At 41.0% G+C, this 69,320-nt stretch overlaps 2 protein-coding genes and 1 pseudogene across 2 annotated transcripts; 2 read left to right on the forward strand and 1 right to left on the reverse strand.

Annotated features, from left to right (window-relative positions):
* Positions 1-25,770: 25,770 nt before the first annotated feature.
* Zfp938 (zinc finger protein 938) lies at positions 25,771-38,242 on the reverse strand. Its single transcript, XM_063264381.1, has 2 exons — positions 38,230-38,242; positions 25,771-27,544 (listed from the first exon to the last, which is right to left on the reverse strand). The coding sequence occupies exons 1-2, from the start codon at positions 38,240-38,242 to the stop codon at positions 25,959-25,961; spliced, it is 1,599 nt and encodes a 532-aa protein (XP_063120451.1). The 3' UTR covers positions 25,771-25,958.
* On the forward strand, positions 38,241-42,777 carry LOC134478897 (zinc finger protein 844-like; annotated as a pseudogene).
* Positions 42,310-44,263, forward strand: Znf658b-ps1 (zinc finger protein 658B like, pseudogene 1). Its single transcript, XM_063264382.1, has 2 exons — positions 42,310-42,532; positions 42,659-44,263. The coding sequence occupies exons 1-2, from the start codon at positions 42,310-42,312 to the stop codon at positions 43,279-43,281; spliced, it is 846 nt and encodes a 281-aa protein (XP_063120452.1). The 3' UTR covers positions 43,282-44,263.
* The last annotated feature ends 25,057 nt before the right edge of the window (positions 44,264-69,320 follow it).

Here is a 69,320-nt window from a genome sequence, read left to right on the forward strand (position 1 = left end):
GTTGACCTCTCAGGGGTGGTCAAAGAATCCATGCCCTTAGAAAGAGACTCCAGAAGAGACAAATCCAAACTTATGGGACACAATGAAAGCTGTGCTAAGAGGAAAACTCATAGCTCTGAGTGCCTGCAGAAAGAAACAGGAGAGAGCATATATCAGCAGCTTGACAGCACACCTAAAAGCTCTAGAACAAAAAGAAGCAAATACACCCAGGAGGAGTAGAAGGCAGGAAATAATCAAACTCAGAGCTGAAATCAACCAAGTAGAAACCAAAAGGACTATACAAAGAATCAACAAAACCAAAAGTTGGTTCTTTGAGAAAATCAACAAGATAGATAAACCCTTAGCCAGACTAACCAGAGGACACAGAGTATGTGTCCACAAATTAACAAAATCAGGGATGAAAAGGGAGACATAACTACAAAATCAGAGGAAAATAAAAAATCATTAGATCCTACTACAAAAGCCTATATTCAACAAAACTTGAAAATCTTCAGGAAATGGACAAGTTCCTTGACAGATATCAGGTATCAAAGTTAAATCAGGAACAAATAAACCATTTAGACAACCCCATAACTCCTAAAGAAATAGAAGCAGTCATTAAAGGTCTCCCAACCAAAAAGTCCAAGTGGATCAAGGACCTCCACATCAAACCAGATACACTCAAACTAATAGAATAAAAACTAGGGCAGCATCTCAAATACATGGGCACTGGAAAAAATTTCCTGAACTAAACACCAATGGCTTATGCTCTAAGATCAAGAATCGACAAATGGGATCTCATAAAACTGCAAAGCTTCTGTAAGGCAAAGGACACTGTGGTTAGGACAAAACGGCAACCAACAGATTGGGAAAAGATCTTTACCAATCCTACAACAGATAGAGGGCTTATATCCAAAATAGACAAAGAACTCAAAAAAAGATGCTCCAACATATAACAAAGACACATGCTCCAGTATGTTCATAGCAGCCTTGTTTATAATAGCCAGAAGCTGGAAAGAACCAGATGCCCTTCAACAGAGGAATGGATACAGAAAATGTGGTACATCTACACAATGGAATATTACTCAGCTATCAAGAACAATGACTTTATGAAATTCATAGGCAAATGGATGGAACTGGAACATATCATCCTGAGTGAGGTAACTTAATCACAGAAAAACACACATGGTGTGCACTCATTGATAAGTGGGTATTAGTTTAAATTCTCGAATTACCCTAGATGCACAGAAGACATGAAACTCAAGGATGACCAAAATGTGAATGCTTCACTCCTTCTTTAAAAGGGGAACAAGAATACCCTTTGGAGGGAATAGGGAGGCAAAGTTTAGAACAGAGGCAGAAGGAACACCCATTCAGACCCTGCCCCACATGTGGTCCATACTTATACAGCCACCCAATTAGATAAGATGGATGAAGCAAAGAAGTGCAGGCTGACAGGAACTGAATGTAGATCTCTCCTGAGAAACACAGTCAGAATACAGAAAATACATAGGCGAATGCCATCGCTAAACCACTGAACTGAGAACGGGACCTCTGTTGAAGGAATCTTAGATAGGACTGTAAGAGCTTGAAGGTGCTTGAGACCCCATGTGAACAATAATGCCAGCCAACCAAAGCTTCCAGGGACTAAGCCACTACCTAAAGACTATACATGGACTGACCCTGGACTCCAACCTCATAGGTAGCAATGAATAGTCGAGTAAGAGCACTATTGGAAGGGGAAGCCCTTGGTCCTGCCAAGACTGAACCCCCAATGTTGGGGGGAGGGCAGTAGTGGGGGGAGGATTGGGAGGGGAACATGCATAGAGAACGGGAGGGGCAGGGGTTAGGGGGATGTTTGCTCGGAAACCGGGTAAGGGAATAACAATCGAATGTAAACAAGATATTCCCACATTAATAAAGATGAATGAAAAAAAAATAAATCAAGGTATTGAAGTCAGAGATCTACTTGTCTACTGTTGAAGGCTGGGATTAAAAGGGTGGGTGTCCATGCCTGAATTATACACTTACTAAAGAAATTTTTGTCTGTCTGTCTACTATTTTTGAGACAGAGATTCTCTGTGTAGCCCTGTCTGTCCTGAAATTCTGCAGACAAAGCTGGCCATAAACTCACGGATAACACCTGTGGGCCTTCAACTGCCACTGAGGCTGCACCTTCCACAGTAGCCTTTCCTTTGCTTCTCAAAAAGCCAAGCTTTTCCTGCTTTTCATGACCTCTCAATGCTTTCAAAACCAGTGCCCCTCAGGGTGACCCTTACTCATTACCAAGTCCAGATGTCGGCATGAGGCCTGTCTCTGGAATAGCATCTTTGTGCTGTGGGTTGCTGTCTGTTTTTTCTACCCCTGCAAAAGGGCTGCCTGTACTTAGGTGAGGTCAGGTAAAATGTTAGTCAGATAAGCCAAGAGCCTGTGATTGGGCAGTGGAAGCAGGGGGCAGAACTGAAAGTTTTAGAGAAGGAGGGAGGGAGGAAAGGAGAGAAAGGGGTTGGGGAGCTGGGAGTTTCATAGATAGATGACTGAGTAATGTAGGGCACATTTGTCCAATCTAGGTGTGCAGCTTGTATCTATATCAATTGAGTTTTGAGTTCTTTGTGTAGGCATTTGTGGGGTGAAGGATTTACTGTTATAAATTTGGCTGGTAAATTATAAGCCTTTGGGGTTTTCATTTTATGGAGCTAGGGCATTAGAGCCAGCAATAGCCAGTTTTGGCAGGCTAGCAGCAGAGGGCAGATGGCTTGGGAAGTACAAGCAGTTCAGCAGTACTGCGGGAACCTAGGCAGACCACTGCTTGGGGTTCCCAATGGGGGTGGGGAGACCACCGTTGCACATGCCTAGGCAGCCATAGTGTGGGTTGTTTTTATAATTACATGTTACATCTTTGTCCTCTCAGAAGAGGCTTCCAGGAAGATTTCGCTTCAGTGATTCTGGTTTAGACTTAATCACTGTTAAATGATTCTTAGCTCCAGCTAACCAGCATCAATTGTCACAGTAACTCCTTCTATTCTCCACTATAAAACCAGAGCCATGTGGCCAATGCTGCCACATTCTTTTGCTTGCTGGGGCTGTTCTATTACATCTTCACCAGTTTTGGATTTTTGATGATTCCCTTTATGGTCTATGCTTGGTTGTCCTGGTACTTGCTCTGTAGACTAGTGTCCCACGCTACGTCTCGCCAGCAAGAATGACGCAGGACACAAAGGATCCTTCTGCAGAAAATAGCTTTAATGCATCTTGAGAGCAAAAGCACAAGCTTACAATACGGAGACCCTGAGTGAGGGAAAGACCATCCCTTATATAGGAAACTGTCCTCGCCTAGGACGTATCACTCTCTGGCTGGTCGCTGCCAGATGTGCCAGATGACGTACCACAGCATACGTGTCCCCCTGAGTGAGGAATTTACCAGGCGCTTGCGTATTGCCCTTTTATTAGGTGCATCCTGCCGGATATCGGCGCCATCTTACAATGGAGAATGTGAGGACAGCCCTCCACATCTCCCCCTTATCTGTTTTTAAGCAAATAGGACACCCATAAATAGGAGGGTGAAGGCAGAGGTCATATCCTCGCACAAAGTTGGCGAACCTGTACAAGAGAGATACCCTTAAGCTGTTGTTGAGACCCAGGGCACTCCTGACCCGTCGCACTGCCATTTTTTCGAGGGAGGGAAAACTGGGGCAGATACCCTCATGTAATATGACATGCCTTCCAGGGAGCGTGTTTGGTAGAGCTTCCCTGTGCGATGCTAAGCTCGTCATCCCTCATGGGCTGCTCAAGCCGGACACTCTAATCCTGTGCAATGAACCGTGGTTCTAGGAGTGCAAGAGCTGTCCAGCTGGCGACCTATTGCTTAAGCATGGTTAACCAAATATTGGCTGACGCTCCTTGTTCAAGGGCTATAAGCGCCTGGGCAATCACAATTTTGTCCCTCTTTGTTTGAAATCTTAATTTGCAAAGCAACCAGAGGAGTAACACTAATCTGCAGCAGAGGACTGCTCCAAAAAGTCCCACCCCCACCCATTCCTTAAAATAAGAGACTGCTGAGGTGATCCAGGATGACAATCCTTCTGTCAAAGACATATCCAGTCGGGTAGAGTTTACTTGAATGATGGCCGCTCTCAATTCCCTGAGCGTCTGCTCAAAATCCGAGGTCCAATTCTGTAACAAATGCTGTGAAAGGGTTTTAGACAAATTGGCAGCTTTGGTAAATTGTTCATACTGTATAGACATGACACAAAGGCCGGGGAGCTTTAGTTCACAGCCAAGCTGGGCTAGTTGCCATAGGATGTCTAGTTGCTCTTGGACCAGATCTATATGTTGGTTAACAAGCATGAGGCCTCCTTGTATCTGAGTATTAGCCGAGGCCTGTCTGTCCAGAGCCACAGAGACGGTAGCCGATAAATCATTGATAGTTTGGGTTGTCTGTACTGTGTTTGACAAGGCCAATGCCGAAGCAGTAACTGAGGCAGCAACTGCCGTTGTAGCAATAATGCCAACAATGATCGCAGAAATGCCAAAATCTCTCTTTCCTCTAAATAAGGTCAGGGTCCCCGGAGTCTCAACAGGTACCGGATAAAGTGAGGTATATGGGTAACTACTGCTATGGGATATTGGCTAGCATCCCAACACAGGGCATAAAAACATGAACCGTCTGTACAATTCAATTTAGAAACTTTAGTGGCATTACTTATAATCCACACAAATGGCGGCCAGACACAAACCGGAGCAGGGTTAAACCCTGTGCTCCAGTAAGGTTTATATTTTATACGAGTAGCTGTCCAGACAAAGGCTGAAGGGTGGATATTTCCCGTCCAGGAAAATGATAACCGTCCCTTTTCACCCTTTCCTCCAAGTAGCATCGCCATGGGCGTAAGATCAGTGCAGCTACCATTAACGCCACAAAGCATCCATTGATCAAAGGGATTATTATTGGACCGTCTAGGATCAACGGTGGTGAAGTTCACTCCGCCTCCCAAATCAGGGAGAAGGAGAAAAAATTCTGGACTGCCCAGGCAGAGTCCCGGGACTGGCAACCAGTCCACGGCAAAGTAAGTTTTTCATCCTGGGTCCCTCTACAAAAGGGTGCCAACTTTGGTTGATGGAGAGGGCAGGTGGAGGAGTTAATGTAAGGCCACCAACCATAGAGAACTGTGGCGTTAGCCACAATGTCTTCCTCACCAGTTCCCCATGTGGCCTCCCTTAACGAAGCAGAAGATTGATTACTCAACATAATGCAAGGAAGATCAGAAGATATTTTGTTGAATATGCCAAAACAAAGGCTGCCCTTAAGGGGAATATTCCTATTTTCTTTTACTTGCTCTATTTGGGAATCTAGTGGTAAATAGGCTAGTCCCAATTCTTTGTTGGTAGTAAAGAAACGTGGAAACACTTGGGCATTATACATCACCGGCATCGGGAGGAGGAAGGTTGACATAATTCCCCACCGTAGTTCGCTCTGCACTTTTATTGGCACTCCCTGGATCAGCATGAGGATCACCAGAGTTGTCATCTTCTTGGTCCTCTGTCTTGATATTCCGAATAAGTTGTCCCGGAACCCAAACTGGATTTTCATTATCCTGTGGAAAAACACAAACAGCTCCCCTGGATCTTATCAAAACAGGATCTGGGCCCTTCCATTTGTTTGTCAATACATCCTTCCATTTAACTAATTCTTTTGTCCTTTTGGGCTCTGAGCAATGTCGCTCAGCCGCTGTTTGCCCAGCTTCATCAAGATTTAAAAAATTTAAGGTAAAAGGACCAAAGCAGTGGCCACTCGGGGTGTTGGGGGGAGTTCTATCATAATTCCCCCTCTTTGTTTTATTAAATATGATTTGAGCGTCCGATGAGCGCGCTCTATGATTCCCTGTCCTTGAGGGTTGTAGGGCAGGCCCGTCAGATGGGTAACTTGCATCTGAGCACAAAACTGACGGAATTTTTGAGATGTATAGGCAGGGCCATTGTCAGTTTTTACACATCTTGGCTTTCCCCAAGCACTCCATGCTTCAAGGCAGTGCTGAATGACATGTGTTGTTTTTTCTCCTGTAAGTGGGGTGGCATGTAGAATGCCAGAACATGCATCTATAGATACATGCACATACTGTAATTTTCCAAAAGTAGAATTATGAGTAACATCCATTTGCCAGATTTGCAATGGCTGTATTCCTCTTGGGTTGACCCCGATGTGAGGGACTGGGAGGAACTGGCAGCACTATTGGCATTGGGTGACTATATCACGTGCCTCTTTTCTAGTTAGAGAAGCAGCTGCGTAAAGTTTCCGAGGTAACATGGAAATTGCCATGAAAAGTTTTAGCGGCCTCTAGAGGAGAGGCCAGGGCCACAGCTATCATTTTTGTGGCTTTATCAGCCAAATCATTCCCTGAACTCATTGGACCAGGGAGTCCAGAATGGGCCCGTATATGAGTAATATATACAGGGAATCTCCTATTTATTAAAATAATTTGGATTTTTTGGAAAATCTCTGCTACCTTGCTAGTTGTCTTAATTATACTGGCGGTTTCAAGGATATTAACAGCATTGGCCACATAGGAGGAATCTGAAACAATATTTAGAGGCATCTGGAATTTTTCAAGGACCTCCATGACCCCTAGGCATTCTACCACTTGGGGTGAGGTTTCAAAATATTGTCGTGAGAACACTTGGGAATTTACCACATATGCTCCCACCCCTGTTTTTGACCCATCCGTATACACTGTTATCCCTTCTTTTAACGGTCTGTGGGATGTGACGTGAGGGAAAACAACAGGTTGTGATCTAGCAAAACATAATAGGGGGTGTTTAGGATAATGATTATCTATCTGTCCAGCAAAGGAAGTAACTAACACTGCCCAAGCATTTGAGGTAGCAGCTAATGTTTGAACCTGAATGGCTGTATATGGTACTATCAAAGTTTTGGGTTCTTTCCCAAAATGAGTAATAGCTGCCTTCAACCCGCAGAGTGCAAGCTGAGCGACCACATCGGGATACCAGTCAATAATCTTAGCAGGAGATGCATTGGGATGGATCCATAATAAAGGCCCATTCTGCCACAAGACAGCTGTTGGTAATTGCATAGTTTTGAAAACGCACAAATCAAAAGGTTTGGTTTCATCAATGCGCTGCAATTGAGCATCCTGTAAGGCCTTTTCTACAACTTGTAAGGCCCGGTTTGCGGCTGGGGTCAATGCTCTCGGAGAGGAGATATGAGAGTCCCCTTCCAAAATATCAAATAAGGGCTTCAACTCAGCAGAGGAAATCTTTAAAAATGGTCTCAGCCAATTTATATCTCCCAATAACTTTTGGAAATCATTTAAGGTATGCAAATGATCTCTGCGAATCTCTAATTTCTGGGGAACTATTTTTTCAGGATAAATGACCGATCCCAGAAATGAGCCAATTTCTGCAATTTGAACCTTTTCTACAGTGACTTGTAGTCCCCATCGTCCCAATGTTTTGATTAAGATGGGATATGAGGTCTGTAAGGTTGTTAAATCTTTATCACATATTAAAATGTCATCCATGTAATGAGCCAGAAGCAAAGATGGAAATTGCTTCCTTATAGGTTCAAGGGCTCGTTGCACATATAGCTGACAAATAGTGGGGCTATTGGCCATGCCTTGAGGTAGGACCTTCCACTGAAATCTCTTATCAGGTTCAAGATGATTAGTAGCTGGTATAGTAAATGCAAACCTCTGTCTGTCCTGTGGACACAAGGGGATGGAAAAGAAACAATCCTTAATGTCTATAATTATTATCTTCCATTGCTTAGGTAAGGCGGAGAGTAAGGGTAGGCCTCGTTGGATCGAGCCAAATAAACGCATCTGTGCATTAATGGCTCTCAAATCATGGAGAAGTCTCCATTTTCCTGATTTTTTCTTTATCACAAAAATAGGAGTATTCCATGGTGAAATGGACGGTTCTAAATGACCAAGCTGCAATTGTTCATTAACCAATTTAGTGGCAGCTTCTAATATTTCAGAGGATAGATGCCATTGAGGAACCCATATAGCTTCCTCTGTAAGCCAGGGTATGGGCATAGAACCCTCAATGGCACCTAGGAAAAACCCAGGCCTTGTTTATGGGGGTTTGAGACTGGTTCAATGGGCGTGAGACAGCCCTGTTCTAATCGCCCTAGGCCTTTCCCTTCCTTATAGCCCATCCTTGACATCATGTGGGCCACTTGTGGGGGGTATTCGTTAGATAAGGTTAGTCCCATGGTCTGCATAACATCTCTCCCCCAAAGATTAACAGGTAGGGAAAGTACGTAGGGAACAAATTGTCCCTGTCGGCCATCGACAGTCGTCCAAGTTAGAGTGGCAGAGCTGATTTTAGGGCACGACTGGTAGCCTAAGCCTTGTAGCGAGTGAGAAGATCTTATGGTAGGCCATGATTGAGGCCACCATTTTGAGGAAATTATACTTTTATCAGCCCCAGTATCCAGAATGCCTTCAAATTTCTTTCCATTAATTTCTAAGCTCAATTTTGGGCGGTTGTTAAGATGAACCACCAAATATGCCAAATCATTACCAGTGGACCCCATGGGCCCCTTGGTATCCTGTATTGTGGTTTGGGAGCACGGAAGGAGTAATAACTGTGCTATTCTATCTCCTTCACTTATGGAAAAAACCCCATCGGGACTTGAACAAAGAATCTGAATATCAAGAGAGTGCTGAGCTTCAACAAGGCCTGGATGGACTATCAGTTCTTGTAGGGCAAGAGATCCTCTCCCAAGGACAAGGCCTATGGTTCCTGGGGGCAAAGGCCCCACAGTCTGAGCAGGAATTGGCTGAATGCCCATCTGGGGCATTAGAAAGAAGTTGGAGGCGGCACACAGGTCCAATTTTGTGTCACCTCTTGGGGAGTCTCCTCTGTCAGGGTCATGGCTTTCTGAAAGCAGTTCCCATATCTTTGAGGGCCCTGGGACCGGGGGCCCAACGATCTGTTTTTTGACATCCCATTAGGCTGAGCTTCCAAAGGAGGGAGTAGTTTTCCCTTAATATCCCTCACTGAGCGGCACTGGTCAGGCCTATGGTAGCCCTTGCCACATCGGGCACAGATAGTTGCAGGCCTCCTGTCTCCCTTGGTTATCCTACAGTCTCTTTTTAAATGGCCCATTTTTCCACATTGAAAACATGATCTTGTATCTGTCCCTTTAAGGGGGCGTTGCCGGGACTGGAGAATGGCGGCCGCCAAGCCTGCGTTAGTAAGAGGCCCGCCGAGTTCTCTGCAGACTCTGAGCTAGTCCTATAATCCTTTGTTTTTTCTGGGTGCTATAGCCGCCCGGCATTCCTGGGTGGCTTGCTCGTAAACGAGCTGTTCTATGAGCGGTGCTGCTTGCTCCGCATCACCAAATATTCGTCCTGCAGTTTCTGTCATTCTGGCTACGAAGTCTGAGAACGGTTCCTGAGGTCCCTGGATGATATGAGTAAGTTGATTATCGGCCCCGCCTTTCCTAGTGAGTGCCTTCCAGGCCTTAATGGCCGAGCTGGAGACTTGAATATAAGCGCCCCAATGGTAATTAGCTTGGTCCGCTGCGAAGCGACCCTGTCCTGTCAAGAGTTCAAACGTCCATTCCTGCTGTTCAGGCGTTAGAGCCGTGGCGTTAGCTCTAGCCTGTGTTTGAGCCGCCTCATACCAAAGCGCTTTCCATTCCATACATTGGCCCATGTTAACAAGCGCCGCCTTCGCAATCATCTGCCAATTGGCGGGTGTCAGATGATTTAGAGCCAGCCTTTCAAGAATGGTTAGGGTGAAATTGGCTGTAACTCCGTACTTTCTGACAGACTCCGCCAGCTCTTTTATCTGATTATATTCGACTGGGGCATGAACCCGCTCACCCTCCTGCATTTCAAAGACCGGAACGTCATCCGCAGCTTCCTTCTCACCCTATCGGGGACTAAAGAGAATGCACAAGAGCGCGCCTCATAGGGGGGGGGGTGCGGTTGGCGACTGCCGTGGCAGAAGCTTTTTATTTCCTTTCTTTCGTTCCTCGGGGTGATATTTCTCTTCCTCATATCTAGCTGCTTCCTCATCTAACTCGGCCTCCTCCTCTGAATCTAAGATTCCATTCTCAGAGCTATCAGAACTGTCGAGGTTCAGCGCTTCTAGCTCTTTCACAGGGTATATGCTGGCTTCCGCTCCCGGTTGCTGTGTAGAGAGGGAAGTGCTGGAATCTGAAAGCTTTAACACTCCCTTATCCGCGGACTTAATGGGAGGGCTCTTTTTCTTTCTCAGGACGTCCTTTTTCTTACGCGCGCCTAATCTCTCACTACATTCAGTCTCTGACATACTCTCTCAAAATACCTCGAGTGTGGTCTGCCCTCCTACAACTGCTGCCTTGCACACTTCATCTGCTAAGCAATTTTTGACTAGTTTCCATATGGCTTTAGTTCCTAGACGCAGATCTTTCTCCGCCAATTTTCTGTCTAGGTCCCTTCCAAGTTTGTCCCATGAGGCAATTGTAAACGAGCCTGAGCAGGCAAACCACGGAGCCACCCTGTCCACTTCTTTCACAAAGTTTTTAAGTGTTCTTCCTCCAATTTTAATGTCCCTCTGCTTTAGCACCGTTTCCAGAGCCGTGATCACAGACTGTGAGGATCCCATGAGGGACCAAGAACGCCCAGCGGCTTATCTACGTCCATCTGACAAGGCGTGAGTAGAAACAGACACGCCGCTCTCTTATATACGGGAGTCTTACGTGCACTTCCCGGGCGGTCCTATCGCGTCCCTGCTCCCCAACAGTAAAGGGGAGCTGCGTGAAGCTCACTTATTTACGAGAGACTGAGACGCGCCTCCAGCTGCTGTCCTTTTAGCAGCGGAAACGGTGAAAACAGTACATAATAATAAGAAAGAGTAGGGTGGCTCCGAGAACAAATACCATAGCCTCAACAAATCCTTCCCAAGTTGGCGACAACCCCAGACCAAAATCCAAGAAAGGCATGCCTCTCTGAACGTATTTTTTTTTTACCTGCAGTTCTGAATCCTCCTTGTCACCAAGGGGTCTCCGGAGGTGCTGATGAGGTCTTTTTCCCAGGTTTCTGGCACCAAATGTCCCACACTACGTCTCGCCAGCAAGAATGACGCAGGACACAAAGGATCCTTCTGCAGAAAATAGCTTTAATGCATCTTGAGAGCGAAAGCACAAGCTTACAATACGGAGACCCTGAGTGAGGGAAAGACCATCCCTTATATAGGAAACTATCCTCGCCTAGGACGTGTCACTCTCTGGCTGGTCGCTGCCAGATGTGCCAGATGACGTACCACAGCATACGTGTCCCCCTGAGTGAGGAATTTACCAGGCGCTTGCGTATTGCCCTTTTATTAGGTGCATCCTGCCGGATATCGGCGCCATCTTACAATGGAGAATGTGAGGACGGCCCTCCACAGACTAGCTTTGAATTCAGATTTGCATGCCTATGTCTCCTGTTGTTGGGTTAAAGGCAGATGCCACTAAACCTGGGGTTTAGCTCATCTTTAATTACTTTTCACAAGGTCTTTATTAGCACAAACACTATGCCTCAGAATCCAGATCAAAAGTATGTGGTACAACCCTGAAGATCACTGGAACACAGTTTCTTTGTGCTCTCAGTAAACTTCCCAGAAGATTTCACTCCATGATGCTGGTATTTTTTTAATCACCACTAATTTCTTAGCTCCAGCTAACCAGTATCACTTGTCCCAGCACCCTCTTATATTCTTAAGTCTAAAGCCAGAGCCACATGGCCTAAGCTGTCAAATTCTATTGCTTCTTAGAGCTGGAGCATGCCCTTCCTCATTCTATTACATTATTGCCTAATTTTCTGTTTTCAATGAATTAATTCTCTGCCTAATCTTGACTCTCCTGGAACTTGCTCTGTAAACTGACTTTTAATTCAAAGATTTGCACGCCTGTCTCCTGAGTGCTGGGATTAAAGAAGTAGTCAAGCATGCCTGGAATTATGCTTTTATCTACTTGGAACTTGCTCTGGTCATGATGGCCTTGAACTCAGAGATCTGCTTGTCTACTAGGATTAAAGGTATATAACACCATACTGGATTGTAGTTCATTCCAGAGTAAAAGCCCAAATGAAAATACAACTCCATTAATCTGTTTATCTTTTTGAACATAAGATTCAGCTCAATTCTACTTCCTGGTGCCCCTTTAATACTTGAGTAATACTTTTTTTAAAACTCTTCCTCTCTAAGCTTGCTACATTTTATCAAAATGCTCAAGAGTAAACCAGAGGCCAAAGTCTATGCTGGGTGTTTCTGAGACTTCCTTTGTCAATGCAATTAATCTGAGTCTCTTCATTTTAGACTCAGGTAGACTTTCCAGACAAGGGCAAAAAGCAGCAACTTTCTTCAACAAAACTTCATAAGAACAATCTCCAGAATTCAAATCACCCTCAGTACCAATGCCATTCACATTCCATGACTTCTAAATCCAAAGTCCCCAAATCCACATCCCTACAAACAAAAACATGGTCAGACCTATCTCAGTGCTACCACAGTGCTGGTGCCAAATCCTGTCTTAGTTATGGTTTCCATTGTCGTGAAGGGACACTATGACCAAAACAACCTTTACAAAAAACATTTAATTAGAAATAGCTTACACTTTCCAAGGCTCAGACCATTATCATCATGATGAGAAACATGGCAGTGTGCAGGGAGGGAGGAGAGAGGGAGAGGAAGAGGGAGAAGGAGAGGGAGAGAGAGAGTCAGAGAGTCAGAATAGACACATGCATACTGGGTGAAACTGAAAAAGGCTGTACCCAACCTTTTTATTGCTTTCAGCTTTTAATAGTGTTTTACACAAAAAGTTTTCTATGTAAGAAAAGTTACCTCATGGATAAAACGTTGCATAAAAGGGGACATAAATAGAAGGATGTTGATAGTAAGTTCAAAGTAGTGTTTCATTTTATTTTTTTTTTATTAACTTGAGTATTTCTTATATACATTTCGAATGTTATTCCCTTTCCCGGTTTCCGGGCAAACATCCCCTCCCCCCTCCCCTTCCTTATGGGTGTTCCCCTCCCAACACTCCCCCCATTACCGCCCTCCCCCCATAGACTAGTTCACTGGGGGTTCAGTCTTAGCAGGACCCAGGGCTTCCCCTTCCACTGGTGCTCTTACTAGGATATTCATTGCTACCTATGGGGTCAGAGTCCAGGGTCAGTCCATGTATAGTCTTTAGGTAGTGGCTTAGTCCCTGGAAGCTCTGGTTGCTTGGCATTGTTGTACTTTTGGGGTCTCGAGCCCCTTCAAGCTCTTCCAGTTCTTTCTCTGATTCCTTCAATAGGGGACCTATTCTCAGTTCAGTGGTTTGCTGCTGGCATTCGCCTCTATATTTGCAGTATTCTGGCTGTGTCTCTCAGGAGCGATCTACATCCGGCTCCTGTCGGTCTGCACTTCTTTGCTTCATCCATCTTGTCTAATTGGGTGGCTGTATATGTATGGGCCACATGTGGGGCAGGCTCTGAATGGGTGTTCCTTCAGTCTCTGTTTTAATCTTTGACTCTCCCTTCCCTGCCAAGGGTATTCTTTTTCCTCATTTAAAGAAGGAGTGAAGCATTCACATTTTGATCATCCGTCTTGAGTTTCGTTTGTTCTAGGGATCTAGGGTAATTCCAGCATTTGGGCTAATAGCCACTTATCAATGAGTGCATACCATGTATGTCTTTCTGTGATTGGGTTAGCTCACTCAGGATGATATTTTCCAGTTCCAACCATTTGCCTACGAATTTCATAAAGTCATTGTTTTTGATAGCTGAGTAATATTCCATTGTGTAGATGTACCACATTTTCTGTATCCATTCCTCTGTTGAAGGGCATCTGGGTTCTTTCCAGTTTCTGGCTATTATAAATAAGGCTGCGATGAACATAGTGGAGCACGTGTCTCTTTTATATGTTGAGGCATCTTTTGGGTATATGCCCAAGAGAGGTATAGCTGGATCCTCAGGCAGTTCAATGTCCAATTTTCTGAGGAACCTCCAGACTGATTTCCAGAATGGTTTTACCAGTCTGCAATCCCACCAACAATGGAGGAGTGTTCCTCTTTCTCCACATCCTCGCCAGCATCTGCTGTCACCTGAGTTTTTGATCTTAGCCAATCGCACTGGTGTGAGGTGAAATCTCAGGGTTGTTTTGATTTGCATTTCCCTTATGACTAAAGATGTTGAACATTTCTTTAGGTGTTTCTCAGCCATTCGGCATTCCTCAGCTGTGAATTCTTTGTTTAGCTCTGAACCCCATTTTTTAATAGGGTTATTTGTTTCCCTGCGGTCTAACTTCTTGAGTTCTTTGTATATTTTGGAAATAAGGCCTCTATCTGTTGTAGGATTGGTAAAGATCTTTTCCCAATCTGTTGGTTGCCGTTTTGTCCTAACCACAGTGTCCTTTGCCTTACAGAAGCTTTGCAGTTTTATGAGATCCCATTTGTCGATTCTTGATCTTAGAGCATAAGCCATTGGTGTTTTGTTCAGGAAATTTTTTCCAGTGCCCATGTGTTCCAGATGCTTCCCTAGTTTTTCTTCTATTAGTTTGAGTGTGTCTGGTTTGATGTGGAGGTCCTTGATCCACTTGGACTTAAGCTTTGTACAGGGTGATAAGCATGGATCGATCTGCATTCTTCTACATGTTGCCCTCCAGTTGAACCAGCACCATTTGCTGAAAATGCTATCTTTTTTCCATTGGATGGTTTTGGCTCCTTTGTCAAAAATCAAGTGACCATAGGTGTGTGGGTTCATTTCTGGGTCTTCAATTCTATTCCATTGGACTATCTGTCTGTCTCTGTACCAATACCATGCAGTTTTTATCACTATTGCTCTGTAATACTGCTTGAGTTCAGGGATAGTGATTCCCCCTGAAGTCCTTTTATTGTTGAGGATAGCTTTAGCTATCCTGGGTTTTTTGTTATTCCAGATGAATTTGCAAATTGTTCTCTCTAACTCTTTGAAGAATTGGATTGGTACTTTGATGGGGATTGCATTGAATCTGTAGATTGCTTTTGGTAAAATGGCCATTTTTACTATATTAATCCTGCCAATCCATGAGCATGGGAGATCTTTCCATCTTCTGAGGTCTTCTTCAATTTCTTTCCTCAGTGTCTTGAAGTTCTTATTGTACAGATCTTTTACTTGCTTGGTTAAAGTCACACCGAGGTACTTTATATTATTTGGGTCTATTATGAAGGGTGTCGTTTCCCTAATTTCTTTCTCGGCTTGTTTCTCTTTTGTATAGAGGAAGGCAACTGATTTATTTGAGTTAATTTTATACCCAGCCACTTTGCTGAAGTTGTTTATCAGCTTTAGTAGTTCTCTGGTGGAACTTTTGGGATCACTTAAATATACTATCATGTCATCTGCAAATAGTGATATTTTGACCTCTTCTTTTCTGATCTGTATCCCTTTGATCTCCTTTTGTTGTCTGATTGCTCTGGCTAGAACTTCAAGAACTATATTGAATAAGTAGGGAGAGAGTGGGCAGCCTTGTCTAGTCCCTGATTTTAGTGGGATTGCTTCAAATTTCTCTCCATTTAGTTTAATGTTAGCAACTGGTTTGCTGTATATGGCTTTTACTATGTTTAGGTATGGGCCTTGAATTCCTATTCTTTCCAGGACTTTTATCATGAAGGGGTGTTGAATTTTGTCAAATGCTTTCTCAGCATCTAATGAAATGATCATGTGGTTCTGTTCTTTCAGTTTGTTTATATAATGGATCACGTTGATGGTTTTCCGTATATTAAACCATCCATGCATGCCTGGGATGAAGCCTACTTGATCATGGTGGATGATTGTTTTGATGTGCTCTTGAATTCGGTTTGCCAGAATTTTATTGAGTATTTTTGCGTCGATATTCATAAGGGAAATTGGTCTGAAGTTCTCTTTCTTTGTTGTGTCTTTGTGTGGTTTAGGTATAAGAGTAATTGTGGCTTCGTAGAAGGAATTCGGTAGGGCTCCATCTGTTTCAATTTTGTGGAATAGTTTGGATAATATTGGTATGAGGTCTTCTATGAAGGTTTGATAGAATTCTGCACTAAACCCGTCTGGACCTGGGCTCTTTTTGGTTGGGAGACCTTTAATGACTGCTTCTATTTCCTTAGGAGTTATGGGGTTGTTTAACTGGTTTATCTGTTCCTGATTTAACTTCGATACCTGGTATCTGTCTAGGAAATTGTCCATTTCCTGAAGATTTTCAAATTTTGTTAAATATAGGTTTTTATAGTAAGATCTGATGATTTTTTGAATTTCCTCCGAATCTGTAGTTATGTCTCCCTTTTCATTTCTGATTTTGTTAATTTGGACACACTCTCTGTGTCCTCTCGTTAGTCTGGCTAAGGGTTTATCTATCTTGTTGATTTTCTCAAAGAACCAACTTTTGGTTCTGTTGATTCTTTCTATGGTCCTTTTTGTTTCTACTTGGTTGATTTCAGCTCTGAGTTTGATTATTTCCTGCCTTCTACTCCTCCTGGGTGTATTTGCTTCTTTTTGTTCTAGAGCTTTTAGGTGTGCTGTCAAGCTGCTGACATATGCTCTTTCCTGTTTCTTTCTGCAGGCACTCAGAGCTATGAGTTTTCCTCTTAGCACAGCTTTCATTGTGTCCCATAAGTTTGAGTATGTTGTATCTTCATTTTCATTAAATTCTAAAAAGTTTTTAATTTCTTTCTTTATTTATTCCTTGACCAGGTTATCATTGAGTAGAGCATTGTTCAATTTCCACGTATATGTGGGCATTCTTCCCTTATTGTTATTGAAGACCAGTTTTAGGCCGTGGTGGTCCGATAGCACGCATGGGATTATTTCTATCTTTCTGTACCTGTTGAGGCCCGTTTTTTGACCAATTATATGGTCAATTTTGGAGAAAGTACCATGAGGAGCTGAGAAGAAGGTATATCCTTTTGCTTTAGGATAGAATGTTCTATAAATATCCGTTAAGTCCATTTGGCTCATGACTTCTCTTAGTCTGTCTACATCACTGTTTAATTTCTGTTTCCATGATCTGTCCATTGATGAGAGTGGGGTGTTGAAATCTCCCACTATTATTGTGTGAGGTGCAATGTGTGTTTTGAGCTTTAGTAAAGTTTCTTTTACGTATGTAGGTGCCCTTGTATTTGGGGCATAGATATTTAGGATTGAGAGTTCATCTTGGTTGATTTTTCCTTTGATGAATATGAAGTGTCCTTCCTTATCTTTTTTGATGACTTTTAGTTGGAAATTGATTTTATTTGATATTGGAATGGCTACTCCAGCTTGCTTCTTCTGACCATTTGCTTGGAAAGTTGTTTTCCAGCCTTTCACTCTGAGGTAGTGTCTGTCTTTGTCTCTGAGGTGTGTTTCCTGTAGGCAGCAGAATGCAGGGTCCTCGTTGCGTATCCAGTTTGTTAATCTATGTCTTTTTATTGGGGAGTTGAGGCCATTGATATTGAGAGTTATTAAGGAATAGTGATTATTGCTTCCCGTTATATTCATATTTGGATGTGAGGTTATGAATGTGTGCTTTCATTCTCTTTGTTTTGTTGCCAAGACGATTAGTTTCTTGCTTCTTCTAGGGTATAGCTTGCCTCCTTATGTTGGGCTTTACCATTTATTATCCTTTGTAGTGCTGGATTTGTAGAAAGATATTGTGTAAATTTGGTTTTGTCATGGAATATCTTGGTTTCTCCATCAATGTTAATTGAGAGTTTTGCTGGATACAGTAACCTGGGCTGGCATTTGTGTTCTCTTAGGGTCTGTATAACATCAGTCCAGGATCTTCTGGCCTTCATAGTTTCTGGCGAGAAGTCTGGTGTGATTCTGATAGGACTCCCTTTATATGTTACTTGACCTTTTTCCCTTACTGCTTTTAATATTCTTTCTTTATTTTGTGCGTTTGGTGTTTTGACAATTATGTGACGGGAGGTGTTTCTTTTCTGGTCCAATCTATTTGGAGTTCTGTAGGCTTCTTGTATGTCTATGGGTATCTCTTTTTTTAGGTTAGGGAAGTTTTCTTCTATGATTTTGTTGAAGATATTTCCTGGTCCTTTGAGCTGGGAGTCTTCACTCTCTTCTATACCTATTATCCTTAGGTTTGATCTTCTCATTGACTCCTGGATTTCCTGTATGTTTTGGACCAGTAGCTTTTTCTGCTTTACATTATCTTTGACAGTTGAGTCAATGATTTCTATGGAATCTTCTGCTCCTGAGATTCTCTCTTCCATCTCTTGTATTCTGTTGGTGAAGCTTGTATCTACAGCTCCTTGTCTCTTCTTTTGGTTTTCTATATCCAGGGTTGTTTCCATGTGTTCTTTCTTGATTGCTTCTATTTCCATTTTTAATTCCTTCAACTGTTTGATTGTGTTTTCCTGGAATTCTTTCAGGGATTTTTGCGATTCCTCTCTGTAGGCTTCTACTTGTTTATTAATGTTTTCCTGTGTTTCCCTAAGTGTGTTCATGTCTTTCTTGAAGTCCTCCAGCATCATGATCAAATATGATTTTGAAACTAGATCTTGCTTTTCTGGTGTGTTTGGATATTCCATGTTTGTTTTGGTGGGAGAATTGGGCTCCGATGATGGCATGTAGTCTTGGTTTCTGTTGCTTGGGTTCCTGCGCTTGCCTCTCGCCATCACATTATCTCTAGTGTTACTTTGTTCTGCTATTTCTGACAGTGGCTAGACTGTCCTATAAGCCTGTGTGTCAGGAGTGCTGTAGACCTGTTTTCCTCTCTTTCAGTCAGTTATGGGGACAGAGTGTTCTGCTTTCGGGCGTGTAGTTTTTCCTCTCTACAGGTCTTCAGCTGTTCCTGTGGGCCTGTGTCTTGAGTTCACCAGGCAGCTTTCTTGCAGCAGAAAATTTGGTCTTACCTGTGGTCCCGAGGCTCAGGTTCGCTCGTGGGGTGCTGCCCAGGGGCTCTCTGCAGCGACAGCAACCAGGAAGACCTGTTCCGCCCCTTCTGGGAGCTTCAGTGCACCAGGGTTCCAGATGGTCTTTGGCTTTTTCCTCTGGCGTCCGAGATGTGTGTGCAGGGAGCAGTCTCTTCTGGTTTCCCAGGCTTGTCTGCCTCTCTGAAGGTTTAGCTCTCCCTCCTAAGGGATTTGGGTGCAGAGAACTGTTTATCCGGTCTGTTTCCTTCAGGGTCCGGCGGTGTCTCTGGCAGGGGTCCTGCCGCTCCTGGGCCCTCCCCCACGGGAGCCCAGAGGCCTTATACAGTTTCCTCTTGGGCCAGGGATGTGGGCAGGGGTGAGCAGTGTTGGTGGTCTCTTCCGCTCTGCAGCCTCAGGAGTGCCCACCTGACCAGGCCGTTGGGTCTCTCTCTCACCGGGTCTGGGAGCAGAGAGCTGCTGCGGGCCGGGATCCGCGGGTGTGGGACTTCCGGTAAACACAGACCGTGCCCGGTCCTAGAGAAATTCTGCTTCCGTGTGTCCCAAGCTCACCAGGCAGCTTTCTTGCAGCAGAAAATTTGGTCTTACCTGTGGTCCCGAGGCTCAGGTTCGCTCGTGGGGTGCTGCCCAGGGGCTCTCTGCAGCAGCAGCAACCAGGAAGACCTGTGCCGCCCCTTCCGGGAGCTTCAGTGCACCAGGGTTCCAGATGGTCTTTGGCTTTTTCCTCTGGCATCCGAGATGTGTGTGCAGAGAGCAGTCTCTTCTGGTTTCCCAGGCTTGTCTGCCTCTCTGAAGGTTTAGCTCTCCCTCCCACGGAATTTGGGTGCAGAGAACTGTTTATCCGGTCTGTTTCCTTCAGGGTCCGGCGGTGTCGTGTTTCATTTTATAATCCCATTGTACGTTCAAAGCGAGTTTTACATGGCCTTGCTTTATCATAGTACACACCTGTAGCTTCATCCTTAGACCTGACCTACAATGAATGTTTTATCTTGATTACAACTCTGTCTTAAGCCTATTTCTCTTCTCAGTGAAATTTATGAAATCCCATTGTATTCCTTAGTATGTAGCCTTTACTTGTTCTAAGAAGAGGAGTCACAACAAAAACCATCTCCTTAAACTTTCTTCCTAGATTTATCTGAAACAAATCAGGGATTTTATAAAATTAATTCATCTAAACAACATTAATTCATAAAAGTTCATCTTAATATTGATCTATTGGAAATTTACACACTAGGATGGGCTGTCACTCAGGAGATAATAACAGCAGACTACAGGCAGTGAGGACCTCCCAGGGTCAACTCACACCAAGACAAATGAATGAGGAGTATGACAATGACAAACGAGAGAAAGCAGCACGGTTAGCAAGAAACAATCCTGGGATGAAAGCCCTGAGGTTGTGTCTTAACAGAGTGCACTGGCTACAGTGAAGCAACACAATGGGCCATCTATAGGTATCTCACTTGCCCATGGCAGCTCTTCCTGCATGGTCTCATCTAGAATCTTCACGTTTTTTAGTAGACCATCCTCTGACAAACTCACCAGCCAATCATTCAGTCTTTTGCTACCTTTTTGAAAAAAAAAACAAAAACAAAAACAAAAAACAAACAAACATAACCCCTTTCATAATAAACCTCTCTATTCAGAGGGCCTATATCAATACATCTCACCTGAACCAGATTTATGTTTCTCCCACTATTATCCAACACCCTTAAAATACATTCTCACACACATTGTCCCTGGTTACTTCCTCACCAAATTAGAAAACTAAGTTCTCTAGTGGTATAGATCAGATCCTCAGAACCTTTCTACTTCCCATCCATGACTCTGCTTCACCTTACTTGGTTATAGGTGAGAGGCAAATATTAGTCCGCCCTTAGGAACTTCAATATTCCTTGGCCTGACAGTTTTTCCATAGAAAGTCAATGATGTTTAGTAGCCAAAAAAAAAAAAAAAGGATTAATCTCCTTAGTCAAATGTGAAAAGGGCAACATATCAAGGTGAGAGCATGAGGGTATTATTTCATGTTTTTCAGGTAAAAAAAAAAAACATGAGATTCTGAGGGCTCAAAGTTCTAGCTTCAATTGTCCTTCCCATCTTCATTCTAAATAACAGGACTCCATTCTTTTCCAGTTAAATCCCTGACTTTATCTGCTGACACTCTCAAGGCTAGGACTTGGATTTTCATCATAATTCAGCCAACCTTATTGAGGTATAATTTACATAACTGAAACTCACCATATTAAATGATTTGACTCATCATCGACACTACCTTCTGTATCTATCACAGCTAAAAACCATGGAAGTACCTTATCTTTAAAAACAAACATTTTTTGAATAGCAATGACACACTTTTATCACTGCACTAGATGCAGTAGGGCCTGGGACAACTAAACTGGTCAGTGAGGTGAACAAAGACTCATGCAATAGACAACCTTATGCAGGGCTCCAGACAATTTATGCTCTACAGGTTAAGAAAGCTCGTGAGTAAAGTTCTCATGAGTTCAAGCTCTATGCCATCACAGGACACACCAGACTAGGAAAGCATGTTTTGTCCATGGAACAGATAAAGGATTCTTCAAACATTTAATTGAATAATATCGGCAGGCAATAACGAATAAGTTTATGTAACCAGACTTCTATTAGCCATACCAGAGAGAAGCACAAAAATACATTACAAGAACAATTCCGTTTTGAAGAAACTGAGATCAAAGAAACTTGACATCTTTTCTTGTGGTGCTCTTAAAAGCACTAAGAAATCTCTGGTTCTGCATTTCTGCCTCTCAGCTGGGGTGTCAAGCTCATGGGATGCCAACATGCTGCTCAGGGGAGGCAAAAAATGCAGTTTAAGACAGGGGTCCAAGCCCATGTGTCTCTGGGTGAGAAATGGCAGAGGCTGAGATGGAGTCTGTGGTTCTCAAACTCCTGGACACCTAGATGCTGTGAGGTGGTGAGAATTCGAGCCATGGCCTTCAATGAGCCTGGAGTGGGGGGAATCTGTTTTACCTCTGAGTGAGTTCCAGGAGGGTTGATGGGCCTTCTCTGGGAGACTTACTAAGTATGACGAAGGCCTCCCCTCACAGAGGTCCTTTATGGCGACAGTCCTTTCTTGTCCAAACTCCTTTTTTCATGACCAATAAGGATGCAGATGACTTTCTCAGGGTGAACCAGAGATTAAATACCATTTGCAGGAAGGGATGCCTAGGAAGGGATGCTCATCGGCTAAACAGTCAGGTCTCTAGATACCTTATTAACATGGGCTCTAAGCTCTATGCTACATGACCAGTTGTCATGGCCCTCTTAGTGGAGTGTTATGGTCTCATGCTCAAGGACAGCACTCTAGTCAGGAGCTAGTCTGAACTCCTGCCATTCTCAACTATGAGCTTTATCAGGATTCTGAACTTTGCTACCATCTTACCAGTTCTGATGGCTTGGTCCACTACCCCACAGACTTCTCACATGACTCAATTCCTGAACTGTGTTCACTCCATTTTTTTGCAGGTAGTCAACAGCCTGGTGGTTGATGGGGAATTGTTAAACAACTGGTATATGAGAATGCTAATACAGCATGCCAGACTGCCATCATCCTTTAAGAAAAAAATAGAGATATCAATTACCTCTGCTTCTTTGCTGATATTGGTCTCCATATTCACAAGTGTTCTCTCTGGCCACTTCCCTCCAATGCCAAAAGGTGCCTCAACTATTGGCAGCCAATGAGAGGAAAAATGAATAAAGATAATGGTAACAAATCTTTAAATATGATCGTTTTGGGCATTTTAACTGACAATGTCTACAAAGCTCAAGTCCTGATGGCTAAATTTCCAGGTTTATACTCTCATTGTAAACAAGGAAATTATTGGGGAAATGAGTATAGATACCTGAGTTGTGGTGAAGAATGGCCACTTATTTATTGATTTATTTGTATTTTTTTCATGGAAACTTCATGAAGGCCTCAGACTTATTTTCAGGGGAGAATGTCAACCCAACAGCCATTTTTAGTGCCCACCATTCCTATGCACCAAAACTTTTCAGGAAAAATCTTATACAGCTTGAGACATGACCTCAGTCTCAACTCCACATACATATTAACACAAGAAATGGAGGTCCAGATCACACCTACTGGAATATTTGGGCCTTTTGCCATAAGGAGTGTCACCATAAAGGACTTGCAGATTTTTCCAGGAACTATAGAATGGGATTATATTTGGTGAGAATAAAGCTATGGCTTCTGTTCCTCTTGGCATCCAAACTTTAGGAAAAGGACAATGTATTGTTAACGGTTATTGAACAAAGTTTAACTGGATAAAGTCTGTTCAGGAATGTGGCAGAGAATGTCTTCGGGTCCTCAGATGTGTACTAGATGGAACTGCTAAAGAGGAACACCAGGTCTCTATGGATAGTAGGTAAGAAATTTGAGGGATTGCTAGACACTGGTGTCAATATCTCACTTCTTTCTCATCAATCTTGGCCTTCCCACTGGCCTATTTATGGCACCCAAGCAGAGCTCAGAGGAGTAGGAGTTTCCCATGGGCCTCAAAAAGTTCCAAAATTCTTAATTGGAAAACTCATGAGAGTAAATCAGGTTCCTTCCAGGCATACGTGCTGTGAGTGCTGGCGGTTCATTTTTGAGATGTTGTTTAAAGCCTAGGCATGCCCAATACCCCTGCTGAACAGATGATGTTCTCACAAGGATCAACTGCTGGAAACAGTCTGGGAAAGGAGTTGCAAGAAATAACAATTTTGAAATCCTATTCTAAAATGTAACAGACAAGACTTGGTGTATTTTTGCTAGGAGCTCCTGAATAGTATCGTGATGATCCTGTAACCTGGCTTTCTGAAGATCCCCATAAAAAAATGAAAGACACCAGTCTCCCAGCCATTACCCTTGGAACATCTGGAAAAAGAGCAGATAAAAGAATCTGACCATGGACACGATTCTCCTGTTTTGGTGATGAAGGAGGGAAATGGTGTTTGCTATAGGATCTGTATCAAGTGAACGTTACCACAGGATTAACTGGACCTTTACAACCAGGCTTTCCACAGCTGTTACTATTCCTATGGAATGACTTATTACACTGTTAGATTTAATGGACTGTTTCTATACTATACTTTTGTATCCTAAAGATTGTAAAAGATTTGCTTTAAGTGTACTTTCTTTTTTAAACTTATCTGAACCAATGGAAAGTTTTACAATAGGAATGACAAATAACCCAACTTGGTGTCAAAAATTTGTTGCTACTGCTTGGAAGTTACACTCATATGGATGACATTCTGTTTTGGCTAAAAATAATAAAATCCTAGAAGTTATTTGTTGAGGTAAAAATTGGATTAATCAACTATAAATTCATTATAGCCCCCCCATAGAAATCAATGTATTATTCCAATCTTCTATCGAGAAAAACTGATAATGCCTTCAACAGTCATTCTTATAGTTTAGAAAAGACATTGGAAAATCTCAAATGATTTCCAGAAACAGGTAGGGGACTTGAATTGGATTAAACCTATGTTAAAAATTCCCACAGCACAACTGCAACTTTTATTTGATGTTCTTAAGGGGAATCTTGATCCTCATCTCCCCAAAACTGCAGTGAACTTGCATGTACAGTATTAAAGCAGGACAAAAATGCATTTAGGAATACTCAGGTTCAGCATATCTCCTAAGTTCAGCATATCTCCTATTCCTATACTGTTCCTGCATTATTAGCTATCCTTTCTCACAGCATCGCTATGGAACTGTTCTGGGATAACAGGCCAATAGAATGATACATTTCTTTATTAATCCAAAAAAGGTTTTCATTCTATTATTAGCCTGTGGTTCCAGGATTGATAATTCTGGGCAGGTCTCACAATTATTTGGTCAAGAACCAATAGAACATTTTTTTTATGATAAGAACAGTGGAAATTTTAATATCTGAATTCTTCAGATAATGTAGCACTGGCTTTTTCCACAGATCCCTTTCAAGTTGATAACCATTTTCCTTTTAGTGAACCTATTGATTTGTATAAAAACAAGCTAGTCTATTTCCTAAATGTGCTTCAACAGATACTCTCTGCACAAGGAGAATTTATAGATGCCACAAAGGCAGGTAAGGGTGCCCTGATTTCTAGAAAAGCTTCACTGATTTTTACCTGCTCGGGTTCTTCAATGCAACAGACAGAATTACACATGATTTACACTGGTTTACAGTGTGATGCTCAATCTCTGAACATACACTCTGCTTCAAAATATACAGTCCTAGGGTGCAATGCCTAGAAACAACACGGTCATTCATCAGACTCCTCTATTCATGAGTCACTACATGTGTGCACCACTATACCTACTTCACATATGTTTTTAAAATGACCCATCACTGAAGCAGAGAATGAAAGGCTAATGTAAGATGTAAACAGGACCCTCTGTTTTGAATAGTAATACTTAGAATTTTACAATCTATTAATTACATCTATTATTAATTAAATCTATTTAATTAATATTAAATAATATCCTGTGTTCTGAATATTTTGCTTAATTTCTTTGCTTTGTAAATTTCATCTTTTTAAAATTTCTAAATTGTGTGTATACACCCATGGTGTGCATATGCTAGTTAGTGAACAACTTACACGTCTCTAGTTTCTCTATGTGCAAAACACCAATCTTATCAAATTTGGTGCAAGTGCCCTAAATTTGTGGGACAATGCATTTGTTTTATTTCAGTTTCAACAATATTTATGTTACAATCCGGTGTGTTGTATGCATAAAACACAAGTATATTATTCAGAGAAAAACTTGCATGAGTAATGTGGCTATCCAAGAGAATGAAGTCAGGTCAACAAGGTTAGCAGCAACCACCTTCAATCCCTGAGCTAACTCTCTGGTATTCATTGTCATTCTGAGAAGATGTTAAGAAAAAGTATATTTTCCTTAGCATAAACTTACGTTATATTAAAAAATAATGACAACATAAATAACATTTTCATTTACACCAAGATTTTACTATTTAAATTGTCATGAGACAGTGGGTTCTTTTATTCTTAGATGACAATATGTTGGCAATTTGAAAAGGAGACAACATTTTAATGATATAATATCTGTACTGTTACTCAAGCACCAGAGAGAGAGCTCAGTGCAGACAATGACTGTGGTTTGAAATAGTATACTTCATTTATTAGCCTTCTGGGAAATTTCTTTTTTGTCAGTATGTATTCTTTCATGCTTTTGAAGAGTACCAAGATATGCAAAAGATATACCACATTCCTTACATTCAAAGGGTTTCTCTCCAGTATGATTTTTTTCATGCATGTGAAGACTACTGCGATATGAAAAGGTTTTACAACAATGCTTACATTGAAAGGGTTTCTCTCCACTATGAATTCTTAAATGTATTTGAAGATAGCTGGAACAGGCAAAGGTTTTACCACATTGCTTACATTCATATGGTTTCTCTCCAGTATGACTTGTTTCATGTAGTCTAAGACTACTGCGATATGCAAAGGCTTTACCACATTGATTACATTCATAAGGTTTTTCTCCAGTGTGAGTTCTTTCATGCCTTTGAAGATGACTATGATATGCAAAGGCTTTACCACATTGATTACATTTATAGGGCTTCTCTCCAGTATGAATTCTTTCATGCATTTTAACATGGCTGTTACGTGCAAAAGTTTTACCACATTGACTGCATTTATATGGTTTCTCTCCAGTATGAATTCTCTCATGTATTTGCAGGGTACTGTGACATGTAAAGGCTTTACCACAATGATTACATTCATACGGTTTCTCTCCAGTGTGAGTTCTTTCATGCTTGTGAAGACTATTGCTATATGCAAAGGCTTTACCACATTGATTACATTTATAGGGTTGCTCGCCAGTATGAATTCTTTCATGTATTTGAAGATTACCATTACATGAAAAGGCTTTACCACATTGACCACATTCATAGGGTTTCTCTCCAGTATGAGTTCTTTGATGCTTGTGAAAATGACTTTTATATGCAAAAAATTTACCACACTGATCACATTCATAGGGTTTCTTTCTAGTATGAATTCTTTCATGTATTTGAAGGTAACTAGGACATGCAAAGGATTTACCACATTGGTGATATTCATACTTTGTGTCTCTAGTGTTCATTCTACATATGTGATGATGACGGTGAAATGTGATGAATTTATCTCCTTCATTATATTCATAGGGTGTTATTTTGGAATTAGTTTTTTGGTGTAATTGTAAAGAGGCTTTATCACATTGAATACCATCATAGAGATCCTTTTCATTGTAGGTTGTGCTCTGTATTTTAAGATACCTATGATGGTTAAAGCTTTTACTACTTGGCTCACATCCATTACTTCCTTTTGCCAGGTGAGCTGTTTTACATCTTTGAAGAGAAAAAGAAGAACTGAGTGCTTTCCCACACTGATTGTATTCATAACATTTTCCTACAGTCTGAGTTATACTACATATGCAAAGTAAACCAGGACAGAGAGAAGATTTTCCACATTCCTTGTACGCATAAGGCTTTTCTCCAACGTCAGTATTTTGATGTATTCCCACTGAATCTGGAAAACCAATTACTTGTAAACTTGTGTCCCATTCACCTTGTCTTCTCACAGTGGGGATGATATCACATCTTCTAATTGTTCTGGGAAAGAGAGAAGTATACTGCTTCTTCCCATAGCCCTTTGCTTTACATGTACTATATTGAGAACAGTTGAAATACCTATTAAAAGAAGAACAACAAATAAAAGATGCTCATGTTGCATTTACACAGTTTAATGCTCTGTTCCTCATAAACATATGCTACAGGGAGAGGGAGTGGTTGAAACATTTTAGAACCCTTACTAAAAGTAGGTTTTAAGAAAGTCTGAGCCAAAAACCCCCTGCATGATCTTTAACACTTAGAAGTAAAACTCAAGCAAGGACTACAAGAATTGGTAACACCCAAGGGAGCCGACTCCACATAAAATAAGTGTAAGTCTACAGGAGATGTTTCTTAGACAAATGTATCTTGGTAATATTTGCTCCTGAGAAAAGAACATTGTCCAGATGTAAGCCAGACTTTGGCTTCCTCTAGCATCTGCCTACAGTCAAGTGAGACCAGCCAGTATTGTTTTAGCATAAACATGAAATGATGGATAAATATCTTTTCTCTCCCCATTTGGAAGCCACATGGATGGGGCATCATGGTGACTTTTTGCTATTACAAGAGCTTACAAAGTGGCTGGTTTTGGAGTCATTTTTCTAGAGAGTAACCTTAGAGATACTAGGAAAACCAGGAATCTAATGGAAGGGGCCCTTGTAATCCTAGGAAGAGACCAATGAGTTTGGACATTTTAATCCTTTTAAGTCACAAGTCAAGGACACCTGACAGTTGAGATCTTTTAAAGGATCTCTGATGGGTACCCCAACACTGACACTGAATACAAATACAACTAGAAAAGCCAGAGGGGCTATATTCCCAATCCTAATAAGGTTACCTCTTCAGAGTGGGTGGGATAAGAATCAGAGGTAGTAATTTTGTAGGCAGGTTAGGATAAAATGGCCTCAAAGAAAAGAAGCCTGTTGCTTTCTTCTTTTTTTTAAGATTTATTCATTTTATTTTTAGAAGTACACTATAGCTCTTGAGAAAAGAATGTTGTCCAGATGTAAGCCAGACTTTGGCATCACTCTTGTCTTCATTGGATCTCATTTACGAATGGGCATTGGATCCCATTTACAGATGGTTGTGAGCCACCATGTGGTTGCTGGGAATTGAACTCAGGACTTCTGGAAGAGTAGTTAATGCTCTTAACCAGTGACCCATCTCTCCAGCCCCAATCCTGTTGCTTTCTTGACTAAAAGGCAGAAGTGTCACTTGAACCATTAGCATTTTCGTTCTTACTAAAGTTTAAAGATGCAAAAGTGTTTTCAGATTTCTGATCTCTGAAATAAGTGGGTTTACTTGCTTTAGGAAGGAAAAACAGTAATAGTGATGCAATCTTATTAAGAGTGGAAACTCCAAGAAGGAGAGAACAGAATCTATGGCCTGTGGGCAGGTTTAACATTCTACTAGAGGCAAACCACTATCTAAGCCAAGAACCATTCTATGAAGCAGGATTCACCCTAAGTCATTGTCACAGGAGACAGTTTCATGAACAGAACACCAATGGTTATGGCTCAGACTCTAAGATCAAGAAGTAAAATATGGGACCTCAGGAAACTGCAAAGCTTCTCTAGCAGACGACACTGTCGATAGGACAAAATGGTAGCCTATAGATTGGGAAAGGATCTTTACCAATCCTACATCAGACAGAAGATTAATACCCTGCAATAGTATCTAGGGATACTTTAGTGTCACCATGGTAGTGCTGGGAACCAAACCCAGGTCTTCTGCAAGAGCAATAACTATTCTTATCTGCTCATCCATCACTCTTGTCTTAAATGTGACAGATTTTCAAAAATTTTCACACACACACACACACACACACACACACACACACACACACACACACACTGAAAACTGGGGTTAAGGAAATTGAAGTTTGCTTTAAAGTCTGTCCTTGGAAGTTGGGAGATGACTCTGATGAACGTTGGTTGGATTCAGTCAGCCTGACAAAAGCTAGAGTCAGACTGTCCTGTGGGCAAATGTGTAGGGTATTTTATTGATTAATGATTGATATCATAGTGCCCATCAGCTGTGTTTGGTGCCATCCTGGTAAGTAATCCTGACATGTATAAGAGTGGAATCTTAGCAAGTCATGAGATCAGAGTAGTTTCTTAGTCAAAGTTCTATTACTGTGAAGAGACACCATGACCACACCATCTCTTATAAGGAAATCATATAATTAGGGCTTGCTACTATTTTCAGAGGTTTGGGCCATTATTGTCATTACGGGGAGTACGGTGGCACACAGGAAACATGGTGCTCAATTTGGAGCTATGAACTCCAAATCCAGATCCGCAGGCAGCAGGAAGAGAGACACTGGGCCTGACTTTGAAGCTGCAAAGCCCATCTTCAGTGACTTGCTTCCTACAAGGCTTTGTGTACTCCATCAAGGCTAAAGGTTTATGATGGTTTATATATGCTCTGCCCAGGGAGTGGCACTATTAGATGGTGTGGCTCTGTTGGAGTAGGTGTGTCACTGTGGGAGTGGGCTTTAATACACTAGTCCTAGCTTCCTGGAGGTCAGTATTTTGCCAGCAGCCTTCACATGAAGATATAGAAATCTCAGCTCCTCTTGTACCATGCCTGCCTGGATGCTGCCATGTCCCTGCCTTGAGGATAATGTACTGAATCTCTGAACCTGTAAGCAGCCCCAATTAAATGTTGTCCTTATAAGAGTTGCCTTGGTCATGGTGTCTGGTCAGAGCAGTAAAACACTGACTAAGACAAGGTCCTAGTCTCTATTTACACAGCACTACTCTCTAATGACTGCACATCCAAATGTATGACCTTGTGAATACCATTCTTATTAAAATTACCACAGTCAGAAAGCAGCATTTACCAAGTTGACAGCATATGTGAAATGCATAAGCCTATAGTTTATATTTATGTCAGGGGTCTTCATTACAAAGGAGGTTCTTATGTGGCTAGTGAAAGACTTTGTGTACTACATACCCAGGATACATTAGTTCATACATTGTGAATGAAAGAAAACCAAATTAGTGGGCATACAATCTAGGGAAATTACCTTTCGCTAACTCACTCACATGGGTAAGTGCAAATGTAGTTGGTTCACTTCAGTCTGGTGGTATTATTAAGACACAGTCCATTTGGCTTAGTTTCTGTAAATCATAAAACACTGAGCAGGTACCATTTGAGGAGGAATTATGCCACTGTGGGGGCAGGCTTTATGGTCTGCCTAGGCTCTGGCCAGTGTGAAATGAATGTGCCTCCTCCTGGCTTCTTTTGCACAAGAGTCTCTTCCTTGCTCCCTGAAAATCAAGTATAAGACTTCTCAGCTGCGCCTCCAGCCTCAAGTCTGTACACTGCTTTGCTTTCTGCGATGATTCTAATGGACAAAAACCTCTGAAACCATTATCAGCTCCAATAAAATGTTGGCCATTATAAGATTTGCCTTGGTCATGGTGTCTCTTCATAGCAATAAAACAGTAACTTTAAGACGATAGTTAGTACCAGGGACTGGGGTTTTGCTATGATAGACCTGACCATCCTTTTGTTTGGAAACATGTGGATATGGAGATTTTGGATTAAGAAAGTGAAGGAACCAGCCTAGCTGGATCCTTTTTGTGAACAGACTTCATTTTATGTCTAGTATATCCTTAGTTTGAACTTAGTATTTGGATAAACCACAACTTGTTCCAGTAACCCCCCTTGATAATGGGAAATGGCAAATGTCATGTTCAAGTTATCTAGGTGTGTGTGTGTGTGTGTGTGTGTGTGTGTGTGTGTGTGTGTGTGTGTATCAAGTTTATGATGCTAGCTAAACTGATATACAGACTATGATTTCTGAAATGTTTTTCATCTGAAATGTCAACCAGTTATGTAATTGCCAAGTTGGAAGTCACCTCAACCTGCTTAGCACCCAGATCAGCACCTTTTCTACCTATCCATGGCATTGGATAGGTTGGAGACATCTGAGCTTGAGCTTGAATAAAGACTCTTGGCTTTTGCATATAAGCTAGGAGTTGACCCTCTGGTGGTCTTTGGTGGCCTGCAGAGAGCCCAGAGTCTGGTCATAACCATGACAGTGGAATAGTTTAAGTTTGGTCCATACAAGTGAAAGCATAGAAGACAGTAGTGCTGAGGGTGATTCGAACTCTGAAAGTCTGGCTTAAGAGATGTCAAAGGAGACCTTTAATGACTGCTTCTATTTCCTTAGGAGTTATGGGGTTGTTTAAATGGTTTATCTGTTCCTGATTTAACTTGGGTACCTGGTATCTGTCTAGGAAATTGTCCATTTCCTGAAGATTTTCAAGTTTTGTTGCATATAGGCTTTTATAGTGAGATCTGATGATTTTTTGAATTTCCTCTGAATCTGTAGATATGTCTCCCTTTTCATTTCTGATTTTGTTAATTTGGACACACTCTCTGTGTCCTCTCGTTAGTCTGGCTAAGGGTTTATCTATCTTGTTGATTTTCTCAAAGAACCAACTTTTGGTTCTGTTGATTCTTTCTATGATCCTTTTTGTTTCTACTTGGTTGATTTCAGCTCTGAGTTTGATTATTTCCTGCCTTCTACTCCTCCTGGGTGTATTTGCTTCTTTCTGTTCTAGAGCTTTTAGGTGTGCTGTCAAGCTGGTGACATGTGCTCTTTCCTGTTTCTTTCTGCAGGCACTCAGAGCTATGAGTTTTCCTCTTAGCACAGCTTTCATTGTGTCCCATAAGTTTGGTTATGTTGTACCTTCATTTTCATTAAATTCTAAAAAGTCTTTAATTTCTTTCTTTATTTCTTCCTTGACCAGGTTATCATTGAGTAGAGCATTGTTCAACTTCCACGTATATGTGGGCGTTCTTCCCTTATTGTTATTGAAGACCAGTTTTAGGCCGTGGTGGTCCGCTAGCACGCATGGGATTATTTCTATCTTTCTGTACATGTTGAGGCCCGTTTTTTGACCAATTGTATGGTCAATTTTGGAGAAAGTACCATGAGGAGCTGAGAAGAAGGTATATCCTTTTGCTTTAGGATAGAATGTTCTATAAATATCTGTTAAGTCCATTTGGCTCATGACTTCTCTTAGTCTGTCTACATCTCTGTTTAATTTCTGATTCCATGATCTGTCCATTGATGAGAGTGGGGTGTTGAAGTCTCCTACTATTATTGTGTGAGGTGCAATGTGTGTTTGAGCTTTAGTAAGGTTTCTTTTACGTATGTAGGTGCCCTTGTATTTGGGGCATAGATACTTAGGATTGAGAGTTCATCTTGGTGGATTGTTCCTTTGATGAATATGAAGCGTCCTTCCTTATCTTTTTTGATGAATTTTAGTTGAAATTGATTTTATTTGATATTAGAATGGCTACTCCAGCTTGCTTCTTCTGACCATTTGCTTGGAAAGTTGTTTTCCAGCCTTTCACTCTGAGGTAGTGTCTGTCTTTGTCTCTGAGGTGTGTTTCCTGCCAGACAGGTTTAGTGCAGAATTGTATCAGACCTTCATAGAAGACCTCATACCAATATTATCCAAACTATTCCACAAAATTGAAACAGATGGAGCCCTACCGAATTCCTTCTATGAAGCCACAATTACTCTTATACCTAAACCACACAAAGACCCAACAAAGACAGAGAACTTCAGACCAATTTCCCTTATGAATATCGATGCAAAAATACTCAATAAAATTCTGGCAAACCGAATCCAAGAGCACATAAAAACACTCATCCACCATGATCAAGTAGGCTTCATCCCAGGCATGCATGGATGGTTTAATATACGGAAAACCATCAACTTGATCCATTATATAAACAAACTGAAAGAACAAAACCACATGATCATTTCATTAGATGCTGAGAAAGCATTTGACAAAATTCAACACCCCTTCATGATAAAAGTCCTGGAAAGAATAGGAATTCAAGGCCCATACCTAAACATAGTAAAAGCCATATACAGCAAACCAGTTGCTAACATTAAACTAAATGGAGAGAACCTTGAAGCAATCCCACTAAAACCAGGGACTAGACAAGGCTGCCCACTCTCTCCCTACTTATTCAATATAGTTCTTGAAGTTCTAGCCAGAGCAATCAGACAACAAAAGGAGGTCAAGGGGATACAGATCGGAAAAGAAGAAGTCAAAATATTTGACTATTTGCAGATGATATGATAGTATATTTAAGTGATCCCAAAAGTTCCACCAGAGAACTACTAAAGCTGATAAACAACTTCAGCAAAGTGGCTGGGTATAAAATTAACTCAAATAAATCAGTAGCCTTCCTCTACACAAAAGAGAAACAAGCCAAGAAAGAAATTAGGGAAACGACACCCTTCATAATAGACCCAAATAATATAAAGTACCTCAGTGTGACGTTAACCAAGCAAGTAAAAGATCTGTACAATAAGAACTTCAAGACTCTGAAGAAAGAAAGTGAAGAAGTCCTCAGAAGATGGAAAGATCTCCCATGCTCATGGATTGGCAGGATTAATATAGTAAAAATGGCCATTTTACCAAAAGCGATCTACAGATTCAATGCAATCCCCATCAAAATACCAATCCAATTCTTCAAAGAGTTAGACAGAACAATTTGCAAATTCATCTGGAATAACAAAAAACCCAGGATAGCTAAAACTATCCTCAACAATAAAAGGACTTCAGGGGGAATCACTATCCCTGAACTCAAGCAGTATTACAGAGCAATAGTGATAAAAACTGCATGGTATTGGTACAGAGACAGACAGATAGACCAATGGAACAGAAGTGAAGACCCAGAAATGAACCCACACACCTATGGTCACTTGATTTTTGACAAAGGAGACAAAACCATCAAATGGAAAAAAGATAGCATTTTCAGCAAATGGTGCTGGTTCAACTGGAGGTCAACATGTAGAAGAATGCAGATCGATCCATGTTTATCACCCTGTACAAAGCTTAAGTCCACGTGGACCAAGGACCTCCACATCAAACCAGATACACTCAAACTAATAGAAGAAAAACTAGGGAAGCATCTGGAACACATGGACACTGGAAAAAATTTCCTGAACAAAACACCAATGGCTTATGCTCTAAGATCAAGAATCGACAAATGGGATCTCATAAAACTGCAAAGCTTCTTTAAGGCAAAGGACACTGTGGTTAGGACAAAACGGCAACCAACAGATTGGGAAAAGATCTTTACCAGTCCTACAACAGATAGAGGCCTTATATCCAAAATAGACAAAGAACTCAAGAAGTTAGACCGCAGGGAGACAAATAACCCTATTAAAAATGGGGTTCAGAGCTAAACAAAGAATTCACAGCTGAGGAATGCTGAATGGCTGAGAAACACCTAAAGAAATGTTCAACATCTTTAGTCATAAGGGAAATGCAAATCAAAACAACCCTGAGATTTCACCTCACACCAGTGAGAATGGCTAAGATCAAACACTCAGGTGACAGCAGATGCTGGCGAGGATGTGGAGAAAGAGGAACACTCCTCCATTGTTGGTGGGATTGCAGACTGGTACAACCATTCTGGAAATCAGTCTGGAGGTTCCTCAGAAAATTGGACATTGAATTGCCTGAGGATCCAGCTATACCTCTCTTGGGCATATACCCACAAGATGCCCCAACATATAAAAAAGACACGTGCTCCACTATGTTCATCACAGCCTTATTTATAATAGCCAGAAGCTGGAAAGAACCCAGATGCCCTTCAACAGAGGAATGGATACAGAAAATGTGGTACATCTACACAATGGAATATTACTCAGCTATCAAAAACAATGACTTTATGAAATTCGTAGGCAAATGGTTGGAACTGGAAAATATCATCCTGAGTGAGGTAACCCAATCACAGAAAAACACACATGATATGCACTCATTGGTAAGTGGCTATTAGCCCAAATGCTTGAATTACCCTAGATGCCTAGAACAAATGAAACTCAAGACGGATGATCAAAATGTGAATGCGTCACTCCTTCTTTAAAAGGGGAACAAGAATACCCTTGGCAGGGAATAGAGAGGCAAAGATTAAAACAGACACAGAAAGAATACCTATTCAGAGCCTGCCCCACATGTGGTCCATGCATATACAGCCATCCAATTAGACAAGATGGATGAAGCAAAGAAGTGCAGGCCGACAGGAGCCGGATGTAGATCTCTCCCGGGAGACACAGCCAGAATACAGCAAACACAGAGGCCTATGCCAGCAGTAAACCACTGAATTGAGAATAGGACCCCCGTTGAAGGAATCAGAGAAAGAACTGGAAGAGCTTGAAGGGGCTCGAGACCCCATATGTACAACAATGCCAAGCAACCAGAGCTTCCAGGGACTAAGCCACTACCTAAAGACTATACATGGACTGACCCTGGACTCTGACCTCATAGGTAGCAATGAATATCCTAGTAAGAGCACTAGTGGAAGGGGAAGCCCTGGGTCCTGCTAAGACTGAACCCCCAGTGAACTAGATTGTTGTGGGGAGGGTGGCAAGGGGAGGAGGTTGGGGAGGGGAACACCCATAAAAAAGGGGAGGGGGGATGTTTGCCCAGAAACCGGGAAAGGGAATAACACTTGAAATGTATATAAGAAATACTCAAGTTAATAAAAAAAAGAGAGAGATTTCAAAGGAGAAGCATTTCAGTATGTTGCTTAGACATTATTCTTGTGTTAAAGATTGTAGCTGGTCTTTGCCCTTGTTTGAAGAGTCTTCCTGAGGCCAAGGTGAAGAGATTTAGAGCAATTGCATTGGCAAAGGAAATCTCACAACAGCCTAGTATAGACTCTCCTGTTCTTCACTCTTATTACAAAACCATTTTGCAAAGGAGGAAGATGAGGAAGGACAGATACAAAACATATGGTTCAAGGATTAAAGTGGCACCAGGAAGTGGAATGGAGATAAATCCTGAGTTCAAGCAGGTAGATTGAAGATATTAAATGGAATTAAAGGAATGATGACCTCGGACAAAATCTTTCCAAACAGAGCTTACTTTTTACACATTTGTGTTTGTTTTAGGTCATAGTTATATCAGATTTAGCAATATTATGAACTAATTATTTTTCATTTGGACATAATGAGATATGAGTGTGTGTCAATTTGATAAATGATGAGTTATGATGTCTTTTCTCTTTTCTCAATTTGACTGTGTCTGGAATGAACTACAATCCACAAGTGGCGGGCACAAAAGTGATCCAGATCTCCAGGCAACAGGGTAACATGTTTTGATCAAATCTTGAGTCTGAAAGATACAGACTTTTGATCTGAGTCTTGAGATGTGATGACACATTCTTTTGGTCCAGATCAAAACAAGCCTTTAATACAGATCTTGAAATATAGTGGTTATGCTTATAATGATCTAGGAAAGTAAAAATGGGGTCTAGGTTTGATGGGCTTTTATCTCAATACTCAGGAAACAGAGGAAAGGAGATCTCTGAATTCCAGGCCTGCCCAGTCTACACAGTAATTCTTAGGTGAAGAAAAGCTTAGGTCCATATATGGAGTCAGTGGTATGCAGATGTCTTGACTTGAAGGCCAGCCTGGTCTACAGAGCATGGTCCAGGTAAAGAAAAGCTCAGGTCTAAGCCTCTTGTTGAGTACATTTAAACAAAGCAATCAGGAGACAGAGCCATGCGCCTCTTTCAGTTCAAGGACAGCCTGGATTCTAGAGCAGATTCCAAGTCATCCAAACTTGGGCAGTGAAGGCAATCATGGAAAACGGAAAGCTGGTGAAGATGTAATTGAACGAGGGGGCCATGTTCCAGCCTCAGCAAGCAGCAGAACTTGGCCACTTAGGCCACATGGCTTTGGCTTTGGAGCCTCAAATAGATGTGGTTACAGAATCTTCCCTTCCTGCCTAAGGAAAGCCTGGAGGCTAGATATATAGTGTGGGTCTGTCTTAGTTAGGGTTTCTATCGCTGTGAAGAGACACCATAACCAATGAAACTGTTATAAAGAAGAACATTTAATTGAGCCTGGCTTGTAGGTTCAAAGGTTCAGTTTGAAATCAATCAGGAGAATATTGTCATCCCCAGGCACCTAGAAGGGAGCTCTCAAAGCCCACTCCCACAGTTGCACACTTCCTCCAACAAGGCCACACCTACGACAAGAAGGCCACACCTCCAATAGTGCCACTCTCTGGGCCCAGCATATTCAAAGTACCCCATTCCACTGTGTGGCCCCATAGGCTTGTTTAGATGTGAGTTTATAAAGGCCATACCCAAACATAGCATCGTGTAAAATACATTTTGTCGAACTTTGAAAGTCCCCATAGCCTATAGCAGTCTCAGCAATGTTAAAAGTCCAAAGTTCAAAGTCTCTTCTGAGATTCATCCAATCACTTAACTGTAATCCCCTATAAAGTCAAAATCAAAAGGCAGATAACATACCTTAAACATCACAGGATATAAATACCATTCCAAAATGTCACAGTGAGGAAATACTAGAAAAAACAAGATAAAAACCACCTTGGCAAGCTCCAAACTGCGTCTCCAAGTCTGTATCAAAGTGTTCGTCAGATTTCAAACTCCTTTCATCTTGGCTGACTGCAGCACAATTCTCCTTGTCTGATTACCCTCCCTGTTAGCAGCTTTCCTCAGCAGATACCCACGGCTCTGGCATCTTGAACATCTTGGGCTCGCAAAGGCAACTTCAACATTACAGCTTCTTGCTCGAATATTTGGAATCCACACATCTTTTGGGCTCCTCCAAAGGACTAGCATCACTTCCCCAGCTCTGCTCTCTGTAGCATTCTAGGCTCTGGTTGAGTCTACTCCACTGCTGCTGTTGTTCTTGGTGATCATCCCATGGTACTGGCATTGCCAATACACTGGAGTCTTCTGCTGCAACTAGGCTTTACCAGTAAGCCTCTCACAGGCTCTCTTCATGGCGCCAATCCTCAACGTTTTTCACCTGACTCCTTCAGTCCTGGACCATCAACTGCAACTAAGGCTGCACTGCACCTTCACCAATGTCCTTCCCTGGCCCATCATACTACCAGGCCTTAGCTGTTCCTCATGACCCCTTTATACCGTCAAAACCAGTACCACCTGGGGTTGGGATGCATGGTGTGAAATTCACAAAGAATAAAATGTGTCCCTTTGGTATTTTCTTAGTTATTGATTGATGAGAGAGTATCCAGCCCAATTTGGGTTGTGGTGGCCCTGGCTTGTATAAGAAAGCAGACTAGGCAAAACACGAGCAATAAGTCAGGAAGAAGCACTTCCATGGTCTCTGCCTCAGCTTCTTCTGTCTCTATGTTTCTGCTCTCCCTGTTTTTGACGACGAACTGTTGTAGAAAACTGTGAATGAGACAAAATCTTTTCTACTCACTTTGCTAAATATGCAATGTTTGTTTAAATGCTCACTCATATTTCAGAGAGTATAGGATCCACCATACAGAAAACAGCTAAAAATATCGAAATGGAAACAATGCCAGAATATTCCTTTTCCATGGCTTGTATATTTCAAAAGAACTCAAACATGAAAAAAAAAGTACAGGCTCTTAGGTATGGTTGGGCAGACACAAGAATGGACATCACAGGTGGAACAGAGCAATCACAACAGTCTTAGGGAAAAACAGGCAGGGAGGCTTCCAGTGGGCACAGGCATGGTATGAGGCAGTAACACCCGGCTTCACTTGTATCTGCAACCTCCTGCAGTCATAGCTCATTAGTGAGAGAAGATTTCTTAGTCCCCAGAAATCTACTATTCATTGATCTGCTTGAGTGTCTCTTGGTATTATGTGTTAGTAGTCATAACTCTTGCACTGCCCCATGGAATTCAGTGGGCCCATAAATGAGATGTGTGATCATCCTTTTCTGTTTCCTTCTTAAAACACTTGGCGACTGCTTTTGAATGTCTGTGATATGGAATAGATGTGTGGAGCACCCAGAATTATGTAAATATCATCTCAGTGAAATGTGCATTTTTAGTGCAGGCAGTCTCACCATTTTCATGATGTATGTATGGACTATTTTAGGATGCAGTGACCTATGAGGATTTGCATGTGAACTCTCCAGAAGAGTGGGCTTTGCTGAATCCTTCTGAGAAGTGTCTCTACCAAGATTCTTACCTCACTGTTATAGTTAAGAATGTGAGTTTTCGGTAAAACCATTCTGGAAATCAGTCTGGAGGTTCCTCAGAAAATTGGACATTGAACTGCCTGAGGATCCAGCTATACCTCTCTTGGGCATATACCCAAAAGATGCCTCAACATATAAAAGAGACACGTGCTCCACTATGTTCATCGCAGCCTTATTTATAATAGCCAGAAGCTGGAAAGAACCCAGATGCCCTTCAACAGAGGAATGGATACAGAAAATGTGGTACATCTACACAATGGAATATTACTCAGCTATCAAAAACAATGACTTTATGAAATTCGTAGGCAAATGGTTGGAACTGGAAAATATCATCCTGAGTGAGCTAACCCAATCACAGAAAGACATACATGGTATGCACTCATTGATAAGTGGCTATTAGCCCAAATGCTTGAATTACCCTAGATCCCTAGAACAAACGAAACTCAAGACGGATGATCAAAATGTGAATGCTTCACTCCTTCTTTAAATGAGGAAAAAGAATACCCTTGGCAGGGAAGGGAGAGGCAAAGATTAAAACAGAGACTGAAGGAACACCCATTCAGAGCCTGCCCCACATGTGGCCCATACATATACAGCCACCCAATTAGACAAGATGGATGAAGCAAAGAAGTGCAGACCGACAGGAGCCGGATGTAGATCGCTCCTGAGAAACACAGCCAGAATACAGCAAATATAGAGGCGAATGCCAGCAGCAAACCACTGAACTGAGAATAGGTCCCCTATTGAAGGAATCAGAGAAAGAACTGGAAGAGCTTGAAGGGGCTCGAGACCCCAAAAGTACAACAATGCCAAGCAACCAGAGCTTCCAGGGACTAAGCCACTACCTAAAGACTATACATGGACTGACCCTGGACTCTGACCCCATAGGTAGCAATGAATATCCTAGTAAGAGCACCAGTGGAAGGGGAAGCCCTGGGTCCTGCTAAGACTGAACCCCCAGTGAACTAGTCTATGGGGGGAGGGCGGCAATGGGGGGAGGGTTGGGAGGGGAACACCCATAATGAAGGGGAGGGGGGAGGGGGATGTTTGCCCGGAAACCGGGAAAGGGAATAACACTCGAAATGTATATAAGAAATACTCAAGTTAATAAAAAAAAATAAGTTTTTTGAAAAAAAAAAAAAAAGAATGTGAGTTTTCCTTCACTTTCTCAACAAGGGGTCTAGCCTTTCTTGGTTATTTGTACACTTTTGTAATCTCTATTGTCAAAGAGGAAGAATGTAGTAAATAACGAGACATGGTTCTCAGATTCACCAGAGATATTAAGTTAAAATTTGCACAGTATCAAATAATATATTATAAATTTTCTGGTACTATATATTAGGCTACAAATGGGAAGACCACAATATTGAAGAACGTTATCAAAGTTCTCGAAGATATAGAAGGTAATTTTCATGTGGAAGCTGATATAAATGCATCACTGAAGAAAATTTAATGTGCCCTGAAGTTTTGAAGAAAATCAACAGTGGAAATAAGCACACTGATGAGCACTCAACTCTCAGAAGACTGTGCCCTTTCATTTCATTTCATTTCATTTCATTTCATTTCAGGGAGTTGAGCTATGTTTGTAAGGGATTCTTCTAAGAAAAAAGACAACCAAACAAAAACTTAGCCCATTACACTCTTTTAGTCATAGCCCCATGATAGCCATGTTGCAGAACTGTCAATCTATTTAGTTTCATCCCATTCAAGAATCCTTAAAAGCATGCACATTGATTAGGGGTCCAGTGAGTGTCCAATACCTTTTATAAGCAAACAGTCCATAGTAAAGCTAGTGTCACGCTGTACTTTCTGTGACTTTCCAAAGTTTAGTGATGGGAACAGTTTATGGGAAACAAGAAGGTTGTTGTCATGGAGAAGCCTTAATCCCTATAGCACATGTCTATGCGGGAGAAAAATTTCACAGATATGACTGCAGTGTAAATCCTTTTATTTTTTATTTCTCTTTTAATAGGTGTAACATTTGTCACTCTGAACCCCAGCCTTGTGAGTGTAAGGGATATGGAAAGAAGCAATGTACCTTTGCAAGTAACAGTGTTCTTCAAACAGATGAAAGATTCCACACTGAAGGGAAACTCTGTGAGTGTAATCTGTGCACTAAACCCTTTCCAACTTTTGGTAGTCTTCAACAAAATGATAGAAGTCATCCTAGGAAAAAACTCTGTGAATATAATCAATGTGGTAAAACTTTTCCAAGTCACAGTTCCCTTCAAGTACATGAAAGAACTCATACAGGAGAGAGACCCTATGTCTGTAATGAATGTGGTAAAGCCTTTTCAACTCGCAGTCATCTTCAAATACACCAAAGAACTCATACTGGAGAGAAACCTTATGATTGCAGTGAATGTGGCAAAGCCTTTGCAAGTAAAGGTAATCTTCAAGTACACCAAAGAACTCACACAGGGGAGAAACTGTATTGCTGCAGTGAATGTGGTAAAGTGTTTGCTACTCACAATAATCTTCAAATACATGAAATAATTCACACTGGAGAAGAACCCTATGAATGTAATGAATGTGATAGAGTCTTTGCATACAGCAGAGCTCTTAAAGCACATGAAAAAACTCACATTGGAGAGAAACCCTATGAGTGTCACCAATGCAGCAAAGCCTTCGAAGTCATCAAAAACATCATACTAGAGAGAAGCTCTTTTTATGTACACAATGTGGTAAAGCCTTCATAAGTGAGAGTGTTCTTCAGAGGCACGAAGGAACTCACACTAGTGAGAAGCCATATGAATGTAGTCAGTGTGGTAAGGCCTTTACACTCCTCAGTTATCTTCAAATACACAAAAGAACTCACACTGGTAAGAAACCATATAAATGTGATCAGTGTGGTAAAGCCTTTACAAGTCATGTTAATCTTCAAAATCATGAAAAACATCACACTGCAGAGAAACCCTATGGATGTAATCAATGTGGTAAAGCTTTTGCATATAGTAGTAGTCTTCAAATACATGAATGAAGTCACACTGGAGAGAAACTTTATAAATGTACTCAGTGTGGGAAAGCTTTTGCAAGTCGCAGTTATCTTCAAATACACCAAAAGAGTTCACACTGGAGAGAATCCCTATGAATGTAGTCATTGTGGTGAAGCCTTTGCAAGTTGTGCTAGTCTTCAGAATCATGAAAAACATCATACTGGAAAGACTTTATGAATGCAACCAATGTGGTAAGATCTTTGCCCATCGCAGTAATCTTCAGGTACACGAAAGAATTCATACTGGAGAAAACCTCATGTATGTCAGCAATGTGGTAAGGCCTTTGTCTTAAAACGTGATCTTCAAATACATGAAAGAACTCACACTGGAGAGAAACCGTATAGATGTAAGCAATGTGGTAAGACCTTTGTATGTAGTAGCAGTCCTAAAATACATGAAAGACATCACACTGGAGAGAAAGCTTGTGAATGTAATCACTGTGGTAAAGCCTTTTCAAGTCACAGTTATCTTCAAGTACACAAAAGAGTTCATACTGGAGAGAAACCCTATGGATGTAATCTTTGTGGTAAAGCCTTTGTAAGTCACAGTTATCTCCAAGTACACAAAAGGGCTCATACTGGACAGAACCCAAATAAATGTAATCAATGTGGTAAAGCCTTTGTAAGTCACAGTTACCTTCAAATACATAAAAGACTTCATACTGGAGAGAAAGCCTATGGATGTAATCTTTGTGGTAAAGCCTTTACATATAACCGAGATCTTCATAGGCATGAAATAATTCACACTGGAGAAAAACCTTATGGATGTAATCAGTGTGGTAAAGCCTTTGCAAGCCGCAGTTATCTTCAAATACACAGAAGAGTTCATACTGGAGTGAAACCATAAGAATGTACTCAGTGTGGTAAAGCCTTTGCGTATCACACTAGTCTTTGTAATCACAAAAAATCTCACACTGGACAGCATCCTATAGATGCAATTGATGCAATGAAAGTTTGGCTCATCAGTATAATCTTGAACCACATCACAGACTGAATATTTGAGAAAAACCCAAGACATAATCAATGTCATAATACCCCTACATGTCATAGTCTTCTTCAATGTCATGAAAACGTTCCTACTGGAAATAACCAGTCCAATAAGTGTACTAAAGCCTTGTACACCAAGCACAGTTTTCCCACTGAGCCATCTTCTGGTGTTTATAAAAGATTAGCAGAACTATTTCATCCTAAAAGAATTGTCTTGTTTTCTTATTATAAATAAATTGTCAACCAAGAATAGAACAGCACAATACTTTGAATAAAAGAACCTATCTGCAAATGACAGTTATCATCTGCCATCCATTTTACGGGTTATGTTAGTTTATTCTGAAGACTAAATATTTTTTCTTAACACTTTCTAAGAAACACAAATGAATGGCAGATTATTTTCTCTGGTTAAAGGAGGTTGTAGCTAAGGCTGATGATCTGTTTATTCTGTGAGAGACAAACATTATTTATGCAAATTTTCTCTGATTACTATAAGTGCTATTTATGTCTTATGCATACCTACACAGCATCACATACATAAATATTTTTGAAACTTGAAAAAGGACCAGTGAGTTCACTCAACAGTTGAAGATACTTACTGCAGAACTTGACTACGTGGGTCAAACATACACAGAGGAAATAGGAATAGACATGTGTAAGTTGGCTTCTGGCTGACACGTGCACATGCTAGCACAGTTGTATGCAACTAGGTAAAAGCTACTGAACATGAAATTAAGAAAATAAAATAACCACAGCATTGAGAACACAAATGATTTATCAGTTGTAATTTTTACAATGTTGTATTCCAAGGGGTGCTTCAGTGATCAGAGAATGAAGGTTTGTGCATAAATCTTACGTAATCCTTTCAGTCTGTGACTCACAGATAGGTCATTGTCAAAATGCCTCAGTCAGGTGTAGAGGTACTTGTACTTGGGAGATAGAGGCAGATGGGCTTCCCTGAGCCAGGCTAGACTACAAGTGAGTTCCAGGCTGGCATGGTTATATATAGAGACCCTGTCTCCATATATATATATATATATATATATATATATATATATATATATATATATATATATATATATATATATATGTGTGTGTGTGTGTGTGTGTGTGTGTGTGTGTATGTATGTATATATGTATATATATGTATATACACACACATATATATGTATCTCTTTAAAACCAAACAACCATATCCCTTCATGGATCTTTTCCTAGTATAATCTGAACTCATCTCTGCTCAACTAAATCTTTTGTTGTCTTCACTCTCATTGAAAGAATTGCTAAAAAACGACACTGAAAATCAATATCAGAGTCTATTCACAGAAGGATAGGTATCCATTGAGTTCTTCAGTGGTCATTTATCAGGGACCCTGATAGAAGACCAAGGGAATGATGGGGTCTCTCCATTTCCTGCATTATAGTTGCATACTTGTGGTCTGGAATGCTGACACAGTAGTACTTCCTAGTAGCCACATCAGATAGGTCAGAACTACCTCTAATTCCTGACATAGTTCTGATATATTCTTCTGGCTTTCTTGGGCAGAAGGTTGTAAAGACACACACACACACACACACACACACACACACACACACGACTCCACACTTTAAAACATTTATATATAAATGTAAAAACATGTTATATTTTATATATGTTTTATATATATCTTATTTTTATATATGTTATTATATGGTATATTTTTAGAAAATTAAAATAATTTATGTGTATTATTGAGAAACAGTCCTGGAATGGAGTTACATGAGAATTCTGAGTGCTTGTGAAAACACGCTTAGAAAACAAGAGAAGATTCTTAGGACCATAGTTTCTTCAAATCACAGCTTTGTTCTTGGAATGTGTTCATGCTTCATTGAGATGTAGCAGATAGAGTGAGATTACTCCTTACTGCTTGTAGTTATTCATTTACAAGTTTATAGGAGGCTTTATAGGCTTGTTTAGGAAAACATGTTTGTCACGTGTTTGTTTTCTTCATTATACACAGCTTTGTTCATGAAAACTTTACTTGGACGACATTTCTTAATCTTCATAGTATAAATTCCTTTGAGTCTGTATGAAATTGGTTGTTGCATGAGACTTCAGTATAGCTCTCCTATTGGCTCAGTTCCTCCAGGTTACCCCACATCTAGACCACTGAGAAGAGCTGAACTGGGACCAAATGTTAGCCGTGAGGGACGTGATAGAGTGATGGGGAGAAGCCTGGGAAAGCTTTGCCTCTTTTCATGCTCATGCATTAGTTTTGAAAGAAAGAAGCAGTGTGTACATTAAGATGAGTTCTATTAGAGTTCTTGCAAGTCATTTATGATTTTAATCCCTAGTTTTCATGAGAAGGACTTTAGATGAAGAAATATGGGATACAGTCTGAAAGAACATTGAGGAGCTAGGGGAGAAGATTCCTGTTCAGTTTTGGTTCCTGGACCATTAATTTGGACCGTTTTCAAAATACTTAAAGAACATAAAATGGATATTAATCATAAGGAAGCAATAACAAATTTTTGAATGAATCAAAACTGGATAATTAAACCTTAAAATTGGTTAAGGATGTGGGAGGAGGGAGGGAAAGAGAGGGGAAGGGAGAGAGGGAGTGAGGGAGTGAGAGAGAGGGGTGGGGAGAGAGGAATACCGTTCAGGTGACAACTTTCTTACTGTAGTTCCTTTTAGATACGGATCCTTCAGTGTCTGAAATCTCCCTGAAACACAGGTTATGGAACTGTTTCATCAACCTAATTTTAAATTCTGACTGGTTCCTGATGAGGACTTTGGAAAGCTTATGAAAGAGCTAACTTTACAATCTAGAATCCAGAAGGAATACAGGTGTGTGAGAAATACTCCATCATCTGAAGCATCTGTCACAAGAGCTGTAACTGCCTGGGAAGAGAACACTCTCCCAAAGCTTTCACCACCACAAACTCCCCTGTATTTCACTCACCAGCCATTGCAGTCTCAGAGCAGCAGTGGCAGTGGAGGTGGTGGAAGCCGTTCCCCCTCCCTGCTCATGCCTTTTCCCTTTCACCTGAACCCTCCTGCTGGGCCAGACCAAAGGTCTCTGTAGATAGACCTGTGAACAGACACCAGGTTGGCCTGCAACTCACCAATGAGGCTGAAGATGACTTTGAATTCCAGAGTCACCCTCCACTGCTTCCTCTGTGCTGGGGTGATAGTCATGAGCTGCCATGCTTGGTTTATGCCCAGCTGAGGATGGAACTGTTAATTCCACTGAAGGAAAGTAAAGACCATCACCCAAATTCTTTGGTCTAATTAAGGAAGCTGCATTTTCTTTTTTTTTTTTTCCTTTTTTTTTCTTTTTTTTTTTTTGAGCTGGGGACCGAACCCAGGGCCTTGCACTTCTGAGGCAAGCGCTCTACCACTGAGCTAAATCCCTAACCCCGAAGCTGCATTTTCTATTAGGGCAATTTCTATAATGCTGGGTTTAAGAAAATAGCATCAAATGCCACCCCCACTCCAGTAGAGTCTGTGTGACATGAAGCTCTTGTGCTTCGTTTCTATCCAGAACAGAGGCGTGTGCCTGGAACGGCTTGGCCTCCTGGAGGTCCTGGCCGTCTCCCTACAAAAAGATGATGACCAGGGTCTAGGCTTGTGGTGGAGGTGCCTTCTGTGTTCTAGCCTTGGTGATCTTAGCAACTTGAAGCCTTTAAGTCAACAATATCTGATTTTAAGAATATAGCAGTGTGGGAAGATGGTCATGTACCTTTAGATGTCTCAGGAACTGAAAGTTCAGAGATTGAAACATCTCACACCATCATGATCCTGATGAACTCAACGGCTGTGATGAACACAACTGCTGCACCCATTAGTTCCCAGCAAATAGGAGAGAAATTCATTGCAGCTACTCAGAACATGACTGTTCCAGAAAAGCCTTTCCCCCCTTTTGGCAAAGTTTTGTTTAGCATGATTCAGAATAGTAGTGACTCTTTTAGAAAGATCATGGATAAGTTCCAACAAGTTGAACAAACTTATCAAGAGTTAACTAGAAGGAAAAGAGAAGCTAACATTGAGCAAGAAGTGAAATAAAGTATAGAATGGTTACAAAAGTTTCCTTATTATTCTGAGGGGCTATAAATATAAAGTTTAAACTTTAAAACAAAGGTAAATGATGAATGCATACCTGGTGCCCACAAGTCTGGCAGTATAATTGCAGTTTTTTAAACTATTGTTTGCAGCTGAGAACTGTTTCCTGGACAGTATGTTCAGCTTTCCTCTTTGCAAGGGACATTTGGTGGGGTAATGAATAATAGCTGGATGATTGCCAATTATGATGTACCTGTTCTAACTGCTTAAATCTGTGCCAAGAAGTAAAGATTTTTACAGCAGCACACACCTCGAGTTTGTGTCTGTCATGCTGAATCAGTTCTCTATCTGAAATCCAAGCCTTGGTCCCTCTGCTGACACACTCCCTTGAGTGGTCTGCAGCAATCAAACACAGAAGAGGGTGGTGGTTTTCAATGTTTGGTGTATTTTCAGAGGAATTTTAGTACATAGGAACTTGGCTGGCTATTTCAAAATGATGTGGAAGAACATCTTATCAGAGTATATTCAATGTGTGAGTCAAACTCCATACAGTGGTGAGCATGCCAAGTTCCAGAAACAGGTTAAAGCAGAGTGAACATTGCAGCAAACAGAAATGAACTTATTATAAGCTCAAAACAAAGTGGCTTCTATCCTTAAAATGGAGTCAGGCTGGTCCATCAGAACCTAGAGCCCTGTGCATCCTAGGCCAGGAGTCTACCGTTGAGCCTTGGCCCCAGCCTGGCTTCTTCCAAATGTTAGTATTGATGTCCCTCTTTTTATATCCCTCCATTCTTCACACAATGTTAAAGACCACAGTTCATCCAGAAGGGGTTCATGTTTTTCCCCTTTATGACAAATTTGTCATTGGCATTGTGGGGTCTTTTTAGGAAATACACAAATGATAGAAATCTACAAGTTGTTCTCCCTCAGGCTGTCTCTTTCTAGAGATGGAAACTTGGCATCTTGGCTCATGCCTGCACTCTCACTTAGATTACTGAGATAAGGGTTCCATGATGTTCAGTCCAGTGAGGAATATGTTGGAAATCCAGGCCAGTTTAGACTACACTGATCTTCTCTGTAACAACCAATGAACAAGTGAATACAATGGAGAGTCAACTCTTTCTAAACAGTGAGCTCAGAATTGATATCATCCTGGTGCATTGGGGTTGGTTTCGCAAGATTATGTGCACTGACAGGAGTTAAAGAATTATTAATACAGAATACAGGCATAGGAGCTTGATGTTTTTACATTTTATATAAATGTGTGTGTGAGTGTGTGCATGTGTGTGACAACATGCAGCAGAGTGGGAAGTGGCTCTATATGCATCAGTGCACATATAGATGTCAGAAGTCAGTGTGTAAGAGTTACTACCCTATGGATTACAAGAATTGAATTCAGATCATTAAGCTTGGCGACGAGCATCTTTAAACAGTTTTGCTGGCACAGGAATTGGAATCGTAAATTTATTCTTTTCTGGGCATTTATAAATAAAGATTTTCAGTGAAATAAAAGAATAAACCTAGAGATTTATTGTATAGATTTTACCTTGATGAGGTACAATTCACACAAGTGAAACTCACCATTATATACTAACTTATATAGTCTTCACATCACAAAAACATTACTGTATGTGAGACCCTATCTTCCCAAAACAATATTTGCAGGTTGTGGTGTCACACACCCTTACTCCAGCACTCAGGAGGGAGAAGGAGGTGCATCATGTATATAACTTTATGGGCAACCTGGCCTATGTAATGCATTCCAGGCCATCCAGAGATACATAGTGAGACTGTATTTCAAAAATAGACAGACAGACAGACAGACAGACAGATAGATAAATAGATGTGGATGGATTAATTTGTAATTTTTAATTTTTGAGGTAGGTTTTTACTGTGTGGATATCCTGATCTCACTCTGTAGACCAGGCTGGCCTTGAATTTACTGACATCTGTCTGTCTCTGCCTATGGAGTACTGGGATTAAAGATGTGCTCCACAACACCTGGCTAAAAGTTAAATCTTAATATGTATAATTTTTATTTTATATTTCAAACTTCCTTTCATCAGTGTTTCACTCAGAGCATAGATTGCCTTTGGAGTCTCAGGGGCCAGATCGTCCTGAGTTTTAGAATTACACATGTAGGCATACCAGATTAAATGTGGTAAATTTATCACCAATTTGTATGATTTCAGCCTGGCCTCTCTTTTTTCCTCAATAGATTTTATATTTCTAAATTGCTACATAAAGCAGTATCATTAGTAGTTCCTCAGAGATGACTGTGCATATCATTGTTTGCTTTAGAAATAAGGTCACTTCCTGCCTCTGCCTCTCGGGTGCTGCATAACCAATCCCAGCTGGTGAAAAAGAAAATTTTTAGTGTTAGTCGTTTCTACTTTCTTTTTCAATTTTTGAGAATTATTGCTTTGTGAGCACTGATCTTTTTGCCATATATAGGTCTGTACTGTGTTCATATTCTGTGGCCATGGAGGGCTGGATGGCAGTGAAATGCCATGGACCTGATCATATAATCAATCACAAAACAGGCTTCAACAGACACAAGAAGATTGAAATAATCCCATCAGATCACCATGGACTAAGGCTGGTCTTCAATAACAACAAAAATGACAGAAAGCCCATGTATACATGGGAGTGGAACAATGCTCTACTCAATGATAACTTGGTCAAGGAAGAAATAAAGAAAGAAATTAAAGACTTTTTAGAAGTTAATGAAAGTGAAGGCACAACATACCCAACCTTATGGGACACAATGAAAGCTGTGCAAAGAGGAAAACTCATAGCTCTGAGTGACTACAAAAAAAAAAAAAAAAAAAAAAAAAAAAAAAACGGAGAGAGCATACATTAGCAACTTGACAGCACACCTACAAGCTCTAGAACAAAACGAAGCAAATACACACAAGATGACTAGAAGGCAGGAAATAATCAAACTCAGGGTTGAAATCAACCAAACAGAAACAAAAAGGACTATACAAACAATCAACAAAACCAGGAGATGGTCCTTTGAGAAAATCAACAAGATAGATAAACCCTAAACTAGACTAATGAGAGGTCACAGAGACAGTATCCAAATTAACAAAATCAGAAATGAAAAGGGAGACATAACCACAGAATCTGAGGAAAGTCAAAAAATCATCAGATCCTACTACAAAATCCTATATGCAACAAAACTGGAAATCTGGAGGAAATGGACAATTTTCTAGACAAATACAGGTACCAAAGTTAAATCAGGAACAGATAAGCCATCTAAACAACCCCATAACTCCTAAAGAAATAGAAGCAGTCATTAAAAGTCTCCCAACCAAAAAGAGCCCAGGACCAGATGGTTTTGTGCACAATTCTATCATACCTTCATAGAGGACCTCATACCAATCCTGTTCAACCTATTCCACAAAATAGAATAGGAAGGACTATTACTCACTTCCTTCTATGAAGCCATAATTATGCTTATACCTAGACCACACAAAGACCCAACAAAAAAGAGAAATTTGGACCAATTTTCCTTATGAATATTGATGCAAAAATACTCAATAAAATTCTCACAAACCAAATCCAAGAACGCATCAAAGCGATCATCCATCATGATCAAGTAGGCTTCATCCCAGAGATGCAGGGATGGTTCAATATACAGAAATCAATCAACGTAATACACTATATAAAAAAAAAACTCAAAGGAAAAAACCCACATGATTAGCTACAGAAAAAGCATGTGACAAAATTTAACACCCCTTCACAATAAAACGCCTGGAAAGATCAGGAATTCAAGACCCATACCTAAACATATACAGCAAACTGGTAGCCAACATTATATTAAATGGAGAGAAACTTGAATCAATCCCACTAAAATCAGGAACTAGACAAGGCTGCCCACTCTCTCCCTACTTATCCAATATAGTACTCAAAATCCTAGCCAGAACGATCAGACAAAAACAGGAGGTGAAAGAGATACAAACTGGAAAGGAAGAAGTCGAAATATCACTATTTGCAGATGATATAATAGTATATTTAAGTGACCCCAAAAGTTCCACCAGAGAACTACTAAGCCCGATAAACAACTTTAGCAAACTGTCAGGATACAAAACAAACAAATTAACTCAAACAAATCAGTAGCCCTCCTCTACTCAAAGGGTAAATAGGCTGAGAAAGAAACTAGAGAAATGACACCCTTCACAATAGTCCCAAATAATATAAAACACTTTGGTGTGACTCTAACCAAGCAAGTGAAAGATCTGTATGACAAGAACTTCAGGTCTCTGAAGAAAGGAATTGGAGAAGAGCTCAGAAGATGGAAAGACCTCCCATGCTCATGGATTGACAGGATGAATATAGTAAAAAATGGCCATTTTGCCAAAAGCATTCTACATATTCAATGCAATCCCCATCAAAATTCCAATTCAATTCTTCATAGAGTTAGAAAGAGAAATTTGCCATTTTTTTGGAATAACAAAAACCCAGGATAGTGAAAACTGTACTCAAGAATAAAAGAACTTCTGGGGAAATCACCAACCCTGTGTTCAAGCTGTATTACAGAGGAATAGTGATAAAAATTGTATGGTATTGGTATAGAGATAGGCAGGTAGATCAGTGGAATAGAATTGAAGATCCAGAAATGAACCCACACAACTATGGTCACTTGATCTTTGACAAAGGAGCTAAAACCATCCAGGGGAAAAATATAGCATTTTAAACAAATGGTGCTGGTTCAACTGGAGGTCAAGTCCAAGTGGATCAAGAACCTCCACGTCAAACCAAATACACTCAATCTAATAGAAGAAATAGTGAGGAAGAGCCTCAAACACATGGGCACTTGGGAAAATTTCCTGAAGAGAACACCAATGGCTTATGCTCTAAGATCAAGAACCAACAAATTGGACCTCATAAAACTGCAACGCTCCTGCAATGCAAAGGACACTCTCATTAGGATAAAACGACAACCAACAGATTGGGGAAAGATCTTTACCAATCCTACATCTGATAGAGGGCTAATATCCAAAATATACAAAGAAGTTAGATTCCTGAGAGCCATATAACCCATCTAAAAAATGGGGTACAGAGCTAAACAAATAATTCTCATCTGAGGAATGCAAATGGCTGAGAAACACCTAAAGAAATGTTCAATATCTTTAGTCATAAGGGAAATGCAAATCAAAACAACCCTGAGATTCCACCTGATACCAGTCAGAATGGCTAAGATCAAAAACTCAGGTGACAGCAGATGCTGGTGAGGATGTGGAGAAAGAGGAACACTCCTCCATTGTTGGTGGGGTTGCAGACTGCTACAACCATTCTGGAAATCAGTCTGGAGTTTCCTCTGAAAATTGGACAATGCACTACATGCATACCCACCTATACCTCTCCTGGGCATATACCAAAAAGATGTTTGAATCTATAATAACAAGGACACATACTCCACTATATTCATAGAAGCCTTATTTATAATAGCCAGAAGCTGGAAAGAACCCAGATCCCCTTCAACAGAGGAACAGATTAAAAAAAATGTGCTACATCTACACAATGGAGTACTACTCGGCTATCAAAAACATTGACTTCATGAAATTCATAGGGAAATTGATTGAACAAGAAAATATCCTGAGTGATGTAACCCAATCACAGAAAAACACACATGGTATGCACTCACTGATAAGTGGATATTAGCCCAAAAGTATGAATTACCCAAGATACAATCCACAGACCACATGAAGCTCAAGAAGAAGGAAGACCAAAGTGTGGATGCCTCACTCCTTCTTAAAAGGGGGAACCAAAACATTCATAGGAGGGGATATGGAGGCAAAGTTTGAGCAGAGACTGAAGGAACGGCCATTCAGAGACTGCCCCACATGTATCATATATATATATATATATATATATATATATATATATATATACATATATATATATATATATATACATATATATATATGTATGTATATCCATCAAAACTAGATAAGATTGATGAAGCTAAGAAGCACATGCTGAGAGACACAGCCAGAGACTGTCAATTACAGAGGTGAATGCTAGCAGCAAACCATTGAACTGGGATCGGGACTCCCCTTGGAGGAATTAGAGAAAGGATTGAAAGAGCTGAGGGGTTTGCAACCCCATAAGAACAACAATACCTACCAAGCAGAGCTCTCAGGGATTAAACTACTACCCAAAGACTAAGCGTGGACTGACCCTGGGCTCCAACTGCATAGGTAGCAGTGAATAGCCTTGTTGGGCACCAAAGGGAGGAGAAGCCCTTGGTCCTGCCAAGGTTGTACCCCCATTGTAGGGGAATGTTGGGGGGCAGTAAGGGGACATGGATGGGGAGGGGAACACCCTTATAGAAGAAGGGGAGGGGAAGGGTTTAGGGGGCTTGTGGACAGGAAACCCAGAAAGGGAATAACATTTGAAATGTAAATACAGGGTGCACTGAAGCTCCCGGAAGGGGAGGCACAGGTCTTCCTGGTTGCTGCCGCTGCAGAGAGCCCCTGGGCAGCACCCCACGAGCGAACCTGAGCCTCGGGACCACAGGTAAGACCAAATTTTCTGCTGCAAGAAAGCTGCCTGGTGAGCTTGGGACACACGGAAGCAGAATTTCTCTAGGACCGGGCACGTTCTGTGTTTACCGGAAGTCCCACACCCGCGGATCCCAGCCCGCAGCAGCTCTCTGCTCCCAGACCCGGTGAGAGAGAGACCCAACCGCCTGGTCAGGTGGGCACTCCTGAGGCTGCAGAGCGGAAGAGACCACCAACACTGCTCACCCCTGCCCACATTCCTGGCCCAAGAGGAAACTGCATAAGGCCTCTGGGCTCCCGTGGGGGAGGGCCCAGGAGCGGCAGGACACCTGCCTGAGACACCGCCGTAACCTGAAAGAAACAGACCGGATAAACAGTTCTCTGCACCCAAATCCCGTGGGAGGGAGAGCTAAACCTTCAGAGAGGCAGACAAGCCTGGGAAACCAGAAGAGACTGCTCCCTGCACACACATCTCGGACGCCAGAGGAAAAAGCCAAAGACCATCTGGAACCCTGGTGCACTGAAGCTCCCGGAAGGGGCGGCACATTTCTTCCTGGTTGCTGCCGCTGCAGAGAGCCCGTGGGCAGCACCCCACGAGCGAACTTGAGCCTCAGGACCACAGGTAAGACCAAATTTTCTGCTGCAAGAAAGCTGCCTGGTGAACTCAAGACACAGGCACACAGGAACAGCTGAAGACCTGTAGAGAGGAAAAACTACACGCCCGAAAGCAGAACACTCTGTCCCCATAACTGACTGAAAGAGAGGAAAACAGGTCTACAGCACTCCTGACACACAGGCTTATAGGACAGTCTAGCCACTGTCAGAAATAGCAGAACAAAGTAACACTAGAGATAATCTGATGACGAGAGGCAAGCGCAGGAACCCAAGCAACAGAAACCAAGACTACATGGCATCATCAGAGCCCAATTCTCCCATCAAAGCAAACACGGAATATCCAAACACACCAGAAAAGCAAGATCTAGTTTCAAAATCATATTTGATCATGATGCTGGAGGACTTCAAGAAAGACATGAAGAACTCCCTTAGAGAACAAGTAGAAGCCTACAGAGAGGAATCACAAAAATGCCTGAAAGAATCGCAAAAATCCCTGAAAGAATTCCAGGAAAACATAAATAAACAAGTAGAAGCCCATAGAGAGGAGACACAAATATCCCTGAAAGAATTCCAGGAAAACACAATCAAACAGTTGAAGGAATTAAAAATGGAAATAGAAGCAATCAAGAAAGAACACATGGAAACAACCCTGGATATAGAAAACCAAAAGAAGAGACAAGGAGCTGTAGATACAAGCTTCACCAACAGAATACAAGAGATGGAAGAGAGAATCTCAGGAGCAGAAGATTCCATAGAAATCATTGACTCAACTGTCAAAGATAATGTAAAGCAGAAAAAGCTACTGGTCCAAAACATACAGGAAATCCAGGACTCAATGAGAAGATCAAACCTAAGGATAATAGGTATAGAAGAGAGTGAAGACTCCCAGCTCAAAGGACCAGTAAATATCTTCAACAAAATCATAGAAGAAAACTTCCCTAACCTAAAAAAAGAGATACCCATAGACATACAAGAAGCCTACAGAACTCCAAATAGATTGGACCAGAAAAGAAACACCTCCCATCACATAATTGTCAAAACACCAAACGCACAAAATAAAGAAAGAATATTAAAAGCAGTAAGGGAAAAAGGTCAAGTAACATATAAAGGGAGACCTATCAGAATCACACCAGACTTCTCGCCAGAAACTATGAAGGCCAGAAGATCCTGGACTGATGTCATACAGACCCTAAGAGAACACAAATGCCAGCCCAGGTTACTGTATCCAGCAAAACTCTCAATTAACATTGATGGAGAAACCAAGATATTCCATGACAAAACCAAATTTACACAATATCTTTCCACAAATCCAGCACTACAAAGGATAATAAATGGTAAAGCCCAACATAAGGAGGCAAGCTATACCCTAGAAGAAGCAAGAAACTAATCGTCTTGGCAACAAAACAAAGAGAATGAAAGCACACAAACATAACCTCACATCCAAATATGAATATAAAGGGAAACAATAATCACTATTCCTTAATATCTCTCAATATCAATGGCCTCAACTCCCCAATAAAAAGACATAGATTAACAAACTGGATACGCAACGAGGACCCTGCATTCTGCTGCCTACAGGAAACAAACCTCAGAGACAAAGACAGACACTACCTCAGAGTGAAAGGCTGGAAAACAACTTTCCAAGCAAATGGTCAGAAGAAGCAAGCTGGAGTAGCCATTCTAATATCAAATAAAATCAATTTCCAACTAAAAGTCATCAAAAAAGATAAGGAAGGACACTTCATATTCATCAAAGGAAAAATCCACCAAGATGAACTCTCAATCCTAAATATCTATGCCCCAAATACAAGGGCACCTACATACGTAAAAGAAACCTTACTAAAGCTCAAAACACACATTGCACCTCACGCAATAATAGTGGGAGATTTCAACACCCCACTCTCATCAATGGACAGACCATGGAAACAGAAATTAAACAGTGATGTTGACAGACTAAGAGAAGTCATTACCCAAATGGACTTAACAGATATTTATAGAACATTCTATCCTAAAGCAAAAGGATATACCTTCTTCTCAGCTCCTCATGGCACTTTCTCCAAAATTGACCATATAATTGGTCAAAAAACGGGCCTCAACAGATACAGAAAGATAGAAATAATCCCATGCGTGCTATCGGACCACCACGGCCTAAAACTGGTCTTCAATAACAATAAGGGAAGAATGCCCACATATACGTGGAAATTGAACAATGCTCTACTCAATGATAACATGGTCAAGGAAGAAATAAAGAAAGAAATTAAAAACTTTTTAGAATTTAATGAAAATGAAGATACAACATACTCAAACTTATGGGACACAATGAAAGCTGTGCTAAGAGGAAAACTCATAGCGCTGAGTGCCTGCAGAAAGAAACAGGAAAGAGCATATGTCAGCAGCTTGACAGCACACCTAAAAGCTCTAGAACAAAAAGAAGCAAATACACCCAGGAGGAGTAGAAGGCAGGAAATAATCAAACTCAGAGCTGAAATCAACCAAGTAGAAACAAAAAGGACCACAGAAAGAATCAACAGAACCAAAAGTTGGTTCTTTGAGAAAATCAACAAGATAGATAAACCCTTAGCCAGACTAGCGAGAGGACACAGAGAGTGCGTCCAAATTAACAAAATCAGAAATGAAAAGGGAGACATAACTACAGATTCAGAGGAAATTCAAAAAATCATCAGATCTTACTATAAAAACCTATATTCAACAAAATTTGAAAATCTTCAGGAAATGGACAATTTCCTAGACAGATACCAGGTATCGAAGTTAAATCAGGAACAGATATACCAGTTAAACAACCCCATAACTCCTAAGGAAATAGAAGCAGTCATTAAAGGTCTCCCAACCAAAAAGAGCCCAGGTCCAGATGGGTTTAGTGCAGAATTCTATCAAACCTTCATAGAAGACCTCATACCAATATTATCCAAACTATTCCACAAAACTGAAACAGATGGAGCCCTACCGAATTCCTTCTACGAAGCCACAATTACTCTTATACCTAAACCACACAAAGACACAACAAAGAAAGAGAACTTCAGACCAATTTCCTTTATGAATATCGACGCAAAAATACTCAATAAAATTCTGGCAAACCGAATTCAAGAGCACATCAAAACAATCATCCACCATGATCAAGTAGGCTTCATCCCAGGCATGCAGGGATGGTTTAATATACGGAAAACCATCAATGTGATCCATTATATAAACAAACTGAAAGAACAGGACCACATGATCATTTCATTAGATGCTGAGAAAGCATTTGACAAAATTCAACACCCCTTCATGATAAAAGTCCTGGAAAGAATAGGAAGTCAAGGCCCATACCTAAACATAGTAAAAGCCATATACAGCAAACCAGTTGCTAACATTAAACTAAATGGAGAGAAACTTGAAGCAATCCCACTAAAATCAGGGACTAGACAAGGCTGCCCACTCTCTCCCTACTTATTCAATATAGTTCTTGAAGTTCTAGCCAGAGCAATCAGACAACAAAAGGAGATCAAGGGGATACAGATCGGAAAAGACGAGGTCAAAATATCACTATTTGCAGATGACATGATAGTATATTTAAGTGATCCCAAAAGTTCCACCAGAGAACTACTAAAGCTGATAAACAACTTCAGCAAAATGGCTGGGTATAAAATTAACTCAAATAAATCAGTAGCCTTCCTCTATACAAAAGAGAAACAAGCCGAGAAAGAAATTAGGGAAACGACACCCTTCATAATAGACCCAAATAATATAAAGTACCTCGGTATGACTTTAACCAAGCAAGTAAAAGATCTGTACAATAAGAACTTCAAGACACTGAGGAAAGAAATTGAAGAAGACCTCAGAAGATGGAAAGATCTCCCATGCTCATTGATTGGCAGGATTAATATAGTAAAAATGGCCATTTTACCAAAAGCAATCTACAGATTCAATGCAATCCCCATCAAAATACCAATCCAATTCTTCAAAGAGTTAGACAGAACAATTTGCAAATTCATCTGGAATAACAAAAAACCCAGGATAGCTAAAGCTATCCTCAACAATAAAAGGACTTCAGGGGGAATCACTATCCCTGAACTCAAGCAGTATTACAGAGCAATAGTGATAAAAACTGCATGGTATTGGTACAGAGACAGACAGATAGACCAATGGAATAGAATTGAAGACCCAGAAATGAACCCACACACCTATGGTCACTTGATTTTTGACAAAGGAGCCAAAACCATCCAATGGAAAAAAGATAGCATTTTCAGCAAATGGTGCTGGTTCAACTGGAGGGCAACATGTAGAAGAATGCAGATCGATCCATGCTTATCACCCTGTACAAAGCTTAAGTCCAAGTGGATCAAGGACCTCCACATCAAACCAGACACACTCAAACTAATAGAAGAAAAACTAGGGAAGCATCTGGAACACATGGGCACTGGAAAAAATTTCCTGAACAAAACACCAATGGCTTATGCTCTAAGATCAAGAATCGACAAATGGGATCTCATAAAACTGCAAAGCTTCTGTAAGGCAAAGGACACTGTGGTTAGGACAAAACGGCAACCAACAGATTGGGAAAAGATCTTTACCAATCCTACAACAGATAGAGGCCTTATATCCAAAATATACAAAGAACTCAAGAAGTTAGACCACAGGGAAACAAATAACCCTATTAAAAAATGGGGTTCAGAGCTAAACAAAGAATTCACAGCTGAGGAATGCTGAATGGCTGAGAAACACCTAAAGAAATGTTCAACATCTTTAGTCATAAGGGAAATGCAAATCAAAACAACCCTGAGATTTCACCTCACACCAGTGAGAATGGCTAAGATCAAAAACTCAGGTGACAGCAGATGCTGGCGAGGATGTGGAGAAAGAGGAACACTCCTCCATTGTTGGTGGGGTTGCAGACTGGTAAAACCATTCTGGAAATCAGTCTGGAGGTTCCTCAGAAAATTGGACATTGAACTGCCTGAGGATCCAGCTATACCTCTCTTGGGCATATACCCAAAAGATGCCTCAACATATAAAAGAGACACGTGCTCCACTATGTTCATCGCAGCCTTATTTATAATAGCCAGAAAATGGAAAGAACCCAGATGCCCTTCAACAGAGGAATGGATACAGAAAATGTGGTACATCTACACAATGGAATATTACTCAGCTATCAAAAACAACGAGTTTATGAAATTCGTAGGCAAATGGTTGGAAGTGGAAAATATCATCCTGAGTGAGCTAACCCAATCACAGAAAGACATACATGGTATGCACTCATTGATAAGTGGCTATTAGCCCAAATGCTTGAATTACCCTAGATCCCTAGAATAAACGAAACTCAAGACGGATGATCAAAATGTGAATGCTTCACTCCTTCTTTAAATGAGGAAAAAGAATACCCTTGGCAGGGAAGGGAGAGGCAAAGATTAAAACAGAGACTGAAGGAACACCCATTCAGAGCCTGCCCCACATGTGGCCCATACATATACAGCCACCCAATTAGACAAGATGGATGAAGCAAAGAAGTGCAGACCGACAGGAGCCGGATGTAGATCTCTCCTGAGAGACACAGCCAGAATACAGCAAATACAGAGGCGAATGCCAGCAGCAAACCACTGAACTGAGAATAGGTCCCCTATTGAAGGAATCAGAGAAAGAACTGGAAGAGCTTGAAGGGGCTCGAGACCCCAAAAGTACAACAATGCCAAGCAACCAGAACTTCCAGGGACTAAGCCACTACCTAAAGACTATACATGGACTGACCCTGGACTCTGTCCCCATAGGTAGCAATGAATATCCTAGTAAGAGCACCAGTGGAAGGGGAAGCCCTGGGTCCTGCTAAGACTGAACCCCCAGTGAACTAGTCTATGGCGGGAGGGCGGCAATGGGGGGAGGGTTGGGAGGGGAACACCCATAAGGAAGGGGAGGGAGGAGTGGGATGTTTGCCCGGAAACCGGGAAAGGGAATAACACTCGAAATGTATATAAGAAATACTCAAGTTAATAAAAAAAAAAAAAGAAATGTAAATACAAAAAATCCAATAAAGAAAAGAGAATTGAGGTTTGTTTAAGAATCTGCCTCTCGGGGCTGGGGATTTAGCTCAGTGGTAGAGCGCTTACCTAGGAAGCGCAAGGCCCTGGGTTCGGTCCCCAGCTCCGGAAAAAAAAAAAAAGAACCAAAAAAAAAAAAAAAAAAAAAAAGAATCTGCCTCTGACGGTTGGCAGGTAAATGAGTAGGTATGCTGGTCAAATTTGCTGAGCTTGACTAGACTAAAGTAGACTGGCCTATGGGTAGTCTCTTCATTAGTGATTGATCTAATTGTTCCTGTCCCAGTGTGTTTGGTAGCAGCCTGAACATGTAGGGCTGACTTGTCTTAGCAAGCCAGGAGATCAGGTCCCAACATTTCTAATAAACAAAATCATTTATTCAGGGCTTGCCTTCACTTTCAGAGGTTTAGTCCATTATTGTCAAGGTGGGGAGTAGTGTGGCACAGAGGCAGACACAGTGCTGGAGAGGGAGCTGAGAGCTCTAAATTCGGGCTGGCAGGCAACAGCAAGAGAGACACTGGGCCTGGCTTGAGAGTAGTGAGAATTGTGTAATATGGTTTCTTTAAAAAAAATAATACGGAAATTTCATGGTAATATGTTTTGTTTTAATTTCAGGTGTGTGAATATAAAGCCCTTTCACAGCAGGTGACTATGATTTGCTTCTTGTAGGGGCATGATTTTTCCAGGCCGATAGCTTCTGTGATTATGTGACATTTGGAATCTGGGAACTTTTCTGAGGACAGAGAAATGGTCGAGCCCCCGATGGGTGGCTGATAGGGAGTTGGACGCTGTTGGTTACAGTTTGTCAAGTAGTTGTATGCAAAGAAATCAAAAGGAATTAATACACCGATGGTGAAGATCAAACCTGCCCCCAGGGACTGGAAGATTCTCATCCGCAGGAAGTGATCTAACAACGATGCTTCCTTTCCCCACTACCCTTTTTTCTTTCCTCGCTAGTATTTGTAGTTTGGAAGGGAAGAAATAAAGGGGAGTAGGAGGATGTAACAGAGAAAGGAGCCCACAAAGTAGCAAACACATGAACACTGAAATCTCAAAGCCCAGCTCCAGGGACACACTTTATCCAACAAGGCCACGCTTACTCCAACAAGACAGAGGTACTAGTCCCTGCTAGCAACAGCACTCCATAATGACCTAGCATTGAAATCTATGAGCTTGTGTCCACCAATCTCATCAGACCCCCACAGGGAGTAAGCAACACTTACCAGGCCAACAGCATAAGTGGGATGCGTAAGGCTATGGCTTATAGTTATAAGTTAGCAAAATCTGTTAGCCAGAGGTAGATACTTGTTATTATAAGGAGATTTGTATTTACTAATCTCTAAGTGTGTAGAGAGTCTGCCGGGATACTGTCATGATGATAATGGACTAAGTCTCTGAAACTGTAAGCCATCCACAATTAAACGTTTTCTTTTATGACAATTGCCATGGTTTTGGTGTCTCTTCACAGCAATGGAAACTGTAAGACACTTAAGTCACGGTTATAAACGAAAACATTTCATTGGGGATTGCTTATAGTTTCAGAGGTTTATTCTATCATCTTTGGGTTGAAAAGTATGGCGGACTGGAGGTACTCAGGGTAGCTGAGAGGTCTACATCTGGACCTGCAGGCAGCAGGAAGCGAGAAAGTGACTGGGTCTGGCCTAGGTGCTTGAAACCTCAAAGAGCACCCTAAGTGACACACTTTCTTCTATAAGACCAAGACCATACATACCTCCTAATCCCTTCCCAAGAGTGCCCCTCCCTCATAACTAATCATTCAGACATATTTATTCTATTCCCTTGCTCCAGTAGTCTTGTAACCATATCATCATGCAAAATCAATCTACCTTCAAAACTTATCATGGTCTATCATACTCTTAACATTGTTTAAAAGTCCAAAGTTGAAAATCTCTTCTGAGATATGAACTCTTATAAAGAAAAACATTGAATTGGGGACTTGCTTACAGTTTTAGAGGTTTAGAGTTACTTACAGTTTGAAAGTCCACTGTCATCATGGCCTGGAGCATGATGGCATGCAGCATGATGGCATTCAGGCAGACATGGTGCTGGAAAGGAGCTGAGAGTTCTACATCCAGATCCACGGGCAGCAGTGAGAAAGCCAATGGGCCAGCTTGGGCCTTTGCAACCCAACTCATGTCCCCAGTCACATACTTCCTTTAAGACCACACTTCCTCCAAGAAGGCCACGCCTCCTTATCCTTCTCAAGCAGTGTCACTGCCTGATGACCAAGCAGGCAAACACAGGGACCCATGGGGTCATTCTCATTCAGACCACTGCAGGGTCACTTTTACAATTTCATTTTTGAACGTTGATCGGTGCCTAATCTCTATTTTTTCTGTTCTCCAATATTATGTTACATTATTAGTATATATAGATATATAATAGTATATATAACATATAATATATAATATAATATATAATTAGTATATATTATTATATTAGTTATTATGAACTAAATTCAATTTTCCTTAAGTGGTTACTCATTCATTTATTTTTAGAACAATGTGTCAGGTAGGTGTCTTAGTTTTTCTGTTGCTGTGATGAAACATCATGACCAAAGATCAATTTGGGGAGGAAAAGGTTCATTTGGTTTACACTTCCACAGCACTGTTCAGTATTGAAGGACGGGAACTCAAACAGGAAAAGAACCTGGAGGCAGGAGCTGGTGCAGAGGCCAAGGAAGGTGCTGCTTACTGGCTTGCTTCCCTGTGGTTTGCTCAGCCTGCTTCTTATAGAACCCAGGAGCACCAACCCAGGGATGCACTCTACTCCCAGTGTCTGGGCCCTCCCTATTAATCACTAATTTAAAAAAAAATGCCTTACAGGTCTGACTACAACCCAGTCTTCTAGAGGCTTTTTCTGAGTTGAGGTTAGACATGTATCTTTAAGTTGTCTGAATAGACGTTAGGTAAGGAGAGACATCTTTAAGCCAGTGATTCTCAGCTTTTTAATCACGGAACCCTTAACACATTTCTTTTGTGATGTTGTGGTGACTGTGATCTTAAAAGAAACATCTGACTTGCAGGAAGTCTGAGGGTCTTCCTGGAAAAAGATCCAATTTTCTCAGGATATTCCAGATCGATTTCCAGAGTCATTGTACCAGCTTGCAGTCCCATCATCAATGGAGGAGTGTTTCTATTTCTCCACATCCTCACCAGCATGTGCTGTCCCTTGATTTTTTTATCTTAGTCATTCTGATTTGTGTGAGGTGGAATCCCAGGGTTGTTTTGATTTACATTTCCCTGGTGAATAAGGATGTTGAACATTTGTTTAGGCACTTCTACGCCATTTAAGATTCCACAGTTGAGAATACTCTGTTTAGCTCTGTAGCCCTTTTTTTTTTAATTGGATTATTTGCTTTTTGGAGTCTAACTTCTTGAGTTCTTTATATATTTTGGATATTAGCCCTCTATCAGATGTAGGGTTAGTGATGTATTTTACTCCCCATCCATTGGTTGCTTTTTATCATATTGGCACTATTCTTTCCTTTACAGAAGCTTTTCCATTTCATGAGGTCCCTCCCATTTGTCAGTTGTTGGGTCTTAGAACCTGAGCCATTAGTGTTCTATTCAGAAATCTTTCCCCTGTGCAAATGAATTCGAGGCTATTTCCCACTTTCTCTTCTACTAGATTCTGAGTATCTGATTTTATGTTGAAGTCCACATGGACCTGAACTTTGTACAAGGTGACAGATATGGATCAATTTGCACTCTTCTATATGCAGCCTGCCTGTTAGATTTGTTGAAGATGCTTGCCTGTGCCCCACTGCGTAATTTTTGCTTCTTTGTCAAATATTAAGTGTTCATAGTTGTGTGGGCCTTTACTTTCATTCCACTGATCGATCTGTCTGTCTTTGTACTAATACCATGCAGTTTTTATCACTATTGCTCTGTAATACAGCTTGAGGTCAGGGACGGTGCTGCCCTGACCTCAAGGTCTTTTATTGCTGAGAATAGTTTTTGGTATCCTGGGTTTTTTGTTTTTCCATATGAAGCTGGAATTATTCTTTCCAGGTCTGAAAAATTGTGTTGGCTTTTTGATGGGAATTGTATTGAATCTGTAGATTGCTTTTGGTAAGATGGCCATTTTTACTGTGTTAATCCTACGTATCCATGAGCATGGGAGACTTTTTTTCATGTTCTGTGGTTTTCAGTTTCTTTCTTCAGAGACTTGAAGTTCATGTCTTACAGATCTTTAACTTGCTAGTTTAGAGTTACACTGAGTTATTTTATATATTTTGTGGCCACCCAGAGGGGTTTTGTTTCCCTAATTTTGTTTTTAAGCCATTTATCATGTGTATAAAGGAAGGCTACTGATTTGCTTGAGATAATTTTATATCCAGCCACTTTGCTGAAGTTGTTTATCACTACAAAAGTTCTCTGGTAGAGGTTTTAGGTTTACTTATGTATATCATCATATCATTCACAAATAGTGATACCTTGACTTCTTCCTTTCCAATTTGCATTTCCTTTATCCCCCTTTGCTGTCTAATTGCTCTAGCTAGTATTCTATTGAATAGGTACAGAGACAGTGGGCAGTCTCGTCTAGTCCCTGATTTTAATGGGACTGCTTCAAGTATCTCTCCTTTAAATTTGATGTTGGCTGTTGGTTTTCTGTATGTTGCTTTTACTATGTTTCAGTATGGGCCATAAATTCCCTGTTCTCTCCAAGACTTTTAGCATGAAGGGAAGTTGTATTTTCGTCAGAGGGTTTTTCAGATAATCATGTGAATTATTTCTTTGTGTTTGTTTATATAGTGGATTATGTTAATGGATTTTCATATATCAAACCATCCCTCCATCCCTGGGATGAAGTTTGCTTGAATGTGGTGAATGATTTTTTGGTGTGTCCTTGGATTTGGTTTGTGAGAATTTTATTGACTATTTTTGCATTAATATTCATCAGCAAAATTGGTCTGAAGTTCCCTTTCTTTGTTGGTTCTTTGTGTGGCTTATGTATCAGAGCCAACGTGGTTTCATAAAATAAAGTAGGTAGTGTTTCTTCTGTTCTATTTTGTGGAATAGTTTGAGGATTATTGGTATTAGTTCTTTAATGTACATTTACATTAATACATTTCTTTTTTATTTATTGATTTACTTATTTTTACATTCCAGAATCTATTCCCCTCCCAGCCCACCCCCCTTCACATTTCAACATCCCATCCCTCCTCCCTGCACACCCCACTCCTATTCCCATCTCCACAAGGATGTCCCCACCCCGCCCACCCACCTCACCAGACCTCTAAACTTCCTGGGCCCTCCAGTCTCTTGAGGGTTAGGTACATCTTTTCTGACTGAACCCAGACCCGGGAGTCCTCTGCTGTATATGTGTTGTAGGATTCATCTTAGCAAGTGTATGCTGCCTGGTTGGTGATCCAGTGTCTGATCCAGTGTCTGAAATATCTCAGGGGTCCAGGTTAATTGAGACTGCTGGTTTTCTCTACAGGGTTGCCCTCCTCCCCAGGTTCCTCCAGCTTTCCCCTAACTCGTTCATTGGTTGGGTACACATAACTGCATCTGACTCTTTCAACTGCTTTTTGGGTCTTTTGGAGAGCTGTCATGGTAGGTCCCTTTTTGTGAATTCCCCCTTATCCTCAGTAATAGTGTCAGGCCTTAGGGCCTCCCCTTGAGCTAGAACCTACTTTGTGCCTGTCACAAGACCTTCTTTTCCTCAGGCTCTTCTCCATTTTCATCCCTGCATTTCTTTCAGGCAGGAAGAATTATGAGTCTTTGACTGTGGGATAGCAACCCCATCCCTCCTTGATGACCTGTCTTTCTGCTGGAGGTGGGTTTAATAAGTTCCCTCTCCCAACTGTAGGACAATTCATCTAGGGTCCCTCCCACCCTTTTCTGAGCCCTGAGAGTCTCTCACTTCCCAGGTCTCTTGTATATTCCAGAGGGTCCTCCAAACCCCCTTCCGCCTAAAGTCGCCTGTTTACATTCTTTCAATGACCCTGAGGGCTTCAGTCCTTTCCCCCAACCCAATACCAGATCACGGTACACTTTCATCACATGCCCATCCCATTTCCCTCCCCTGTTCCTCCCTCCCTCCCCCCTGTCGTTGCTTTCTTCTCCCTCCCAAGTGGCACTGAGATGTCCTTCCTTGGGCCCATCACCTTGTTGGCCTTTTTGAGTTCTGTGGACTCTATCTTGGGTATTCTGTACTTCTTAAAAAATTTTTTTCTAATATCCACTTATTTGTGAGAACACACCACATGTCCTTTGGGTCTGAGTTGCCTCACTTAGGATGACATTTTTCTAGTTCCATCCATTTGCCTAAGAATTTCATGAAGTCATTGTTCTTAATAGCTAAATAGTATTCCATTTGTATAAATGAGCCACATTTTCTGTATCCATTCTTCTGTATTGGACATTTGGATTTTTTCCAGCTTCTGGCTATCACAAATAAGGCTGCTATGAACAGAGTGGAACATGTGCCCCTGTGGCATTGCAGGGCATCTTTTGGGTGTATTTTCAAGAGTGGTATTTCTGGGTCTTTAGGTATGTCTATTTCCAATTTTCTGAGGAACCTACAGATTGATTTCCTGAGTGGTTGTACCGGTTTGCAATCCCACCAGCAACGGAGGAGTGTTCTGCTTTCACCACATCCTCGCCAGCATTTGGAGTTACCTGAGATTTCAATCTTAGCCATAGTGACTGGTGTAAGGTGGAATCTCAGGGTCATTTTGATTTGCATTTTTCTGATCACTAAGGACTTTGAACATTTCTTTAGGTACTTCACAGCCATTTGAGATTATTCTGTTGTGAGTTCTCAGTTTAGTCCTACAGGGTCATTTTTTTATTGGATTGTGTGGATTTTTAGTGGTTAGCTTCTTCAGTTCTTCATATATTTTGGATATTAGCCCTCTATCGGATGTGGGGTTAGTGAAGATATTTTCCCCAGTCTGTAGGTTGCTGATTTGTCCTATTGACATTGTCCTTTGCCTTACAGAAACTTTCCAGTTTCATGAGGTCACATTTATCAATTCTTGATCTTAGAGTGTGAGTCATTGGAGTTCTGCTTAGGAAATTTCTGCCTTTGCCAATGAGTTCAAGGCTCTTTCCCACTTTCTCTTCTATTACATTCTGTGTATCTGGTTTTATGTCGAGGTCCTTGATCCACTTGGACTTGAGCTTTGGGCATGGTGACAAATATGGGTCTATTTTCATTTTTCTACATACAGACAGCCAATTAGATGAGCACCATTTATTGAAGATGCTTTCTTTTTTCCATTGTATATTTTTAGCTTCTTTGTCAAAGATCAAGTGCGTGTAAATGTGTGGTTTTACTTCTGGGCCTTCAATTCTATTCCATCAACTTCTCTGTCTCTGTACCAATACCATGCAGTTTTTAATCCCTATTGATCAGTAGTAGATCTTGAGGTCAAGGATGGTGATTCCCCCAGCCATTCTTTTATTGTTAGGAATTGCTTTCTTTATTCTGTGTTTTTTGCCTTTCTAGATGAATTTGAGAATTGCTCTTTCCATGTTTTTGAAGGATTGTGTTGGGATTTTGATGGGAATTGCATTGAATCTATAGATTGCCTTTGGTAGGATGGCCATTTTTACTCTGTTATTTCTGCCAATCCATGAGATCTCTCCATTTTCTGGTAGGGTCCTTGTGTGGTTTAGGTATCAGAGTAATTGTGGCTTCATCGAATGAATTAGGTAATGTTCCTTCTGTTTATATTTTATGGAATAGTTTGAGGAATATTGGTATCAGGTCTTCTTTGAAGGTCTGGTAGAATGCTGAACTAAATCCATCTGGCCCTGAGATATTTTATTTTTAGGTTGGGAGACTTTTAATGAATGCTTCCATTTCCTTATGTGATATGGGCCTGTTTAGAAAGTTTACCTGGTTAACTTTGATATGTGATATCTGTCTAGAAAACCATCCATTTCATCTAGATTTTCCAGTTTTGTTGAGGATAGGCTTTTGTAGTAGGATCTAATGATTTTTTTGAATTTCCTCCTTTTCTGTTGTTACCTCTCCCTTTTCATTTCTGATTTTATTAATTTGGATACTGCCTCTGGGCCCTGTAGTTAGTTTGCTAGGGATTTAATCCACCTTGTTGATTCTTTCAAAGAATGAGCTTTTGGTTTTGCTGATTCTTTGTATTGCTCTCTTTGTTTCTCTTTGGTTAATTTCAGCCCTGAGTTTGACTGAATTTCCTGCCATCTCCTCTTCTTGGGTGTGTTTGCTTTTTGTTCTAGAGCTCTCAGGTGGGCTGTTAAGTTGCTAGTGTAAGACCTTTCCAGTTTCTTTACTAGTGCACTTAGTTCTATGAATTTTACTCTTAGCACTGCTTTCATTGTGTCCTATAAGTTTGTGTATGATGTGTCAACATTTTCATTAAATTCCAAGAAGTCTTTAATTTCTTTCTTTATTTCATTTCTGATAAAATTATTGTTGACTAGAAAGTTGTTCAGTTTCTATGCATATGTGATTTTTCTGTTACTTTTTGCTCTTATTGAAGACCATCTTTAGGCCATGTTAGTCTGATAGGATCCATGGGATTATTTAAGTCTTCTTGTATTGGCTGAGGGTTATTTTGTGACCAATTATGTAGTCGATTTTGGAGAAGGTACCATGAGGTGCTGAGAAGAAGGTATATTCTTTTGTTTTAGGGTGAAATATTCTGTAGATATCTGTTAAATCCATTTGGTTCGTAATCTCTATT

The sequence above is a fragment of the Rattus norvegicus genome, chromosome 7 (assembly GCF_036323735.1).
Source record: "Rattus norvegicus strain BN/NHsdMcwi chromosome 7, GRCr8, whole genome shotgun sequence".
NCBI classification, from domain to species: Eukaryota; Metazoa; Chordata; class Mammalia; order Rodentia; family Muridae; genus Rattus; species Rattus norvegicus.

What these genes read in the sequence shown, in the direction of transcription:
- Znf658b-ps1 (XM_063264382.1), top strand. Translation starts at nt 42,310, where the DNA reads ATGTTAATCTTCAAAATCATGAAAAACATCACACTGCAGAGAAACCCT. An exon ending in TGGAGAGAATCCCTATGAAT is followed by an intron (nt 42,533 to 42,658) that starts GTAGTCATTGTG and finishes AGTAATCTTCAG; the next exon opens with GTACACGAAAGAATTCATAC.